This window comes from Pinus tabuliformis, chromosome 9 (genome assembly GCF_031772625.1).
Source record: "Pinus tabuliformis cultivar Carrire ecotype Pingquan chromosome 9, CPIR1, whole genome shotgun sequence".
NCBI lineage: Eukaryota > Viridiplantae > Streptophyta > Pinopsida > Pinales > Pinaceae > Pinus > Pinus tabuliformis.
The window spans coordinates 1471345095-1471417183 of NC_142307.1; the positions used below are offsets into that span (position 1 = coordinate 1471345095).

General features: G+C 36.2%; 1 protein-coding gene across 2 annotated transcripts; it reads left to right on the top strand.

Annotated features, from left to right (window-relative positions):
* Nucleotides 1–10280: 10280 nt before the first annotated feature.
* LOC149154165 (metacaspase-1-like) lies at nt 10281–45816 on the top strand. 2 transcript variants are annotated; one of them, XM_089439433.1, is made up of 5 exons: nt 10281–10779; nt 10922–11255; nt 11366–11486; nt 11770–12030; nt 12169–12319. In XM_089439433.1, exons 2-5 carry the CDS (start codon nt 10975–10977, stop codon nt 12226–12228), a joined length of 723 nt encoding a protein of 240 aa, XP_089295559.1. In that variant the 5' UTR covers nt 10281–10779; nt 10922–10974; the 3' UTR covers nt 12229–12319. The 2 variants fall into 2 exon arrangements, with proteins under 2 accessions (XP_089295559.1, XP_089295558.1); XM_089439432.1 differs by lacking the exons at nt 10281–10779; nt 12169–12319 and adding an exon at nt 45710–45816 and having other exon boundaries at nt 10933–11255.
* Nucleotides 45817–72089: the final 26273 nt, after the last annotated feature.

Genomic DNA, 72089 nt, shown 5'->3' on the forward strand with positions numbered 1-72089 from the left:
CTTCTGTTTGTTCCTGTAGTGTTGTGGGTTCATGATTAGTTTCTCGTTATTGTCAATGTATTTTGGTTACAACATTCAAAGAAGTAATTGTTTGATTCAATTTTGATTGAAGCAAAAGAGATTGGTTGATGCAGATGTATTTGATGTTTGATTATTTTCATTGATGGATCCAGTCTGAAAATTTATGAAACATGGTCCCTGGAAGAAAAGAGAAGGTTGTAGCCTTCTGTAGGTTAGCACCTACGTACTAGTACATCAGCTAGTACAAGAGCTAAGGGGGTTGTAGCTCCCTTCTACGAGAAGCTAGAAAACGAGAGAAGGTTGTAGCCTTCTGCATGTAGAAGCCTATGTACTGGTAAAAGACTGCACCAGTACAAATCCATTGTAAAAGGAAGTTTCTAATTGAAAGAAGATAGAGACGAATTGCAGCAGGTGGTTTTCACCGACATTGGGTTTCCACCTTATATCGTGTGTTCTTGTGTGTGACTGTCTATTCTATTTTACTATTCTTGGTTACTATTTATATGGTTCTGACACACAGATTAATGATCAACATTTGAACAATAAATTAAATTATAAGTCTGCAAGTTATATGCAAGTTTCCTTAACTGCAGTTGCGAATATACGTCGTTTCGACTAACTGAAGCAGCATATGCGAATCTGATTATGAAATGAAAAATAATTGACTTGATAATAGTGATTCACCCCTCTCTCAGTATTATTTCCAACATTTTAATACTAAAATATTAGCAATAAAAGCCTTGAATGCAAAGTGCAGAAATTCACACAATGAAGACTACAAAGGATCCTCTGTACAATTAATAAATTAAACATAAATAGCATATATTATTTGAAATTAAAATATTATCAATAATATAAGCATATACAATGCTATTGCATATAGAAAATATAAATTATGTTATAATAAAATATTAGCAATGAAAGTCTTCAATGTGGAATTTGAAGGTCTACACAATGAAAGCCTAAAAGCTTCATCCACAAAATGAACATTTTCCACACTTCCACACATCCCATAAACAAAGCTTCTACTCAATGAAATGCGGATTTGTACATAATCAATTAAATAATAGTAGTATAAATTATTTAAAATTAAAATATTCTATAATATAAGAATAAGCAATGTTATTGTGAATAAATAATACACATTCTATTTTAATACTAAAATATTAGCAATGAAAGCCTTCAATGTAGGATGCAGAGATCCACACAATAAAAACTTGAAATCTATTGTTTTCACTTCCACGGATCCTCCTCAAGTGACCTAATAACATAGTAGTGGGGACCAATAGTGTTTATAGGTGTTGACATGAACAAAAGTAATTTTTGTAAATCTTGTGACTAAAAAATGTGTTTATGAGTGCATCCATGCATGAATAATGTGGAAGGTGTATGATTATCGGAAGCACAGAGATCCACACATTGAAACTGGGAGGTCTGCACATATACCTATTTACACAAATATAATCATAAATAAATATTTCACTGTGCAGAGAGAAAAACATTTAATCAATTGATCAACAAAGTCTTGAGTGCAAATGAAGTTGATTGTGTTGGAGTGTAGAAACCGCACTCAATCTGCAGGAGGTGTTCATTGGAATTTGTATTTCATTGGGGATATAGAAAATCTAATAAACATTAAATAGGAAATATTTTTATTTTCTTAAAAAAAAACATTAATTTATTGCAATAATAATTTTAGTAAACATTAAATAAGAAACATCAAGGCTTCTACTCTTGAAAAACTTTGTGTGCACTCTACATAACTTTTACTCGAGTGACTCCGAATATCTATAAAAGACAGAGATCTCTGAAGGGATCTTCGAGCAAGAGGGAGTACAGAGATATGCATTATTTATAACTAAAATATAACCAATAATATTAAGATAGAAACATTTAGTGCAAAGTGCGGAGATCAGCACAAAGAGCACTTTCACACAAGAGATGAAACAAACAAATATTCAAAATATTAAAAAATACGATCAAAATATTACCAATAATTCATACATCAACCACTTACTAAAATATTAACAATAAAATTCTTTAATCGAAATGTATTCATCAATTAATAACAACCTCCAATGTCAATGGCTAACCAAATATGGTAATAGCTACCTTCAAGGTATTTCACTATGTAAGAAAGCTTTCTCCAAACAATGGATTTCCTTTGGACTTCCACATAAGAACCTAAATAAAGAGATATTCATAAATATAAAGGTAAGTATTATCTACACTTAAAATATTACCATTAATATCATATACGTGAATCTTTCGCTGTGTAAGAAAGTTTTCTTCACACAATGGACTTCCTTTGCACTTCCATATAAGACCCTAAATAAAGAGATATTCATAAACATGAAGGTAAGTATTATTTAGGCTTAAAATATTATTGTTAATATCACATACTTCAAATCTTAGCAATAAAAGCCTTTAATGTGAATGTATTTATCAATTAATAATAAGGTTGACTCAAAGACGTTATTAAGTATGAAAATAACAACCTTCATTGTGTGAAAAGCTTCAAGCAAAAAAAATCAATTAAATAGCAGTAGAGGCAATGACTATGTTACATCACAGCTATTAAGTTTGTTGAAAACTAAACACCGTCACTTATATTTTATAAAAATAAACCTTACTTTACCTATTAAATCACTCTGGTGGAAAGAGAAAATTGACGTAATTGTGATTAAGTAGAGAAATTCTTTTACTTTTACTTTTACTATTGTAATAGATCTCTAAACCGAGGAGAAAATTGATAAAATTGTGATTCGGTAGGGACATTCATTTATTATACTTGTGGTAGGCAGTGTAACGGATTAGGTTTTGCAACTTACTACCTAATAATTTGTTTTTTATAAAAGAAAATTAAAATCCAGTTTATATATATATATATATATATATATATATATATATATATATATATATATATATATATATATATATATATAGATATATAGATAAATATATATATATTTGTAAAGCTTGGCAGGACCATCCATTTTCTATTATATATTGTTAAGTTATGGTATGTTTTATGCTTAGAGCAATTTACTTTTGTTTCTTATTATTATTCATAGATTAGCAATCACATGTGCATAAGTAAAGTGCCGATAGAACATTAAACGTTCAACAGAAAACAAGCCCAGACAAGAGACACAAGATGTGGCGGCTAGCCAGGGATAAACCCCACAATTTGTGGGGAAACCCTTTGATGAAATCTTCTTTTATATTCAATAATTCAGCAGAGAGAAATAGTACAATAAATCTGATTTATATTAGCAGTAGCAAACCCTAGATCAGCAGCATCAGCATTAGCAACTTCATCATCAAAACTAGGGTAGTCAATATCTCGCAAACCGACCGTCAGATCGGCTTGATTGCACCACCAAAAGTTGTGGCCTTCAAAGGAGGTCTAGATAAACCTACAATGTAGTTCAGAAGAGGAGGTTTGATGGTCGAAACTAGTCAAAGTTTGGATCTGCCATTGTAACTTCAGTTTCAGCAGCTTCCTTCCACATGTGTGAGAGAGAGACTCTTTTCTGCGTAATAGAGAAGAGCCTCCTTTTTGTGCAGGAGAGAGAGAGATGTGATGAGATGAGTATGCAAATGAGGAAAATTCCTCTTTTATTTATACACAATTGTTGATGTTTGAATAGAGGCGACTATTGGGCTTCTGAGCCTACATGAGTTGTAGGTCGTCTTGATAATAATTCCATAATCAAAATAAATTCATATCTCCATGAATCTTTAGATCAATCCTACACCTCTCGATGAGAGGAATCTAATGAACATATTATTAGCCATGAATAAGATGACCCACATGAAGTTTGGCCCTAGTTGCCAATTTTAACACTCCCTCTCAACTAGGGAGAACGTCATCTGCAATCTATCTGTCGGTCACTACTATTCATCCATCAAATGAACTGCCTTGTACAGCCTGACCCTTGCCCTACTTTGCTCTATTTTTCCTGTTCTATCTTGTCTTGTTCTGCCCTGTATTGATCTATATGGCTCTGCTCTGTTTTGCTCTGCTCTGCTTTGTTATGTTTTGCTATGCTTTTGACCGAATTATGAGGAAGAAGAAATGATCGAGGATGTATCAAACTGACTGAAAGTTAGTCTCGGATTATGTACCACTAATCCCAGACCAGTCTCAACCAACCTAAAGTCAACATCATAGTGAGTACAACTCCTACCACTGGTCCCAGACCAGTATCATCCTCCATTGAATCAAAGTCAATCTTAGAGTGCGTACCACTGGTCCGAGACTAGTATCAACCGACCTGAAGTCAGCGTCATAGTAGGTACCACTCTTATCACTAGTCCTAGACCAGTATCGCAGGCTCAAAGAGTGTACCACTGGTCCCAGACCAGTCTCAACCGACCCGAAGTCAACGTCATAGTATCTATCACTCTCACTGGTCCCAGACCAGTCCTGCACTGACACGAAGTAAGTCTTGAAGTATGTACCACTCGTCCCAGAATAGTCTCAATCGACCCAAAGTCAGCGTCATGGTAGGTACAACTCTTACCATTTGTCCCAGACCAGTATCATTGATCTCGGATCAATGAAGGTCATCCTAGTGTAGAGAGTACGATAGATGCAGCGATGCGTCCATTAATACTACTATGGTCCCTAACTTTATTTCCCTGCTCATTGATCAGATGAGAGGTACTTCCCATGAGTCCCAGACTGCATGGTTAGGATGCCTCAACAAGAGAAATTAATAAATCTCATCCTCACAGGAGAACTAATCATCCTGCTACACAAATACCATGGAGAACACATCATCCAGGTCTCAGAGGAGAACTAATCATCCTGCTACATAATCATCATGGAGAACACATCATCCATAACTCAAAGTAGAACCAATCATCCTGCTACATAGTCGTCATGGAGAACACATCATCTAGACCTCACAGGGGAACCAATCATCCTGCTACATAGTTGTCATGGAGAACACATCATCTAGACCTCATAGGAGAATCAATCATCTTGCTACATAGTCGCCACGTGGTGTACATGTACACCACCAGGGGATGGTGAATCACCTTGTGGTCATATGTCGCTCCAAGAAGTACCTCGCACCCGCCCCCGGAGCTCCTAGATCTCAATGCATCATACAAGACCCTCATCAGAGGGTCTTTGAACAACACCAAGCTGTTCTTGAAAAGTCTAGAATTTGACTTTTCCTAGGGGCTTTGTCAGAATGTCTGTGACCTTTTCATCTGTACTGATATGTTGGAGCCTTATAACTCCCCGCTGCACCATATCTCGAATATAGTGATACATGATATCGATATGCTTGGAGCGATCATGAAATACAGGATTCTCTAACAAACGAATCCCACTCTGATTGTCACATAGAATCACGGTGGTATCCAATGTAAATCCAAACAGCTCATTAAAGAGCTTTTGCAACCAGACTGCCTCACAGGAGGCCATGCTAGTAGCAATATGTTCTGCTTCGGTAGTGCTCAAAGCCACCGACTTTTGCTTCCTGCTCATCTAGGATATCGAAGAAGATCCCAAGGAGAATCAGCACCTGAAAGTGCTTTTACGGTTCTCCACATTTTCTGCCCAATCAGCATCAGTATATCCAAGTAGTCTCACATCTCCAGCAGTGTATCTTAACCCATAAGTAATTGTGCCAGGAAGATATCTTAACAGATTCTTGGCACCAATCCAACGTATGTGGTGAGGTTCAACCATATGTTGACTCAATGTGTTGACTGCAAAGCATATGTCTCGATGGGAGTTCACTAAGAACATTAATGCTCCGATGAGTTGCCGATACTCGGTAGCATTTCTTGAAAGAGGTCTAGCAGCACTACCGCTTAACTTCTTGAAGTCAAGCTCCATCTGGGTAGTTACAGGCTTGCAGTCTACCATAACAAATCTTTCCAATATCTTCGCCACATATTTTCCTTGAGATAGGAAAATTTCCCCTCGCTTCTGCCAAACTTCAAGTCCCACGAAATAGTGCATTAGTCCTATGTCCTTCATTTCAAATTTAGAAGCCAACTCACTCTTACATTTGTGAATGAGAGGGTCTGCACCTGTTAGAAAGAGGTCATCCACATATAACACCAGTATGAGAGGTTTGTCATCTTCAACCTGAAAGTAAAGGTTAGGATCAGCTTTAGTCCTAATGAGTCCCAACTTCATCAAGTAGCTATCGATCCTCTCATAGCATGCTCGGGGTGCTTACTTCAGCCCATAGAGAGCCTTCTTCAACCTACATACATGAGATTTTCAGTCATAAATCTCAAATCCATTGGGTTGCTCCACGTAGACCTCTTCTTTGATCGAACCATGCAAGAACGCGGTCGTGACATCCATCTAATGTAGATTCCATCCTTGTGAAGCCGCAAGGGCTATGATCGAGTGGATGGTCGCATATCTAGAAACAGGTGCAAATATCTCATCATAGTCTATACTTTCCTTTTGGGAGAAGCCATGAGAAACAAAATGAGCCTTATACTTTTCTGTACTTTCATTTGTCGCATGCTTTACCTTGTAAAGCCATTTAGAAGTGACAACTTTCTCGTCCGGGGGTCTGCGAACTACTTCCCAGACATCATTCATCATAATAAACTCATGTTCTTCGGTCATAGGATCCTTCCATATTTGATGCTTGACGACATCTGAGAAAGATGAAGGCTCATTTTGTATGATTGTGCTCATGATGGTCAGGTATCCTTGATACCTATTATGTTTCTTACTTTCATGGAAGGTTCCTTAGGGTGCAGCATGTCCTTCAACCTCATCAAGTACCCCCTTAAGCCATGAAGGCCTCTTCCTAGAAGAGGAAGGCTCAGGTGGATAAATAGGATCCATGGGTTCCTCCACATCAGGAATTGTTACATTATCTACCCATAGAAACTTCGGAAGTCTCTAGACAGCTTCCACAATCGTACGGTTCTTCCTTTCCGCCACACCGTTCTGCTTAGGAGTATGTGGAGTAGTAGTCTCCCTCTTAATGCTAGGCTTAGGGATGCTTGAGTGAACCAACTATAATATATCGGAGGTCTTGCTTTGGCTTGAGGGGAATGGGCCCCTTTTGCGCTTTCCTTCAATACATACACCTTCTTTCTCTACTCGGGTAGAGATTTATAATGAAGGTGGGAAAACCTCCGATGCCAAAGATCGGACGGAAGAGATGTGTCGTAAGACATGACACTTAGCGGACTTCCATCGACCTAATATAATGAATCAACACGAAACCCAAGAGTAAAGGCATATTGACTAATGAAGTTTAATTCATCCCCATTATTCAAGGAAAATCATAAGATCTGTAAGAGGTAGAGCTTTCACTCCTGTGAGATACTTTTGGGTTATAAGTTGTTAACCTCTTTCCTTAGGTCTAAAAAATACCAACTCTTAACCAAACAAAAATAATTTTAATGCATACTCTAGACCACACAAAAAAAAAAACATAAATATTTTTAACGATAATTAAATTTTTCCACATAAATACTTTTAACAATAATTAAATTATGTCTATAGAAATATATCGATCAACGATTAGCTTGGTGGTGAGGAATTATATCCCATCAAGATGAAGTTTCGGATTTGATTAGGCAACCAAAAAAACAATTAAATTCAAGTCTACTAAGACATTAAATTTGATAATATAATTTTATAAGCTTGGTGGTGAGGAATTATATCCCATCAAGATGAAGTTTCGGATTTGATTAGGCAACCAAAAAAACAATTAAATTCAAGTCTACTTAGACATTAAATTTGATAATATAATTTTATTAACAAATTATTAATTATAAAAATGTATTTGCAAAAATATAAATAAATGAAGTTTTGTTGAATTATTCTCCGGCAAACTCATTCTGCAGGAATAATTGGGCAAACGTATCCTTCATTGTGAAGGAATCATTTAGACAAACGAATTGCTTCAAACAAAACGGATGATAGAGTCTTACATATAATATCGCCAGCACCCTGACGTTATCTATGTTTTTTTATTTCACGGACAAGATTTAGGAAAAGATATTAAACCATGAGTTATGCTCGGGAGAAAAAGAAAGAGAAAGCTGCAACACGGACCAAGAAAAAGTAGACCAACAAATCTAATTGTATTTTACTTTATTCTATACTCTCGTTTTCTATTATATCACGGCACAATGAATTATTTGCTTTATGTTTTTGGGTAGTTGGTAAAGTATCCTTATTTTTGAATATGTAAGATAGGTATCGATTTTCTTTTATTCCGAGACTTCATCCCAAAAAAATATTCGCTGAAGATTGCTATATAATTATTATAATAATGATTAAGGTATAATTTGGTTAGCTACAATTTAGTAATATGATATGTTTATTTAATGTATCTTTTATTTAAAAAGGATGGGTACTTATGTTTCATGAGTTTATGGAATTATTATTAATTATTATTATTAGAAGTCTTATTTTTTATTTCAAAAGAAAAAGGAACTAATTAGTGAAAGGTGAAATATCAATATGAGTTACGGGTAAGTATTAATATTTTAAAATTGATAAGTTATTAATCTAAGTGTTGACAAGGTACTAGTTTAAGTGTGGAGGATGGTGTGTTTAAGAATGATTATTATGATTAATGACATTGATATCCATTTGAAAATAAGGGGAAGTGAAAGGAAATTAATGTATCACTCAAATTTATAAGGTATTAATATAAGTACATGAGAGTGTTGACATATGTGCTATTCTTTTTCATAAATGGGCAAGTAACAATTTAAGCACTCAGAGTGAGGGGAATATAACATTTTATCATAGGAATCAAGGGAAGAGCAAGAAAATTCAATCAACATTCCAAGGTACGATTGTAAGCATGGGACTAGAGTGCTAGTAAGGTATCAACTTCTTCACATACATTGGTGAAGTACTGACCTAAGAGTGGGAAGTTGAGGGGAATATCGTCTTCCAACCCAGGTACTAAGAGAAGGGAAAGTAAATCCATTAAGCACTAACAAGGTATTGGAGCATGAGAAAGTGTTAATATGTTAAGTGACTTATTTACATACTCTAGTAACATACTAACCTAAGAGTGAGAGGTTGAGGGGGATAATGCATTCCATAATAAGAATGCAAGGAAGAGCAACACTTAAACCTATTGGGTGTTGATATGATGCCAACTTTCTTGCTTACAATAAAAAAGTATCAATATAAGCATAAGGAACTTTTGGGAAGGTAACAACATTCTCAATTAAATTGGTAGAGAAACAACTTTAACACATGAGAGTGTCAATAAGGTATTATCAATCTCAACATTGACAAAGTGCTGTAATAAACATAAAAAAGCATTGGTAAGGCTCCAACTTCCATTTTCTAAGGTATAAACTTAAAGGCATGGTCAAGGTATAAGCTTAGAGGCATGTGAGGAAATCCCCTTACCATAGTGAAAATATAATCCCAACATTGACAAAGTGCTGTAATAAACATAAAGGAGCATGGGTAAGACTCCAACTTCCATTTTGTAAGGTATAAACTTAAAGGCATGGTGAAGGTATAAGGTTAGAGGCATGTGAGCAGGGTCATTCCGATCAAGAGAGAGTAAGGAAATCCCTTTAGCATAGTGAAAATATAATCCCAACATTGACAAAGCGCTGTAATAAACATAAAGGAGCATTGGTAAGACTCCAACTTCCATTTTCTAAGGTATAAACTTAAAGGCATGGTCAAGGTATAAGGTTAGATGCATGTGAGGAGGGTCATTCCGATCGAGAGAGTAAGGAAATCCCCTTAGCATACAGTGAAAATATAAGAATAAGAAAGCTCTAAGATGGAAAAAGGATGCGATTAATAAATAAAGTTCAATCACTTAAATTAAAAGTAAATTAACAAGGTATGGAGTTAATCGTGAAAGGATGAACTGAACACTATGTTCCCAAAAGAACGAAGTGCAAACTTATTAGCACAAGAATCATAAGAATATCAATGTGCTTAGATTAACAAAACTGACCAGATGCATGGTGATCTTTCCCATGTGAGTCTAAATTCAATATCCTTCCTCGATCTCTTTTGTGCAATGGCAGATAGTTACTTCTTGAACACTTCATCGTCAACTTTATTCCCTTGCCAGGTAGGTTTTATGATAAGCACTTCATTAGAATCTACTTAATAAATAACAGATGAGGTTCGCATCGGGTTATCTTGAACAGGTAGGAGACACTACTACCCACCGACTGCCCTTGTCGCGTATTCGATCGAACCCAATTCATACATTTGTTCAAACTAAATATGTGTGCTTAAACCTTTTACGATTCCACACTGCAAAGAATTCACAAATACGATTACAGACGTTTCCTATATATAGTCCTCCTTGGATCCTTGTGAAAGACACAGACGCTCGTATTAGGAGGAGTTAATTAGCTTGGCCGCAAGAGAGATTGTTATGGCACAAGCGGAGCTGGTGGGTTGCCCGAATTGCAGAGCTGAGGTATGGCTCCATCCCCAAGTTGCTGGTTTTCGCTGTCAATACTGCGGTGTTTATGTCGGGATTCGCCAACCAGAACCGCGCTGGCGGCCGAATCCCGTCAGGAAACTGCCAGGTGCTCCAAATTTTAACAAACCCAGACATGAGCCGATTATTGTTAGTCCCGTTCATGTGGTTCGAGTCTCCAGTAAGAAAAGAGCCGTTCTGTGTGGGATTTGTTACAAAAATACGCCATACGAGCTGAAAGGCTGCATCAACGATGTGAACTGTATGAAATATCTGCTCACTACTAAATTCAACTTCCCGGAAGACTCTATAGTTACTGTCACAGGTATTTAGTTATTAACTGTTTCGATTATCATAAATGATTTCAATTCGTCTAATTTCCAGATGTCTCATATATCAATTTCATACCCACCTGTTATTGTTATCTGGTGTTCATTACCTGAGCTGTGTAGTTTGAATTTTTGCAGAGGAAGAAAATGATTCCAAATGAATCCCTACAAAACGAAACATCCAGAGGTGGATGAGTTGGCTGGTGAAGGATTGTCAACCTGGGGATTCTCTGGTGTTTCATTATTCTGGGCATGGTTCTCAGCAAAAAGATTACACTGGCCACGAAGTTGATGGCTACGACGAAACGCTGTTGCCTCTTGACTTTGAGACGGCGGGGATGATTGTGGACAATGAGATCAACGATACGCTGGTAAAACCCCTTCCTCCTGGGGCTCGACTGCATGCAATCGTCGATGCTTGCCATAGTGGCACTGTTCTAGATTTGCCCTACGTCTGCGTCTTCAACCCCAGGTCAGTACTTCTAAGATTCAATCCATGTCTGGTTCTCAACTTTTCTTTAGCAGTATATCCATCTGTTTTGTAAAATTAATTGTTATTGTTTTACTACGCTGACAAATTAGCGGAGGAAAATGTGCGTGGGAGGACCATACACCTCAAAATGGTATGCGCAAAGGAACAATGGGAGGTGAAGCGATATCTTTTAGTGGATGTGATGATGACCAGACCTCTGCAGATACCAAGGTAAGATTATCTTTACGAGGTTAGAATGTTTTTGATAATGAAATATTTTGGAAATATGGCAGATAGGAATAAAATTAATTATTGGTATATTGGGAGAAAAGTGAGTGATGAAGCTTCCATGCCTAACAAATATACGTTTAAAAAATGAATTATTATTATTATATACTTCTTTAAAATATTCCTATATATAAAATCGGTGTGATTCTTTATAATTATTGATGGCCAGTAAAACAAAAACTTTAAGATTACGCAGTCAATTTTCTAATAGAAATGTTGTGAACAGGCGCTTTCAAAGATTACATCAACGGGAGCCATGACTTACAGTTTTATAAAGGCAATTGAGAAAGGAGAAGGGAACACTTATGGGAGTTTGTTAAGTTCTATGACTGATACTGTTCGTGAAGCACGCCATAAGCAAGCAAAAGCGAAAGATAAGGTTATCGAAGGAGCGGGCTATAAACAAGGCAAAGTTCAGGCCAGAAAACCTCCTGATCTTACAAATATGCTTGTCCAAGGTGGCAGCTACAAACCAGGAAAATTCCAGGTATTACAATGAGATAGGAGTGTTTTATAAAATAGACTTTAAAAATTAGTAGGTTAAAATATATTTTAATTTCTTTTAGTCACTTTCAAAATTAAATTTATTACTATTTTTATCATATAATTTTCTTTTTATTTGCAGGAGCCACAGTTATCGTCGTCTTATCCATTTGATGTCAGTGAGACGCCATTTTATTTGTGATGGAGGCTGCCAGCAGTCGTGGAATTTGATCGCACGTATTTACTCGTAATATATTTTATTGACTGGTCAACTATTAAGTGCTGTATTTACTCGTAATATATTTTATTGACTGGTGAACCATTAAGTGCTGTAACATTTGTTTTTATGGAAATAAATTAAGTTGTTTCTGATGAGATGTAATGTCAAAATTTTATGAATGAATATAATGCTTTTTTCATTTGGGAAAAAATTAAGTTCATGTTATTTAAAGTTATATGTAAGTTATATGTGTATATTTGATGGCAAGTATGATTGTAATTAAGTTAATCTGGTTGTAATATTTGTAATTCACATTATAATATTTGTTTTTATTTAAATAAAATAAGTTTATGTTGTTTATATTTAAATAAATTAAGTTATTTTATTGTGTTTGTTTTATTAAAAATTCAAATTTTATCTAGCTTTTATGTGCTTATTATTCCAGAGAGGATGGGTAATGTGGAGGATAGCCTTTAATCAACTCTAAAGTTTTTGAGATGAAATTTTTTTCTAGGGAAGTTTTTTTTGGTTTACATTAGTGGAAGAAATCTATTTATTTTTATTGAAATGGTAACATTTGGTAATGAATCCAAATTCCAATTCTCAATGAAAAATATTAACCATATAAATCAATCCCAAAAATAACAACATAAAATACATAAGTGTGTATATTTATAGAATTATGGGAGTAAGATTCAAAATGTTGATAGGTTAGTGTTCTTACACTTTGGTAAAAGAGATAAAAGGTATTAATAAATAATATTATATTAAATTTGTACATTAAAAATGTATTTTATTTAAATTAAGAAAGACTATTTAGTTTTCAAAATTATTTATGATGTATGAAGGATTGTTAATAACGGGTTGTCTTTTTTAATATAAAAAGAATAATTTACCATATTTAAAATATTTATTTATCATGAAATTTTGATAATTTTATATGTCGTATCGTATTTATTTTTTAATTTATATATAGAAAAATATAAAAAAATCATTTTAGAAATGATGGAAATTATAAATAAACACGGTAATTTTTCTTAGAGTCCTAGATATTTGTGCTTATTGTTTGAAACAAATTTATTTTAAACTTATTTTGATCGTATAGTTTCAATATTAATAGTGTTTTTTCTCTTCGAACATATTTTAACTATTAAATATCGAGTGACATATCGATCCCTATTAAGCTTAAAAACAAAGGTTAAATAATCAAATTTTAAAGTTAAATAATGGATCACAAATTTTGAATGGTAAGACTAAATATTAATTTATTTATTTTTGCAAAATTTATTAAAATGATATTGTAAAATGATGTGAGACTTTTTCCTTTTTTTTCATCTTTATTCTTTTTAATTTAGTTTATTGATTTAGTCTTTACTAATATTATTTGGATTTCATCATTTAGATTAGTGAAGTAGACCATAGTCTAAATGATTTTATCATGCCTTTTATTTAGTGGGGGAAATCATGTAGTGGGGGAATTCATGTGAGTAAGAAAGGAATGGAAACATTAAATTCATAGTCCTGACTATAGTTATATATACATCACACCGTTTCAACCATAGGATAAGGATATTTGTTAATGATATAGGTTTTAATATTGTTGGACACATAATGCTTTTGTATTTTTGTGTCATTGTCAATCATTTGAAATATGAATAGATAGGTGAATATGAAAGGTCAATCAACTTTTTGAAGGATGATATTAAGAGTCATCTTAGTGTATTAAATATGTATTTACATTATTGGAATATCATTCAAGTTTTGAGTTACATATCTATCTAACATGACATCAAACATCTGTTTATTTTGATTAGACCAACACTCTCACTTAGAATTACCTCTCTACCTATCTAACATTCTCCACCCAACAACTATATTTGACATGGTGTTCAATTCCCATGATGTTCAAGCTTCAAGGAATTAGTGAGGTGGAGGTTCGAGCTTGATGGAGTAAAGAATCCTCTTGACGTGTTGAGTGGATGTGACCCTCCTCAAAGATTTAAATAGTGTGTTTACATTAATTTCACTCCTTATATCTAATATGTGTTTTCTCTTGAACACATCATGTCTCTTATAATAATCGTCCAAATCACTCCTCCAATGCTATACTAGTACCGACGTCTATCATTTCTCTTTAGTTTTGAGGAATTTTCAATTATATTAGGTTGACAACTCTCCACTTCCAACAATGGTAGGTTGCAAAGTTCAAGCATAAAAAAACAAAACTTAACATTTAAATGGGTTCCCATTAACCCTAGATGGATATATTTATTATTGGGATGTGATTATAACTTGGTCACAAATTATGACAAAACTATTATAATTTTGGTTAAATATTCATATGAAGTGAATACTATTCTTTTAAAGGAAGAGACCTACTAGTTTCCTAGACATTCAAGTTATTTATCCATTTTGTTATTTAAATTATTTACGAGATTGTCTATTGACCTTTGTCATAATTTCAACAAACTTGACAACAAAATTTGAGTAGTGGTAGTCCAACCAAGGAGAAAATATGTCAAGTATTGGAATTTATATACATTCAAGTTCCAGCCACAATGGTTCATAATGATCACCTAATATGTTAAGTTAGTTTCTTCCTCTCTTAGTTCATTCTTGTTTGAGTAGTGGTATTCAAACTAAGGAGAAAATATGTCAAGTACTGGGAGTTATAGATATTCAAAATCTATTCATGATGGTTCATAATGATCACCTAATAGGCGAAGTTAGTTTCTTCCTCTCTTAGGTCATTCTTGGATTCAAACAAAATATCCAATGTTTCAAATCCTTGACTACAGTGTTCTTAACATTGCAATTGGGTAATGCCTCTAGCAAAGCTTCATGATGCATTTATACAAGCTTAGGTTCAGTTGTAACTAGAAACTACCATGTTTATTGATGGAAATTTAAAGGAATTTGTTCACCCTTTGAAAGAACATCACTTATAAATGGCATCCAACATTTTTATGCTTCAGAATGATTTGTAATGACACTTTTACCAGGTGAGAAATGTAGGTTGCATATAATGCACTTGGTAGAATAAAATGATTCTAAAATATACTAAGATAACTACCAAAAATACCACTGCTATGGAGCACCTAGAGATTGCGAGAAACAAGACAACCACTGCATTATTTCATCTCCAATGTTGATGTGTGTTGACTGGTAGGGAGAAGTACAAAGAGTTGTCTAGACATAATGTACAATGATGTTTACCATATCAAATTATTACAATTCACATGAATATAATACACAAATTATTTATAAACAAATATACACATTAGTATTAACAAAAAAATACATGAACATATCACATTGAATGTTCAAAATTGCCTCTAGTGCTCATTTTAGTATGTAAAAAAAAAAATATTCAATACACAATAGTAAGTGATCTATTTATGTTTATGATATCCTCTATTTTAAAATGAAAAGAATGGGTGGATTTGTACAAATTATATGTGAACCTATGTGCCAGAAAACATAATGGAATGAAGTAGTCCATAATGTGTGTCATATGAAAAAAAAGAAAAGATGGAAATGGTGTTTCTTAATGATATGATGACAAATGCATGTAGTTTTATGTATGCATAGGCATGTGTTAACTCAATATGCACCAATTTGTGTTACCAATATGAGCATTCAAGAATAAAAAATCATCTAAGACATTTGATTACCTAAAATATTTTAGTTATAGGAAAGCGTTGTTAAAATATGTCCTAAAATCTAGCCATTAAAAATGGCTAAGGTTGTCTCGAGTGGAAAGAGGGGGAGGGAATAGATTTTCATTAATCCCGAAGGAATCATTGAATTTAGTTATTCTTTGGGGCTAGGCCAGAAGACCAACAACCAAGCTGAAGCTTATGGAATTCTCTTGGGACTAATCCTGGCACAAAGAAATGGGATAAAAAAGATTCAGGTGTTACAAGACTCCATAATCATTATAAGGCATATGATTAACTCTTCAAAGGCTAAGATCTCTAACCTGAATCAAATCATTATGAGAGCCCAGAACTTTCTCGTTGCTTTCGATTCGGTGACCTTTTATCATGTTTTGATGGGAAATAATCTTGATGATGATAGACAAGCCAATAAGGCAAGCCATATGGAGGAGGGAAAATGTGTAATAAATGATGTCGTGAGCATGAAAAAATTCCTTAAGAAAATGAAGAGAGACATTTGTAGGCGAGAAATAAAGTCTCAAAGGATAGCTATGGAAGTGAAAAAGTTGCATCTAACATACCATAATGATATGAAGCCCCCCCCTTATCCCCTAGATCTCTCTTGGCATCTTCCTCCCCCCACCTCCCCCTTCCTATTCTTACCCCCATCCATCCCACCTCCCTTCACCTTCCTCCCATTCCCTCTCCCCTTCCACATTTCCCTCCCCTTCCCCCTTCCCTATGGCCCCTCCCCTTTCTAACCACCACCTCTACGTTATAACCACCACCCAGGGTTCCTCCTCCCCCTGTCGCATCACCCTCTACAAGCTCTTGCTAGCCATGCGTACTTGTGGCAAGTCGGACATCCAAACTCTCTTGAAACATGGCATCCTATGGAAATTGTGTACCACACTTGTTTCAAGATTAAATCACGACATGCGACATCACCATCTTGCCCCGGTTCTTGGAAAATTGGGCGGCGAATCACCTCCAGCATCTACAAGGATTTGATTTTTACAGCGAAATATTTAATTCAAGACTTGATTGAAGTCAAGCTCACTCATGGGAGAATTGTGGGGATGCCTGATAGAGATCAGGAGATTGGTGGGAACTTAATGGAGGAGGGTGGAATTATGATGGAGTACTCATGGGATCTTGATTACAATAATCTCCTCGATCTTCTCTGCATCACTTTGTGGTCAGGCAACAGGAATAAAGTGTAAACTGGTATTTGGATTTTGTATGTTTTAAGGTTTGAGAGTGGGGCAATGACCTCTGCGAAAGCCTGGTGGCTAGAGCCTAGGTTGATGTGTATCAATTTCACTGTCACAAAGGCTGGGAATTATGTTGTGAAGAGTCGAAATGAGGGTCAGAAGGTCTGTCTATCTGAGGTTTGAAAGGAAATAAAGAAATTTTGAGTATAATTGAAGGTCGGAGATGTTGGGCTTCAGTTTGTCTGAGCGTTTTCAGTAAGAATGGATTTGGAATACCGAGTGGGTTCATAACTCTCTCCGGAAGAGGAAGGAGAATTGGAGTAGGCATGAGGTTGGGTGGTGTATACTCGCCAAGGATCAGGGCAGTCTGTTGTGGGCGAGAGAGGGTGCCTAGCTATGGAAGATCATGAGAAAAAGTGCCAATTTATGGAGCTTGATAAAAAGTGAGGTTTCGGAAGCCAACATGTAGGGTATTGAAGATAGTTCTTGGTCGGGCACGTGGGAAAGCCACAGGCCGAGATCTGGTGGGCTGAGGGCCTGTTCCTTGATGCACGGTGACAGATATAGACCCGCATATCTCACCTATGTTCATGATCATTGGGACCTGTGGGAAGCACTATCAGAACTCCAACACAACATGCCTCAGCAAATGCATGAGAACATTACCATGCAGGAAAGGGAAATTGAGAAACAAGAACGCATTAGGCAACTTGAGGACAAACTGGATGCACTGTGCCATCATCTTGAAAAATTGAATATCAAGGTGGAAGCCATGGAGGGAGGTATGAAGGCAAACATGGAGGGTGTGACAAACTAGGAGAATTCCAAAGACTCAAAAGATGCCTCCCCAGGCCTGCATCTAAACAACCCAACTCTTATGGATATCTGACCACCTTTGTATTGGTTTTGTTTTTGTTTTATCAAAATGATGAACTGTAAATGTATATACCTCTTATTTAATTTATGTCAAAGTTATAGTTGTAGATATCCCAGAATGGGAAATTTTTTGTAAGAAGAACAGCCATATCTACTGCAATAGTCTAGATGGACCAAGAATTTTTATCAACTTGTTGAAGCATGGATCAATTAATGTAAAGAACCGATTTTGTTGCGAATGGGCATGAATTTTTTAATATAAAATATAGTCATTCCAGTTTAAAAAAAATGGCTAAGGTTGTAGAAGAATTTTTTAAAATTTGACTAATATTATAAGACTAAAAACCTCCTGGAAAATATCCACTACAAAGTGCTTTCCTTGTAGTGAAATAGAATGGTTTAGTAATTTATTCATTTCTTTGGTGAAGTTTCCAAAGATTAATAATTAGGGGTGTGTTGAAAAGTGTGCAACAAGAAATGCTTGTTGAGAGTGCAACAAGATGATGGAGCTTAGTGAAAAGATTCGCCTTCACTAAGTGGGCCCGCAGGCTATTTTTGGCGCAAGTCTATTTTTAGACTATGTCTATTTTTAGACATATGGATCATGTCTATGGATGATTGATCAAGTTGGGAAAAATAGATGGACTTCTATTTTTGATGAAAGTGTGAGTGATCACAGTGTGAGTGATTACAGTGTGAGTGATCACAGTGTGAGTGATCAAAGTCAAAAATAGAAAAGTCAAATATTATTATCTCACAATAATATTTGGACTATAAACTTAATCTTATTCTCTTGGAGCACTTCAGTTTGAGCTACGGAAGTGGCACATGCAGCTGTCAGAAGGAAATTCGTTTTTCTTATGAGTCAGTTGAGTTGTTGCATGCATGACTTCAGTTAGAACTCAAGTGAGTTGAGTTTAGTGGACTGGAGGTACAGTTGATGGAGTTGTGTTCAGTTTAGCTTTGTTAAACTGGTTGTATTTAGTCTAACTGATCAATAGACTAAAGATGAGTTGGGTGAATTAGTTATTAATTAATTCACAAGTTATTAACTCATAATGCAACTATAGAATACATCAGTTAACTCAGTTGCATGTCAGTGCATGTTCAGTTCAGCAGGGACAGGTGTTAGAGGATCAGATTGCTATCAGTTGTGACTATAGCTGTGCATGATGATTTGCACAATCAAAGGATTGAGTATGCCAATGAGTTTGCTCACGTATCTTCATGATATTATAGCTGTTGCTCACGTCCAACATAGTGTGGGTGACTATTTTGCAGTGTAAAATCGAGTTTGGGAAGCTATTCTCATGAGTTCTTGAGCAGCTATTGAGCAGTGGAGGCAGGCAAGCAATGGAAGAGATTTGGAGATCAGATCTGAGCTGTATTGTGTGTAACAGAGGTGGAGATACTTGTGAGAAGTATTATGCTATGTAATGTTACATGATTCAATCAATATAATATACAGATAGTGTGGGGTTTTTAGCGAGATGCTTTCCTCGGGATACATACTGTGTTTATGAGTTTGATTGATGCTTCTATGTGTGCCTGTGAATGTTTCTGCTTCTGTAAATTGATGATCAACGTAGAGGAGATTATGTATTATACATGTTCCGCTTATAATTGTATGATCAGGATAATCTCTATGAATGTGTGTTAAATTATTCAAAATTTCTACATGGTATCAGAGCAAGATAATTGTAGAAAAATTTTCTACATGGTATCGGAGCTGCTTGATTTGTAGAAGAGATTTTTACAGGATATCAAGCGAGGATTGATCATCAGATCTACTATTCAGGAAGTGTTTACATTCTATTTCTTCAGGCAGAGTCTGTAATCGGGCCAGGTAGCCTCTGGATTCATCCTTCCTTTGGAAGGTGAGATATCTGGTGAATGCCCATACAGTCGATCTCTGTACAAGAAATACTTTGTTCTCACGAATTCTAGATCGGAAGCGGTTGAGTTTTTGTGCTGGTGGAATTCGAATTTAATTCCAAAGCAAGAGATAAAACTCAGAAACATTCAGTGTGAGAATGGAGACAGTATGCCCAGGTAACTCACGAAGTTCATCCAATGCCGGGATGAGCTGGGAAGTGTGGGGGTGATTGTCGGATGAGGATGGTGAGTCTAGGACTCCTTGACCTTCCTAAGAGTTGGCATAGCTACCAGGACTCGGTGAATGGAAGGGAGAAACTGCCAAATTGGGAATGACCATGGTCGGATTTGATGCAGGAGGAGATTAGACGGAGCACCAGAGACGGTTCTTCATCCATGCAGGATGAGGAGAACTGTGCCTTAGCGAGTAAGGCGAAGAAGGGGAAGGAGAAGGTTTCTCTTTCCGAATCTTGTTCTTCCAGTGATGGGAAGAAGGTTGACAAGTCGAAGGTGAGATGCTTTCGTTGTCATGAGATTGGTTCACGGGTCAGGAACCTGTATGCTCTTGAGGTTCAAGATGCATGCAAAGCCTTGAGCAGCAAGGCAACTGATGGAGACTTGGTGGTTGAGAGGGAGCGTATATTACCTCTCAACATGCAGAGCCAGAAGAAGTCTCAGACGATTGTGGAGGAGCCACGATTGGTGCAGCAACTTCAGGAGGTTGTGGAGGAGCCACAACAGGGGAAGCTGTGTGGAGATGGAGTAGAGACATCTACTCATCCAGAGACCTCCAGTAGGGGGAAACTTCAAGCCAGGTGGGCTGAGGGATCGCATGCATCCATACCTCCAGGTAGGAGGTGGGGTGATGTGGATTGATTGTCCCAAGGAGGAGGGGTAGGATCCTTGAGGTACCCAACCTCTTGGATGAGACCTTGCTACGGGAGCCCCGATGTGTAGTAGCAGGAACTAACTGATTGGGCAGAGACAGATGCGGATGGAGCGGCAAAGAGAGCGACAGTGCAGGGAATCCCAGGACAGCGCATAGCTAGCAGGCTGTAGCAATGCGAGAGGCACAAGTGTTTTGCACAGTGCTAGGTGGCACAGAGAGGTGTGCAATGGTGCGAGATGCATGGAGATGTTGCAGTAGCGCAGATGTCAGAGAGGGAGCACTTGTCAGCAGCAGGTAGAGCTTCAGCATCAGAGGATGTTTCTATCCCAACAGGGAGGTCAGTTGGGAGGTGCAGTGCGGATGCAATGCTGGGAGATAGAACCAGCAGCAGCATGGATGCAGTCAGAGATCAAAGTGACAGAGGCTAGAGCAGTCAGATACTGAAGAGCACAGAGATGCAGAGTTTCAGTTGACAGAGGCAATAGCAGTCAGAGACTTTGATGACAGAGCAAGTGGACCGGCCAAATGTGTTGCATGGAGAACATTCCAGAGTTACAGGATCGGGTTTGAGAGGAAGCCTTTCTTGTTGAGAGGGAGTGTTGAAAAGTGTGCAACAAGAAATGCTTGTTGAGAGTGCAACAAGATGATGGAGCTTAGTGAAAAGATTCGCCTTCACTAAGTGGGCCCGCAGGCTATTTTTGGCGCAAGTCTATTTTTAGACTATGTCTATTTTTAGACATATGGATCATGTCTATGGATGATTGATCAAGTTGGGAAAAATAGATGGACTTCTATTTTTGATGAAAGTGTGAGTGATCACAGTGTGAGTGATTACAGTGTGAGTGATCACAGTGTGAGTGATCAAAGTCAAAAATAGAAAAGTCAAATATTATTATCTCACAATAATATTTGGACTATAAACTTAATCTTATTCTCTTGGAGCACTTCAGTTTGAGCTACGGAAGTGGCACATGCAGCTGTCAGAAGGAAATTCGTTTTTCTTATGAGTTAGTTGAGTTGTTGCATGCATGACTTCAGTTAGAACTCAAGTGAGTTGCGTTTAGTGGACTGGAGGTACAGTTGATGGAGTTGTGTTCAGTTTAGCTTTGTTAAACTGGTTGTATTTAGTCTAACTGATCAATAGACTAAAGATGAGTTGGGTGAATTAGTTATTAATTAATTCACAAGTTATTAACTCATAATGCAACTATAGAATACATCAGTTAACTCAGTTGCATGTCAGTGCATGTTCAGTTCAGCAGGGACAGGTGTTAGAGGATCAGATTGCTATCAGTTGTGACTATAGCTGTGCATGATGATTTGCACAATCAAAGGATTGAGTATGCCAATGAGTTTGCTCACGTATCTTCATGATATTATAGCTGTTGCTCACGTCCAACATAGTGTGGGTGACTATTTTGCAGTGTAAAATCGAGTTTGGGAAGCTATTCTCATGAGTTCTTGAGCAGGTATTGAGCAGTGGAGGCAGGCAGGCAGTGGAAGAGATTTGGAGATCAGATCTGAGCTGTATTGTGTGTAACAGAGGTGGAGATACTTGTGAGAAGTATTATGCTATGTAATGTTACATGATTCAATCAATATAATATACAGATAGTGTGGGGTTTTTAGCGAGATGCTTTCCCCGGGATACATACTGTGTTTATGAGTTTGATTGATGCTTCTATGTGTGCCTGTGAATGTTTCTGCTTCTGTAAATTGATGATCAACATAGAAGAGATTATGTATTATACATGTTCCGCTTATAATTGTATGATCAGGATAATCTCTATGAATGTGTGTTAAATTATTCAAAATTTCTACATGGTATCAGAGCAAGATAATTGTAGAAAAATTTTCTACATGGTATCGGAGCTGCTTGATTTGTAGAAGAGATTTTTACAGGATATCAAGCGAGGATTGATCATCAGATCTACTATTCAGGAAGTGTTTACATTCTATTTCTTCAGGCAGAGTCTGTAATCGGGCCAGGTAGCCTCTGGATTCCTCCTTCCTTTGGAAGGTGAGATATCTGGTGAATGCCCATACAGTCGATCTCTGTACAAGAAATACTTTGTTCTCACGAATTCTAGATCAGAAGCGGTTGAGTTTTTGTGCTGGTGGAATTCGAATTTAATTCCAAAGCAAGAAATAAAACTCAGAAACATTCAGTGTGAGAATGGAGACAGTATGCCCAGGTAACTCACGAAGTTCATCCAATGCCGGGATGAACTGGGAAGTGTGGGGGTGATTTTCGGATGAGGATGGTGAGTCTAGGACTCCTTGACCTTCCTAAGAGTTGGCATAGCTACCAGGACTCGGTGAATGGAAGGGAGAAACTGCCAAATTGGGAATGACCATGGTCGGATTTGATGCAGGAGGAGATTAGACGGAGCACCAGAGACGGTTCTTCATCCATGCAGGATGAGGAGAACTGTGCCTTAGCGAGTAAGGCGAAGAAGGGGAAGGAGAAGGTTTCTCTTTCCGAATCTTGTTCTTCCAGTGATGGGAAGAAGGTTGACAAGTCGAAGGTGAGATGCTTTCGTTGTCATGAGATTGGTTCACGGGTCAGGCACCTGTATGCTCTTGAGGTTCAAGATGCATGCAAAGCCTTGAGCAGCAAGGCAACTGATGGAGACTTGGTGGTTGAGAGGGAGCGTATATTACCTCTCAACATGCAGAGCCAGAAGAAGTCTCAGACGATTGTGGAGGAGCCACGATTGGTGCAGCAACTTCAGGAGGTTGTGGAGGAGCCACAACAGGGGAAGCTGTGTGGAGATGGAGTAGAGACATCTACTCATCCAGAGACCTCCAGTAGGGGGAAACTTCAAGCCAGGTGGGCTGAGGGATCGCATGCATCCATACCTCCAGGTAGGAGGTGGGGTGATGTGGATTGATTGTCCCAAGGAGGAGGGGCAGGATCCTTGAGGTACCCAACCTCTTGGATGAGACCTTGCTACGGGAGCCCCGATGTGTAGTAGCAGGAACTGACTGATTGGGCAGAGACAGATGCGGATGGAGCGGCAAAGAGAGCGACAGTGCAGGGAATCCCAGGACAGCGCATAGCTAGCAGGCTGTAGCAATGCGAGAGGCACAAGTGTTTTGCACAGTGCTAGGTGGCACAGAGAGGTGTGCAATGGTGCGAGATGCATGGAGATGTTGCAGTAGCGCAGATGTCAGAGAGGGAGCACTTGTCAGCAGCAGGTAGAGCTTCAGCATCAGAGGATGTTTCTATCCCAACAGGGAGGTCAGTTGGGAGGTGCAGTGCGGATGCAATGCTGGGAGATAGAACCAGCAGCAGCATGGATGCAGTCAGAGATCAAAGTGACAGAGGCTAGAGCAGTCAGATACTGAAGAGCACAGAGATGCAGAGTTTCAGTTGACAGAGGCAATAGCAGTCAGAGACTTTGATGACAGAGCAAGTGGACCGGCCAAATGTGTTGCATGGAGAACATTCCAGAGTTACAGGATCGGGTTTGAGAGGAAGCCTTTCTTGTTGAGAGGGAGTGTTGAAAAGTGTGCAACAAGAAATGCTTGTTGAGAGTGCAACAAGATGATGGAGCTTAGTGAAAAGAGTCGCCTTCACTAAGTGGGCCCACAGGCTATTTTTGGCGCAAGTCTATTTTTAGACTATGTCTATTTTTAGACATATGGATCATGTCTATGGATGATTGATCAAGTTGGGAAAAATAGATGGACTTCTATTTTTTATGAAAGTGTGAGTGATCACAGTGTGAGTGATTACAGTGTGAGTGATCACAGTGTGAGTGATCAAAGTCAAAAATAGAAAAGTCAAATATTATTATCTCACAATAATATTTGGACTATAAACTTAATCTTATTCTCTTGGAGCACTTCAGTTTGAGCTACAGAAGTGGCACATGCAGCTGTCAGAAGGAAATTCGTTTTTCTTATGAGTCAGTTGAGTTGTTGCATGCATGACTTCAGTTAGAACTCAAGTGAGTTGCGTTTAGTGGACTGGAGGTACAGTTGATGGAGTTGTGTTCAGTTTAGCTTTGTTAAACTGGTTGTATTTAGTCTAACTGATCAATAGACTAAAGATGAGTTGGGTGAATTAGTTATTAATTAATTCACAAGTTATTAACTCATAATGCAACTATAGAATACATCAGTTAACTCAGTTGCATGTCAGTGCATGTTCAGTTCAACAGGGACAGGTGTTAGAGGATCAGATTGCTATCAGTTGTGACTATAGCTGTGCATGATGATTTGCACAATCAAAGGATTGAGTATGCCAATGAGTTTGCTCACGTATCTTCATGATATTATAGCTGTTGCTCACGTCCAACATAGTGTGGGTGACTATTTTGCAGTGTAAAATCGAGTTTGGGAAGCTATTCTCATGAGTTCTTGAGCAGGTATTGAGCAGTGGAGGCAGGCAGGCAGTGGAAGAGATTTGGAGATCAGATCTGAGCTGTATTGTGTGTAACAGAGGTGGAGATACTTGTGAGAAGTATTATGCTATGTAATGTTACATGATTCAATCAATATAATATACAGATAGTGTGGGGTTTTTAGCGAGATGCTTTCCCCGGATACGTACTGTGTTTATGAGTTTGATTGATGCTTCTATGTGTGCCTGTGAATGTTTCTGCTTCTGTAAATTGATGATCAACGTAGAAGAGATTATGTATTATACATGTTCCGCTTATAATTGTATGATCAGGATAATCTCTATGAATGTGTGTTAAATTATTCAAAATTTCTACATGGTATCAGAGCAAGATAATTGTAGAAAAATTTTCTACAGGGTGAATGTGAATTGATTTTCATTTTCTTTATTGGTATATCTTATTTGGAGATTTATTCAAATTATGTGGCAAGTTACCAGCGCAATCTATTTGTTACCATATTTTGTGGGTAACAATGTTACCAATGAGAACTTTACCAAATATTCATTTTATGGATGTCATATAAAATCGATATTTTGATGTTTATTTATTAAAAGTGGTGATGCAAGGTCTACTTTTTTTCTTTATTGGAGGGTAAAAATTCCAAGATTTGTCAACTATCCCATTAAAAACCAAATAGCCTTATTACAAAAGGCATGAAAAGTCACGTTCAAATGTGAAGGTGGTGATGCAACATATATTTTTTTTTATGGTTAAAATTAGAATATTTTCCAAAGATGAAATTAAATACCAAACATCATGACTATGAAAGCAGGAAAAAAGATTGTAAGATAAAAATTTGGTGATGTAACATCACACATTTTATATGGTTGAAATTAAAAAAAAAAAATCAACCATAGCATTAAATAACAAATATCATGACTATTAAAACCCCTAAAAATCAACAGTTTCATTTTATCTATCTTCCTTCCTTTTCTTTAATTCTTGTTATTTAAATGTTTTTCCCTTTTATTTTATTTTGATTTACTTTTATATTTAAAATAACCGATTAATTAAACATTTTTCCCTTGAATATTTGCACCATATAAAATAAAAATATGAAGTTGACAATAAATTTACAAGTTTCATTACATAATTTTCATTTATTTATTAATTTTTTTAATAAATTACAATAAAAAAATTGAGAGAAACTTAGCCCGCGCTCTCTCTCTCTCTCATTAAGAAATTATTTTTTTTGGTCAAATCATGATCTTTGGTTATTTAAAATGCATTTTGGATTGCATTTATGGAATTAGGACCTTCGAAAACCCTTATGACACTTATATTATGGAGATTTCACAATTCAAACTAGTGATTCCGACAATTCTATGCCAATTTTTTTGCCAAAATCAACTCGGAAATATGCCCTAAAATGATCTAAATATATAAGAAGTAAACTACGAGAAACGAAAACTTCAAAATAAAATATAAAAGGTTAGGACTCTTTTTCACTCTCTTTCCACACACACACATTAAAATACTTTTAGAAAAATAAATACTTACAAAAAAAAAAATGCTTAAAATAATTTATAAAAAATTATAAAATTAAAATTAAAAATAAATAAGCAAAAATTATTTATAAAATTTATAAATAAATAATGAAAAAAACAATGAAAAATGTTGTTGTGGTAGGCAGGGAGCGGGGAAGGGAGATGCAATGTCAGGCATTTCCCCTCTGCCCACACAAGCAAACTGAAGCTACTACATAGCTAGAGCATGGGGTTGACCACATGAGTGGAAAGGAAATTCCCAACAATGCCCTCCCCGTGATGACACTATTTGTTTTAATTTACTTTTGTATTTATAAATAATATTTTATATTGTTTATCTATTTAATTTATAATTGTTATGTGTACATGTTAAAACTATTTTTTTCTTTCTCTATTTGTTTAATTAAATGTGTTATTTTTAATGTGTGTTTTTTTTAATTTTTAAATAATATATTATTGATGGTGCTACACCCACCAACATTAAGGGGGTATCCCCGATATGTGGTCCCAATTAGATCTCACACCATTTGGGATAGGAGACCCATTTGGAATATGGCCCGATTGTCAGTTATCTTAAAGATATTCCTTGGTTCTGACTGTCAGCAAGAGAGAGGAGTGCAAATGTGCTTTCAAAAAGAAAGGGGTGTGCCTAGTGAGTGTTCAGTCATATGTGTGTCAAAGTTCTTTCACTGCAGAGGGGACAAGAAGTGATCCTCTAAGAGGGATGTAGTAGTATCATCCTAGAACAGATACACATAAATAGGAAGGATCTATACAAGATTAAGTGGAATAGTCCACAAAGATGTGATGGTGATTGTAGCCATTCTAAGAAGGAATATTTTTCTAATATCCAGTGGAATAGTCCACAAGGATGCGACAATGATAATAGAAATTACAACACATTCTCAATATGATAGGTACCAAAATAATCAAAATAGCTCAACTAGTTTAGCACAAATGAAAGCAAACATGAATTACAAATATTCACATAATAAGTTTACAAATATCCATATTCTGTGCATGAATAACGTGTTGGCCATAAGGCTTCCTATATTAACCAAAATTTCCAAGACACATGTATACAATGAACACCACTAGCTCCAATAGTGGAGCGTTGGAGCCATTCTTTGCTCCTCAAAGGAACTAGCTTATCTCTCTAATGCCTTGTGGTAAGAGCAAAGGTGAAAAGTCCCTTTCTCTTATCATGAGGTTGTATATATAATAATGAGGAGGTGATGCTTCACATTCCTTGTGACTCTTCATCTACCCTCATGATTGTTTGACTTCCTATGAATTTTCAACTTTACATGACTCTTCATATTCCATACGTGTTCTTTGGACTTTCAATTGACAATATATTTTCAAAACATGAATTACATAATCGACCATAATGGTGTGGCATGTGGCAACTCATGACATGGCATGACATGAAACTGCTAACATGGACTGCTTGATGATGTGGCAATGTCAAGCCACTCCTGTTGTTGTGTGTTGCGTATCTGCTTAAGAATGATTTTATTTCCACCTCCACATGGTTTGGTGATAAGGAATCTTCAATGGTCTCAAGTCTTGAGTTGTGATCACAAACCATGTCCATTTTCTTTCTCTCGGTTGATTAGCTTGCATACTCAACTACAAAGATGTCTTTCAACATGTTTCCCTTCTTGATATCCTTCTTCGTCATCTTTCCATGGTATGATAAGGTACATGCATGTACAATTTACTCATGATGAGATGACATTAGTATGAAAACCCCTATCCTAAGATAGCGCATATTGATCCATTAGCTGAGACATAACTAGGTGACAAGATGGGAGACGGGCTCAGTGACTACGCAGTTGTGTAGCTCAAGATGTCAGGGGTGAACCTTGAGCCTTAAGACTCCACCATGCGCAATCCAATCTAGGTTGAGGAAGAAAACTGTGCAATTATGGAAGCTAGTGTGATGGGCTGAAGGGATGAGCATTGGATCATCACATTGCACAGTTTCGGGACACTAAGGAGAATGGACCATTTTTCAATTACATGAACTAGGGGCTCAAGGTATGAGCTTGAGGCTAGAGATTGTGCAAAGTGCAGTTAAGGCTAGGTTGGGAATATGGATTGTGCATTAGAGGAGCCAAAGTCAAGGTTTGAGCACTCGAACTACGCAGTGTAACAATCCTGGGATGTGGGAACTACGCATTGCATAGTTTCAAGAGGCGAGTTCACAGCTAGAGGACTAAGAGAGCCCAATGTGGAGTTTAGGGACGTCAAGTGAAGCTAGGTTGCTTGGTCGGGAAGCTTTTCAGAAATTGGCCAAGTGTGGGATTCCTAAGGTTGATGTGAACGGTAATAAGACTTCAACTGTGATCACACACATAGAATACTTGATGACATAATAACATGTATCATCTTGGACACATGAAAAATATGTTTCCCTTAGTGTGATAACTTTACAACAAAGTATGACAAGTGCAACACTAAAGATACACTTTGCGACGACTGTGACAACACTTGTTCGAAAATGCTTGAAACTTTCAAAATGAGAGTGGCATATGTTTAAATGGATAGATTAACTAATCTGAAAAAACGTAGCCCCTTGAAACCACGAGAATAGGCATATACATATTGTGCGACAGTTAACATGAGAAAAGATGAAAATTTTCCTATCTTACAAAAGGGACCAAAACATCTCAAAGAAACACATGGAATGAGTTTCATTGTTTGCAACAACAATGTACAAGACCAAGGAAGGCTCTGAAATTCAGTGTTGGCCAAAAATTTGGATGGTGTTGTAGCAATGACGAAACTTGGTGACACACTAGTAGAATTCCATATTCTTTGCCTTGGTTAACTCCTTTGTGCAAGGCTTCATCTCTTTGGGGAGTATTAATTCATTATGTATATTACTTTGGGCCCCCAACTTCCTGCATGAATAAACATGGTCCCCTTTATACCTTTCTCGACTGAACACAACATAAGATTCAATGGTATCACAATGTTTCCAGTTAGGAAGGGTAGTGTAGTTCATGAGCTTTACATTTTCAGAGTATGATTTTTCATCTCTGGTGTTCGTCCACTACTATTAGGCCTAGAGATACCCCAACGAAGTCATTATAGGAGTACAAACATTGCATCGCTACCAAGAACCCTCGAAAATATGCAAAAAATTGTTTTCCTCATCTCTCTCAGCAGGAAGCCTTTTTTGGTTTTCACCTTTATTTATTTATTTTATAGGATTGTGCATTGGCACTTATTCATTTTATGGACTGAAGAGGGACCTTGACTTATTGAGAGAAGGGAAGATTCTTCCTTAATAGAAGCATATAGAGACTTCTCATTTTGGTTTTCTCGTTTAGATTTTTCCCCTTTTCCTGTTTTATGGATTGGATAGGCGTGGAAACACTGAAACATAAAAACCGAGTGTGGGAATAAGGCTTCCTGAATAGACGTAAGTTCATTGTTTAACGAAAACTCTCCTCACGGACGAATCGTATTTTCCGTCAGAACTTCATTGACCAAAATATATAACCAAGATAAGGAAGATGGACCAAAGGTTAGCCAAATGTTTACGTTTCACAAGGCTCCCTTTTAATTCAACCACACACAAAGAAGTTCGACAACACGTTGACATGCAACATTTAATTACATCAAAAAAAAATAAAAAAATACTATGTACATAATGTTGGGCACAACCCTAGTTCATCAATGAAAGTAGTGTTTTGATTCTTGGTCATTGACGGTGAGAGAGTCAATGTTCACATCTAGTGATTGTAGAAGATATATGTGTTGGGAAAGATTTTTGTGAATAGTGAACGGTCCAATCTACAGGGATTGAAATTTGGTGTGTTTTCCTTTGTACTCATGCACTTTTTCCCACTTCAAGGCTAATTCACCCACAATAAAGTTATTTTTCCTTGAAAACTTCTTATCAAACCACCTCTTGTTGTAGCTCCAATGAAGGGAATTTTTTTTCTTTTTTTTTTCAGCCTTTCTTCCTATATCTTGTGTAGAGTGTCCATCCTATGCTGAACTAATAAACATGACATTCCCTGGGATTCCTTCGAAATCTAGAGAGTAGGAAAGTATATTTTAGGAGGAAGAATGACTTATTTTCCATACACTAGGAAGTAAGAAGAGGTTTTTAGAGAGGGATTTGGCAAGACTTGATCAATCCATAAGGAATTTACCAAAGAAGATATTTTTGATGATACAAATAAGTTTCTTATTTGTGGACTCAGCGAGACCATTCCCCCATGGATAGTAGTTAGCATAATGTTTCAATACGATTCCATTTTCTAATGAAAAATCATATAGTTTTAGCGATGAAAAATATGTTGCATTATCGAAAACAAGCGAAGTTGAAATGTCAAACCTAGAAATGATATTCTACCTAAGGAGGTTGATGACTTATTAATCATTCACCTATTTGAGCAAAACTACTTCTGTCCAATATGTGAAGTAGTATGTACTAGTGAGAATATAGTGATTTTTATTTGACGAATGCAAAAATATTTCAAATGAAATCCAAACCCCACTGTAGAAATGGTTATTCCATTATCATAGGTTGCAATGGGTCAACTGACTTCTTGTTTCGATCAACAAACCTTTGACAAATAGGAAACTTGTAGGCATTAGCATGAGAATATTTGGATAATGTAGGCTAATAGAAACTAACCCGCATAACCATATACACTATTGTGCTACCCAGAAAGTGTACCCTGGTTGGTCCATCATAGATATCACGCTATACTTTCTCTGAATCGCGTGCTTCCAGGAACCTGAGCAATACTCCATTATGATGCTTTCTAAAAATCACCCCATGCACGAACTGGTAAGATAATGCTTTAATTATAGGTTCCCTCTTCTACGGTGTTGATAAATGAGAGGGAACGATGTCATGCTCAAGGTATTGGAAAATGTACACATACCAAGAGTTTGCGATCATAGTGGGGGAGGCTTTCTTGACATTGTACATTTCGTTCTCCATCTCCCATCCTAAAGGGTCTTCTTTTTTTACATCCACTAATTATTCTGCTCTCCGATAAGGAATGTGGCCCTTGATTGTGAGAAATAGTTTGAACTGCAAGTCGTACTCCCATAAACCAATCATCCAATTCACTCTTCTTTCTCCCATCTCTTATTGAATGAATAGTGATATGACTGCTAGGTGCAGAACAACAATGATACAATGATTTTTTAAGAGATAGGGTCATAAATGCTTCACTGCCTTATAAACTACATATTCTTTATTGTCAATGGTAGGATAGCTCAGTTTAGGTCCCTAGAGGATAGCACTCATGAAATATATTGGCCACTCATTGTTTTGATCATCCTTTTGCGTAAGAAAAACAATGAGAGAAGTGTCAGAAGCGAAGGTGTATAGTAAGAAATATTTTTTGAAATATGGGTTGTACACAGTGGGTGCTTTTACAATGGCTTGCTTAATACATGAGAAATCATTATTTTCCATTTTATTTCATTTGTATATCACATCCTTCTTAATCATCTCCAGTATAGGCTTCACGATGTGAGCGTAATCGGAGATAATTTGCAGAGGAAGTTGATTTTCCCTTGGAAAGACTGCATAGCTTTCTTATTCACAAGGAATAGAAAGATGGAAATGGTGTTTCTTAATGATATGATGACAAATGCATGTAGTTTTATGTATGCATAGGCATGTGTTAACTCAATATGCACCAATTTGTGTTACCAATATGAGCATTCAAGAATAAAAAATCATCTAAGACATTTGATTACCTAAAATATTTTAGTTATAGGCAAGAGTTGTTAAAATATGTCCTAAAATCTAGCCATTAACAATGGCTAAGGTTGTCTTGCATGGAAAGAGGGGGAGGGAATGGATTTTCATTAATCCTGAAGGAATAATTGAATTTAGTTATGCTTTGGGGCTAGGCCAAAAGACTAATAACCAAGCTGAAGCTTATGGAATGCTCTTGGGACTAATCCTGGCGCAAAGAAATGGGATAAAAAAGATTCAGGTGTTAGGAGACTCCATAATCATTTTAAGGCATATGATTAACTCTTCAAAGGCTAAGATCTCTAACCTGAATAAAATCATTATGAGAGCCCAAAACTTTCTCCTTGCTTTTGACTCGGTGACCTTTTGTCATGTCTTGATGGGAAATAATCATGATGCTGGTAGACAGGCCAATAAGGCAAGCCATATGGAGGAGGAAAAATGTGTAATAAATGATGTTGTGAGCATGAAAAAATTTCTTAAGAAAATGAAGAGAGATATTTGTAGGTGGGAAATAAAGTCTCAAAGGATAGCTATGGAAGTGAAAAAGTTGCATCTAACATACGATAATGATATGAAACCCCCCCTTATCTCGCAGATCTCTCTTGGCATCTTCCTCCCCCCACCCCCCCCCTTCCTATCCTTACCCCCATCCATCCCGCCTCCCTTCACCTTCCTCCCATTCCCTATCCCCTTCCTCATTACGCTCCCCTTCCCCGTTCCCTATGACCCCTCCCCTTTCTAACCACCACCTCTACGTTATAACCACCACCCTGGGTTCCTCCTCCCCCTGTTGCATCACCCTCTACAAGCTCTTGCTAGCCATGTGGACTTGTGGCAAGCCAGACATCCTTACTCTCTTGAAACATGGCATCCCATGGAAATTGTGTACCACACTTGTTTCAAGATTAAATCACGGTGTGCGACATCACCATTTTTGCCTTGCTTCTTGGAAAATTGGACGGTGCATCACCTCGAGCATCTGCAAGGATTTGATTTTTACGGAGAAATATTTAAATCAAGACTTGAGTGAATTCAAGTTCGCTCATGGGAGAATTGTGGGGATGCCTGATAGAGATCAGGAGCTTGGTGGGAACTTAATGGAGGAGGGTGGAATTATGATGGAGTACTCATGGGATCTTGATTACAATAATCTCCTTGATCTTCTCTGCATCACTTTGTGGTCAGGGAACAGGAATAAAGTGTAAACTGGTATTTGGATTTTGTATGTTTTAAGGTTTGAGAGTGGGGCAATGACCTCTGCGAAAGCCTGGTGGCTAGAACCTAGGCTGATGTGTATCAATTTCAGTGTCACGGAGGCCGGGAATTATGTTGTGAAGAGTCGGAATGAGGGTTAGAAGGTCTGTCTATCTGAGGTTTGAAAGGAAAATAAAGAAATTTTGAGTATAATTGAAGGTCACAGATGTTGGGCTTTAGTTTGTCTGAGTGTTTGCAGTAAGAATGGATTTGGAATACTGAGTGGGTTCATAACTCTCTCCAGAAGAGGAAGGAGAATTGGAGTAGGCATGAGGTTGGGCAGTGTATACCTGTCGAGGATTAGGGCAGTCTGTTGTGGGCAAGAGAGGGTGCCTGGTTGTGGAAGATCGTGAGAAAAAGTTCCAATTTATGGAGCATGATAAAAAGTGAGATTTCGGAAGCCAACATGTAGGGTATTGAAGACAGTTCTTGGTCGGGCACGTGGGGAAGCCAGAGGCCGAGGTCTGGTGGGCTGAGGACCTATTCCTCGATGCACGGTGATAGATATAAACCCGCCTGTCTCACCTATGTTCATGATCATGGCGACCTATGGGAAGCACTGTCAAAACTCCAACACAACATGCCTCAACAAATGCATGAGAACATGACCATGCAGGAAAGGGAAATTGAGAATAAAAAACGCATTAGGAAACTTGAGGACAAAGTGGATGCACTGTGTCATCATCTCGAAAATTTGAATATCAAGGTGGAAGCCATGGAGGGAGGTATGTAGGCAAACTTGGAGGGTGTGACAGACCAAGAGAATTCCAAAGACTCAAAAGACGCCTCCCCAGGCTTGGATCTAAACAACCCAACTCTTATGGATATCTGACCACCTTTGTATTGGTTTTGTTTTTGTTTTATCAAAATGATGAACTGTAAATGTGTATACCTCTTATTTCATTTATGTCGAAGTTATAGTTGTAGATATCCCAGAATGGGAAATTTTTTGTAAGAAGGACAACCATATCTACTGCAATAGTCTAGATGGACCAAGAATTTTTATCAACTTGTTGAAGCATGGATCAATTAATGTAAAGAACCGATTTTGTTGCGAATGGGCATGACTTTTTTAATATAAAATATAGTCATTCCAATTTAAAAAAATTGCAAAGGTTGTAGAAGAATTTTTTAAAATTTGACTAATATTATAAGACTAAAAACCTCCTGAAAAATATCCACTACAAAGTGCTTGTAGGAATTTATAGGGTAAGTTCCTCAGACAGAACACCAAAGGACACCACTCACAAATAGATCACAGATCAATACACCAGTACTTTTGACGTGGTTAAAACCATCAAAGAGGGAAACAGTCCACGGCCTGAGCCAACGCGGCCACTTCAGGCAATTTATTAATAAAAGAATGAAAATTTACATAAGCTTCTCTCATGAACGATTAACCTACAAATGACCCTCCATGCTCTTTAAATAGAGATCATGGACCAATCGGGTGCTAAGCCATGGATCAAGTGTCGGTAATACCAAGGAGAGAATGAACCGTCAGATCACTACATATCGTGACCGTTGGATTGTAAGTTACAAAATATACATAGTAAAGAAACACACTTTACCAAACTCTATACTAGACCAAGTTATACTTAACTATTTCCTATGTGTCAGAATATCCTAACATCCCCCCTTAAGAACAACTTGGGATAGGATTGAAGGATTTATAAATATGACACAATAGGAGAAGGAAGGAGGCACTAGAGCCTATCCCCCCTTAGTGACAACTTCCTGAACTCCAACCATAAATCGAAGTTTACTGAACTTCGCCTCTGTGAGAGCCTTTGTAAAGATGTCTGCAACTTTATCATCTGTTGAACAATATTGCACTTCAAGAACATGGTCGTGAATGAGCTTTCTAATGAAGTGCATGTGCATTTCAATGTGTTTGCTACGCTGATGTTGGACTGGATATTTGCATAGTTGAATGGAACTTTGATTATCACACCAAAGTGTAGTCGCATGCTGCTTCTAAAAGCCAAACTCTAACAGGATCTGACGAAGCCACAAGGCTTCCTTACTGGCTTCTACGGCACCATGATATCTACTTCTGCTGAAGAAAGAGAAATGGCACCTTCTTTCTTGCAAGCCCATGTAATAGGTCCTGAACCAAGAGTGAACACATAACCTGCAGTAGAATTCCGATCATCAGGGTCACCAGCCCAATCGAAATCAGTGAAACCAACCAATAGAGGAGATGCTTCGGCACTGTAATGAATCCCAAACTGAACTGTACCTCGAACATAACGAATTATTCTTTTAGCTGCTTTCCAATGAATTTCACGTGGGTTTTGCATAAACCGAGCAATAGGGCCAACAAAAAAGGAAAGGTTAGGACGAGTATGGGTTAGATACAAAAGTTTTCCTACAAGTTGATGGTATAAGGTAGCATCAACTTCAGGAGAAGTACAAGTGACTGAAAGTTTGACTCCTGACTGAAATGGAGAAGGGGTTGGCTTATAGTCTTCCATGTGAAAATGGCGTAGAATATCACAGGCATACTTGGACTGGGAAAGGGAAATACCTTCCTTGGATTGCAAGACTTGAAGACTAAGAAAATAATGTAAGTGTCCTAAGTCTGTCATTTCAAACTTCCTTTTAAGGCTAGTCTTCACATGGTTTATAAGGTTGGGATCACTACCAGTCAAGATAAGATCATCAACATAAAGAACAAGAATGATAAGAGACTTGCCCACTTTCTTGGTGTAGACAGTATTGTCAGAATGACACCTAGAAAAGCCATTTTCTAAAAGAAAGTTATCCATTTTGGCATACCAGGCTCGAGGAGCTTACTTGAGACCATAAAGGGATTTCTTAAGCCGACATACAAGGCTGGAGTCTGCTTGTATAAAGCCAATAGGTTGTTCCATGTAGATTTCTTCATGAAAGTCCCCATGAAAGAAGGCGAATTTAACATCCATCTGATGGACTTCCCATTTGAAAGAGGCGGCAAGGGACAGAACAAGGCAGATAGAGTTCATTTTGGCAATAGGGGAGAAGGTTTCAGTGTAGTCAATGCCTTCAACTTGTTGAAAACCCTTAGCAACAAGACACGCTTTGTGTTTATCAACTTTCCCATCTGGTCCATACTTGGTTCTGTAAACCCATTTGCATCTAAAAAGTTTTCGTCCCTTTGGTAGAGGAACAAGATCCCATGTATCATTTGCCAATAATGAATGATTTTCTTCATTCATAGCTTCTTCCCAATCTGAATGGCCTGAAGCTTCTGCAAAGGTGTCAGGATCATAATTCACTGAAGCTTGAGCCAGTAAAGAAGAGGCTCTATCAAACTGAGAATGTGTACGTCGCTGATCTGTAGGATCACCGACAAGATCACCTGTTGCATCCCGAGTAGCACGGACCCATTTTGGAAGCTGAGGAGCTGAAGAAGGATCCTGAGAAGGTGGGGGAGGATTGTCATCCTCGCTTTCATCATCTGAAGAAGAAATATTTTCAAAAGTAGAAGAGATAGGAAGAGGTGGCACATCCACCGAACTAGGCTCGTAGGCCGATATATTTTTAGCAAACTTTACATCTCTTCTAATGATAACATTCTTGGACTTAAGTGGAATAAGTCTATATCCTTTGACATCTTCATAATATCCAACAATAATACATTTTTCACTCTTAGGCTCTAAAGCTTTACGTTTCTCATCTGGAATATGGGCCCATGCTTCACTTCCAAAAACACGAAAGTGACTTACATATGGTTTAATTGAGCTCCATGCTTCTTCTGGAGTGATATTCTTTAAAACCTTAGTAGGAGTGCGATTTACTATGTAATTTGCACAGTTAATTGCTTCTGCCCAATAATTAAGACTAAGTCCTTTATATTGAAGCATACAATTATCCATTTCCTTTAAGGTGCAATTCTTCCTTTTAGCTACACCATTTTGTTGTGGAGTATATGGAACAGTATGTTGCATTTGAATTCCATGCTCAGTACAAAAGTTGATGAAGTTGTTTTTAACATATTCTCCACCATTATCAGATCTTAGCTTAAGAATTTGATGTCCAGATTGTTTTTCAACAAATGCCTTAAAGGCCAAGAACATGTTAAATACTTCACTCTTGAGTTTTAAGAAGTATACCCAAGTGCGTCTGGAGAAATCATCAATGAATGTTAAGAAATACTTGTAGCTAGAGAAGGAAACAACTGGAAGTGGACCACATAAATCATTATGCAAGAGCTATAAAGGGGCTGAGGCATGCCAAGAGGCACATTTTTCAAAACTGTCCCGATGATGTTTTCCGACTACACATCCAGAACAAACACCATCTCTACAAGATACCATTGGAAGACCTGTCACCATATTTTCTTTACATAGATTCTGAAGAGAGCGATAGTTTAAGTGACCAAATCGCTCATGCCAAAGTTTGCTCACTTCATCATTATGAGCAACAAATACTGAGGGAAGATTTGATGACCCAAAGTTGTGAAAGTTTTACAACCTTGTAGAATCATCAGCAATGCCAGTAGCTAAAATCTGTCTAGGATCTCTTAGGTCCTTAATTACAACATCGTGAGGTGAAAACTCAACGACTTTACCTTCACCTGTATGAGTTATCTAATATACAGATAGAAGGTTGCAGGATAAGGTTGGAACACATTATACATCATTAAACGGACCATTCTCTAGATGAACAGTTCCATTCCCTACAACACTAAGAGATCTATCATCACCAACATATATATTTTTGGTGTTACAATCATTTGAAGAAGAAAACATGGCTTTGTTTTTTGCCATGTGATAAGAAGCTCCAGAATCAATGAGCCACTCATGAGAATGAGAAGAAGAAGATACATTTAGTGCATAGCCAGATCGAGATGCTTGACAACCACATGCAGAAAGTGCCATTCCTGAAGATGAAGTTGAAGTTGAAGAGTGTTCCAAATGGATGTTATGCTTCTTCATTGCTGCTTCCAAGGCTTCCATCTTCTTAAAGCATTTGGATTCTAAGTGGCCATCTCAATTACAAAAGTTGCAATGTCTATCAGTCTCCTTCCCTTTGTTTTTATTTGTCTTATCATTTTGTTGAAATGATTTTTCATTTTGAGGCTGAAATTGCTTAGGACCCTTGTTTGGTTTAGGACCATTCTTTTTAGGATACAAATTCTTATGATTCTTTGGATTTGGTTGCTGCTGGGCGGCTAACGCTTTCTTAGAAGAGTTTCCAAGATTAAGAAGACCAAGGTGTAAGAGTTTTTCTTGTTCTCTTATTAAAGAATAACAAAAAGAATCAAAGGAATGGGACTTGAAGTCTTGTCCTTGAGAAATGAAGGCTTCTCTTGTAGAATGGAAGGTGGAAACAAACACAGAGTAGGCTGGTCCCAACTTAGTAAGAATGGAATAGATAAGGTTTATCTTCTTTCTTAACCTTAACACCTTCCAAGAGAAGTCTAAGGGTCTTGAACTTGGACAAAAAATCTTCAATGCAAGAAAAATTATTGGGGTCCAATGTAAGCAACTCATTTTCAAGTTGATGGGCTCTAAGTTCATTTTTAATTCCAAAGACTTTAGTAATCTGTTTCATTGCTTCATGAGGAGTATCAAGTTCTGCAATATGGAATCTAAGATCTGGAGAAATAGACATCCCTATCAACCCACGTGCTTGATCTTGCCTATTTTCCCATTTAGCTACCTTATCTTCATCTTTTGGTTTGGTTTCTTGGCCTGTGGCTATTCTGTAGAGACCTTTACTTCTAAGTAAATCCACAATGTAGGACCACCATTGGAAGTAGTTGGTGTTGTCAAGAATAACTTGGCATGGAATTTCCATTTTAACAGAAACTGAAGCTATATATGCTAAAACTAAGTGTTCCAATGGAAAGATCTCGAAAAATTAGGCTGTTTCAAAAAAACCGGTTCTGAAAACGGCTTCTGGATGAAGAAGTTATGGCTTTTTGAAGAAAATTTGATGAAGTCATCGACGAAGTGCGAGAATGTGCGGAAATGAAAAATTCGCCCCCACAAAAAGGAGACTTGAACTCAAGACCTATACTCTCATAAATTAGCTTTGGACCAAGTGAGATATACAAGAAGTTTGAGAGAGAGAGAGAGAGGGGGGGGGGGGGGGGGGGGGGGGGGGGGTGGGTTGAAGCTTTGGGTTGCGTGCTTGCTTTGAGAAAGCTCGTTTTTCCCTACAAAACAAAAAACAAAAAACCCAACGCAGACATACAAAAAAAATGAACCTTGCGGCTCGAAGTTAGCTTTACCCGGAAACTAAATATTTTCCTCAATGTTTCTGATTTTCCGAGATCACACTAAGGCGCAGCGGAAAAGAGCATACGCATGAGAAAAATCCTTCCTTTCTGTTCCTCATTTGCCCAGATCGCACAGAGTCATGGGGCAAAGAGCATACGCAGAAATGAAAGGTATAGATTTGGTAATAAAAAAGGCTAAACAAACCGAAACCGAAATAAAAAGAGAGAAAATAATTGTAAACTACAAATAAACACTGTATACCTCCAGATCTTAAAAATGACGCAGCTAGGGCTACCGGAAACCTTTTCGCGTGAAACGAAAGGGGTTCCTCACTGGAATAGATGCTCCCAACACAACAGAGCAGTCCTCTCGGCCTAAAAGCTATCAAAAACACTAGATCTAGGAAATTGTAGTCGGATGCAGTTCTACCGGCTTCAGATTTGGATCACCAACGGACGCGGCCCTCAAATAGCTCTGATACCATGTAGGAATTTACAGGGTAAGTTCCTCAGACAAAACACCAAAGGACACCGCTCACAAATAGATCACAGATCAATACACCAGTACTTTTGGCATGTTAAAACGCTCAAAGAGGGAAACAGTCCACGGCCTGAGCCAACGCGGCCACTTCAGGAAATTTACTAATAAAAGAATGAAAATTTACATAAGCTTCTCTCATGAATGGTTAACCTACAAATGACCCTCCATGCTCTTTAAATAGAGATCATGGACCAATCGGGTGTTAAGCCACGGATCAGGTGTCGGTAATACCGAGGAGAGAATGAACCGTCGAATCACTACATATCGTGACCGTCGGATTGTAAGTTATAAAATGTACATAGTAAAGAAACACACTTTACCTAACTCTATACTAGACCAAGTTATACTTAACTATTTCCTATGTGTCGGAATATCCTAATAGTGCTTTCCTTATAGTGAAATACAATGGTTTAGTAATTTATTCATTTCTTTGGTGAAGTTTCCAAAGATCAATAATTAGGGGAGGATGTGAATTGATTTTCATTTTGTTTATTGGTATATCTTATTTGGAGATTTCTTCAAATTATGTGGCAAGCTTCCAGCACAATCTATTTGTTGCCATATTTTGTGGGTAACAATGTTACCAGCGAGAACTTTACCAAATATTCATTTTATGGATGTCCAATAAAATCATCATTTTGATGTTTATTTATTGAAAGTGGTGATGCAAGGTCTACTTTTTTTCTTTATTGCAGGGTAAAAATTCCAAGATTTGCCAACTATCCCATTAGAAACCAAATAACCTTATTACAAAAGGCATGAAAAACCAGGTTCAAATGTGAAGGTGGTGATGCAACATATATTTTTTTTTAATGGCTAAAATTAAAATATTTTCCAAAGATGAAATTAAATACCAAACATCATGACTATGAAAGCAAGAAAAAAGATGCTAAGATAAAAATTTGGTGATATAACATCACACATTTTATAGGGTTGAAATTAAAAAAAAAATCAACCATAGCATAAAATAACAAATATCATGACTATTAAAACCCCTAAAAATCAACATTTTCATTTTATCTATCTTCCTTCCTTTTCTTTAATTCTTGTTATTTAAATGTTTTTCCCTTTTATTTTATTTTGATTTACTTTTATATTTAAAATAACCAATTAATTAAACATTTTGCCCTTGAATATTTGCACCATAAAGAATAAAAATATGAAGTTGACAATAAATTTACAAGTTTCATTACATAATTTCCATTTATTTATTAATTTTTTAATAAATTACAATAAAAAAATTGAGAGAAACCTAGCGCGCACGCTCTCTCTCACTCATTACGAAAAACAATTTTTGGTCAAATCATGATCTTTGGTTATTTAAAATGCATTTTGGATTGCATTTATGGAATTAGGACCTTCGAAAACCCTTATGACACTTATATTATGGAGATTTCACAATTCAAACTAGTGATTCCAACGATTCTATGCCAATTTTTTGGCAAAATCAACTCGGAAATATGTCCTAAAACAATCTAAATGTATAAGCAGTAAACTACGAGGAAAGAAAACTTCAAAATGAAATATAAAAGTTTAGGACTCTTTTTCACTCTCTTTCCCCACACACACACACACATACACACATTAAAACACTTTTAGAAAAATAAATACTAAAAAAAAAAACACGCTTAAAATAATTTATAAAAAATCTTAAAATTAAAATTAAAAATAAATAAGTAAAAATTATTTATAAAAATTATAAATAAATAACGAAAAAAACAATGAACAATGTTGTTGTGGTAGGCAGGGAGGGGGGAAGGGAGATGCAATGTCAGGCATTTCCCCTCTTCCCACACAACCAACTTGAAGCTGCTACATAGCTAGAGCATGGGGTTGACCACATGAGTGGAAAGGAAATTCCCAACAATGCCCTCCTCGTGATGACTCTATTTGTTTTAATTTACTTTTGTATTTATAAACAATATTTTATATTGTTTATCTATTTAATTTATAATTGCTATGTGTACATGTTAAAACTATTTTTTTCTTTCTCTATTTGTTTAATTAAATGTGTTATTTTTAATGTGTGATTTTTTAAAGTTTTTAAATAATATATTATTGATGGTGCTACACCCGCCAACATTAAGAGGGTATCCCCGATATGTGGTCCCAATTAGATCTCACACCATTTGGGATAGGAGACCCATCTGGAATATGGCCCGATTGTCAGTTATCTTAAAGATATTCCTTGGTTCTCACTGTCAGCAAGAGAGAGGAGTGCAAATGTGCCTTCAAAAAGAAAGGGGTGTTCCTAGTGAGTGTTTGGTCATATGTGTGTCAAAGTTCTTTCACTGCAGAGGGGACAAGAAGTGAGCATCTAAGAGGGAGGTAGTAGTATCATCCTAGTAGAGATACACATAAGTAGAAAGGATCTATAGAAGATTAAGTTAAATAATCCACAAACATGTAATGGCGATTGCAGCCATTATAAGAAGGAATTTTTGTCGAATATCCAGCGGAATAGTCCACAAGGGTGCGACAATGATAATAGAAATTACAACACATTCTCAATATGATAAGTACCAAAATAATCAAAATAGCTCAACTAGTTTAGCACAAATGAAAGCAAACATGAATTACAAATATTCACATAATAGGTTTACAAATATCCATATTTCATGCATGAATAACATGTTGGCCATACGGCTTCCTATATTAAGAAAAATCTCCAAGACACATGTATACAATGAACACCACTTGCTCCAATAGTGGAGCGTTGGAGCCATTCTTTGCTCCTCAAAGGAACTAGCTTATCTCTCTAATGCCTTGTGGTAAGAGCCAAGGTGAAAAGTCCCTTTCTCTTATAATGAGGTTGTATATATAATAATGAGGAGGTGATGCTTCACATTCCTTGTGACTCTTCATTTACCCTCATGATTGTTTGACTTCCTATGAATTTTCAAATTTACATGACTCTTCATATTCCATACGTGTTCTTTGGACTTTCAATTGATAATACATTTTCAAAACATGAATTACATAATCCACCATAATGGTGTGGCATGTGGCAACTCATGAGATGGCATGACATGAAACTGCTGACATGGACTGCTTGATGATGTGGCAATGTCAAGCCACTTCTGTTGTTGTGTGTTGCATATCTTCTTAAGAATGATTTTATTTCCACCTCCACATGGTTTGGTGATAAGGAATCTTCAACGGTCTCAAGTCTTGAGTTGTGATCACAAACCATGTCCATTTTCTTTCTCTCAGTTGATTAGCTTGCGTAATCAACTACAAAGATGTCTTTCAACATGTTTCCCTTCTTGATATCCTTCTTCATCATCTTTCCATGGTATGATAAGGTACATGCATGTACAATTTACTCATGATGAGACGACATTAGTATGAAAACTCCTATCCTAAGATAGCGCATATTGATCCATTAGCTGAGACATAACTAGGTGACAAGATGCGAGATGGGCTCAGTGACTACGCAGTTGTGTAGCTCAAGATGTTAGGGTGAACCTTGAGCCTTAAGACTCCACCATGCGTAATCCAATCTGGGTTGAGGAAGAAAACTGTGCAATTATGGAAGCTAGTGTGATGGGCTGAAGGGATGAGCATTCGATCATCACATTGCACAGTTTTGAGACACCAAGGAGAATGGACCATTTTTCAATTACATGAACAAGGGGCTCAAGGGATGAGCTTGAGGCTAGAGATTGTACAAAGCGCAGTTAAGGCTAGGTTGGGAATATGGATTGCGCATTCCACCAAAGTCAAGGCTTGAGCACTCGAACTACGCAGTGCAACAATCCTAGGAGGCGGGAACTACGCATTGCATAGTTTCAAGAGGTGAGTTCATAGCTAGAGGACTGAGACAGCCCAATGTGGAGTTTAGGGACGTCAGGTGAAGCTAGGTTGCTTGGTCGGGAAGCTTTTGAGAAATTGGCCAAGTGTGGGATTCCTAAGTTTGATGTGAACAGTAATAAGACTTCGACTGTGATCACACACTTAGAATACTTGATGACACAATAACATATATCATCTTGGACACATGAACAATGTGTTTCCCTTAGTGTGATAACTTTACAACAACGTATGAAAGGTGCAACATTAAAGATACACTTTGCGACGACTGTGACGACACTTGTTCGACAATGCTTGAAACTTTCAAAATGAGAGTGACATATGTTTACATGGATAGATTAACTAATCTGAAAGAGGTAGCCCCTTGAAACCACGAGAACAGGCTTATACATATTGTGCGATAGTTAACATGAGAAAAGATGAAATTTTTCCTATCTTACAAAAGGGACCAAAACATCTGAAAGAAACACATGGAATGAGTTTCACTATTTGCAACGACAATGCACAAGACCAAGGAAGGCTTCAAAATTCAGTGTCGGCCAAAAATTTGGATGGTGTTGTAGCAGTGACAAAACTTGGTGACAGACTAGTAGAATTCCATCTTCTTTGCCTTGGTTAACTCCTTTGTGCAAGGCTTCATCTCTTTGGGGAGTATTAATTCATTATGTATATTACTTTGGGTCCCCAACTTCCTGCATGAATAAACATGGTCCCCTTTATACCTTTCTCGATTGAACACAACATAAGAATCAATGGTATCACAATGTTTCCAGTTGGGAAGGGTAGTGTAGTTCATGAACTTTACATTTTCAGAGTATGATTTTTCATCTCTGGTGTTCGTCCACTACTAGTAGGCCTAGAGATACCCCAGCGAAGTCATTATAGGAGTACAAACATTGCATCGCTACCAAGAACCCTCGAAAATACACGAAAAAGTTGCTTTCTTCATCTCTCTCAGCAGGAAGCCTTTTTTTCTTTCACCTTTATTTATTTATTTTATAGGATTGTGCATTGGCACTTATTCATTTTATGGACCGAAGAGGGACCTTGACTTATTGAGAGAAGGAGAGATTCTTCCTTAATTATAGAGACTTCTCATTTTGGTTTTCTCGTTTAGATTTTTCCCCTTTTCCTGTTTTATGGATTGGATAGGCGTGAAAACAATGAAACAAAACCGAGTGTGGGAATAAGGCTTCCTGAATAGACACAAGTTCGTTGTTTAACGAAAACTCTCCTCACGGACGGATCGTATTTTCCGTCAGAACTTCATTGACCAAAAGATATAACCAAGATAAGGAAGATGGACCAAAGGTTAGCCAAATGTTTAAGTTTCATAAGGCGCCCTTTTAATTCAACCACACACAAAGAAGTCAGACAACACGTTGACATGCAACGTTTATTTACATCATGAAATCAAAAAAAAAAAATAGAAAAAAAATACTATGTACATAATGTTGGGTACAACCCTAGTTCTTTTTATTTGTAGGAGCCACAATTATCGTTGTCTTATCCATTTGATGTCAGTGAGACGCCATTTTATTTGTGATGGAGGCAGGGTTGGAATTTGACAGGAAAAATGCCCATCATGAGGCATTTTGACTGTATTCTACGTTTAAAAATTTTGAAAAGACTTTTTTCGCTACGGGTTTTCAAGGGTATAGAACGTATTTTGGACGGTTCACTTTTTAAAAAAAACATCATTACTACCCTGTCAAACAACTAAAAACATGCCTGGCAGCAGTCCTGGAATTTGATCGGACATATTTACTCGTAATATATTTTATTGACTGGTCAATAATTAAGTGCTGTAATATTTGTTTTTATGGAAATAAATTAAGTTGTTTCTGATGAGATGTAATGTCAATATTTTATGAATGAATATAATGCTTTTTTCATTTGGGAAAAATTAAGTTCATGTTATTTAAAGTTATATGTAAGTTATATGTGTATATTTGATGGCAAGTATTGTTGTTATTAAGTTAATCAATAATTAATTGTTGTAATATTTGGAATTCACATTATAATATTTGTTTTTATTTAAATAAAATAACTTTATGTTGTTTATATTTAAATAAATCAAGTTATTTTATTGTGTTCGTTTTATTAAAAATTAAAATTTTATGTAGCTTTTATGTGATTATTATGGCACAAAGGATGGGTTATTATGGCAGAGAGGATGGGTAATGTGGAGGATAGCCTTTAATCAATTCTAAAGTTTTTTAGATGAAAATTTTTTCTTGGGAAGTTTTTTTTGGTTCACATTAGTGGAAGAAATCTACTTATTTTTATTGAAATTGTAACATTTGGTAATGAATCAAAATTCCAACCCTCAATGAAAAAATATTAACCATATAAATCAATCCCAAAAATAACAACATAAAATACATAAGTGTGTATATTTATAGAATTATGAGAGTAAGATTCAAAATGTTGATAGGTTAGTGTTCTTGCACTTTGGTGAAAGAGATAAAAAGTATTAATAAATAATATTATATTAAATTTGTACATTAAAAATGTATTTTATTTAAATTAAGAAAGACTATTTAGTTTTCAAAATTATTTATGATGTATGAAGGATTGTTAATAATGGGTTGTTTTTTTTTAATATAAAAAGAATAATTTACCATATTTAAAATATTTATTTATCATAAAATTTTGATAATTTTATATGTCGTATCGTATTTATTTTGTAATTTATATATAGAAAAATGTGAAAAATCATTTTAGAAATGATGAAAATTATAAATAAACATGGTAATTGTTAAATAGGGAGTCCATACAGGTGAAGATGGTTTTCGATAGAGGAGGAATAACCTGTTGAAGAGTTTTGTGAACCCAATGTTTCGGACTGCCAAGTGAGTCCATCATCAGGGGCGCGACAATAGATAATCTTTAATCAATGATGTGTCCATGAGCTGGGTTTTAGGGTATATATATCTAGGTATTTGAAGAATGGTGTGAGAAAATTAGGTCGGCCAAAGTGTTTACTAATGTATATATTTAAACTTTTAATTTTTAATTTTCTTTAACTTTTTTTAATTTTTTAGTTTAATTATATATTTTTGAAAAATATGTATATATATAAGTTTTAATTTAATTTAATTAATTATTTATTTATTTATTTGTTTGTTTATTTAATTATCTTTTTATTGTGATTATTAAATTATTATTAATTTTTATAACTTGTAATTTTTTTTTTTATAACCTTTAATTAAAGTTGTAAAAATTTTATTATTAATTTTTATAATTTATAATTTTTATTAATTTTTATAGCTTTAATTTATTAATTTTTTTTTTTTTAAGTTTAATTATATATTGTGAAAAATATGTATCTATATATAATTTAATTTAAATTTAATTAATTAATTATTTATTGGTTTTATTTTAATTTTAATTATTATGATTATTAGATTATTACTTTTTTATAACTTTTTAATTTTTATAACTTTTAATTTTTGATTAAAAGTTCTTTGTTTTATTTAATTATCTTATTAAAATTATTATTAATTTTTTTTTTAATAATGTATAATTTAATTATATATTTTCATAAAGATGATATTTAAATTAATTTAATTAATTAATTAATTAATTATTTGTTATGTTTAATTTTTTGTTTAATATGATTGTTAAATTATTATTAATTTTTATATATTTCAATTTCTTTCTTTTTTTTTATGATTTTTAATTTTAATTTAATTGTATACAAAAGGGTTTGATGAAATATGCATGGTTATTGTTATAATTATTGTATATATATGATATATTTTAATTTAATAAATCAATTAATTAATTAATTAATGTATGATTAGTTAATTAATTAATATATGATTAATTAATTTATTAATGTTTTATGATTTGATTAGGTTAATAGATTAAAGCTTAAGGAGGAAGGTTAAGAGAAGATTTTAAAATGATTGAAAGTTTTTGAGATAATCAGAGGGAAAGGGAAAACATAGGGAAAGGGTTAGTCTAGGTGGTGATTATTGTTTTTTATGATTTCTATTAAAGGTTTCCAAGTGTTACTCAATTTTAATCCATCATCACGGTTAAAATTATTTTTCCTTTTTTCTATTTCAATGGCTTCTTTAATTTTTCTTTTAAGACAGTGTTCTTCTTTTCTAACAAGTTTGGCTTTTTCCATGCAGATGTAATGAGAGGAAGAGTGAACATGTTCAGCTAAGGATGATTTAGAGATTCTTTCTCTTCTTAAGTCAGCAGAGTGTTCTTTAATTCTAACAGAAAGGGATCTACCAGTTTCACCTATGTATTCCTTGCCGCATGAGCAAGGAATCACATAGACACCTCTCTGAAGGTTAGGGTTTATGGGGTCTTTAACAGAGTTGAATAATTGTTTGATGGTGTTAGCTGGGGTGAAAGCAACATCAATGTTATGATTATTGAAAACTTTGGAAATTCTATCTGTGGTACCTTTTATGTATGGAAGGGAGACCTTATGAGTTGATAAATTTTGATCCTTAATATTAATGTTATTTTTCTTTAGGGATAGGTGCATGGCTCTCTTTATGGTATTTCTATTGTAGCCATTTAGTTCAAACACTTTGTGAAGGTGTCTATGTGATTCCTTGCTCATGCGGCAAGGAATACATAGGTGAAACTGGTAGATCCCTTTCTGTTAGAATTAAAGAACACTCTGCTGACTTAAGAAGAGAAAGAATCTCTAAATCAGCCTTAGCTGAACATGTTCACTCTTCCTCTCATTACATCTGCATGGAAAAAGCCAAACTTGTTAGAAAAGAAGAACAATGTCTTAAAAGAAAAATTAAAGAAGCCATTGAAATAGAAAAAAGGAAAAATAATTTTAACCGTGATGATGGATTAAAATTGAGTAACACTTGGAAACCTTTAATAGAAATCATAAAAAACAATAATCACCACCTAGACTAACCCTTTCCCTCTGTTTTCCCTTTCCCTCTGATTATCTCAAAAACTTTCAATCATTTTAAAATCTTCTCTTAACCTTCCTCCTTAAGCTTTAATCTATTAACCTAATCAAATCATAAAACATTAATAAATTAATTAATCATATATTAATTAATTAATTAATCATACATTAATTAATTAATTGATTGATTTATTAAATTAAAATATATCATATATATACAATAATTATAACAATAACCATACATATTTCATCAAACCCTTTTGTATACAATTAAATTAAAATTAAAAATCATAAAAAAAAAGAAAGAAATTGAAATATATAAAAATTAATAATAATTTAACAATCATATTAAACAAAAAATTAAACATAACAAATAATTAATTAATTAATTAATTAAATTAATTTAAATATCATCTTTATGAAAATATATAATTAAATTATACATTATTAAAAAAAAAAAAAAAAAAATTAATAATAATTTTAATAAGATAATTAAATAAAACAAAGAACTTTTAATCAAAAATTAAAAGTTATAAAAATTAAAAAGTTATAAAAAAGTAATAATCTAATAATCATAATAATTAAAATTAAAATAAAACCAATAAATAATTAATTAATTAAATTTAAATTAAATTATATATAGATACATATTTTTCACAATATATAATTAAACTAAAAAAAAAATAATAAATTAAAGCTATAAAAATTAATAAAAATTAATAATAAAATTTTTACAACTTTAATTAAAGGTTATAAAAAAAAAATTACAAGTTATAAAAATTAATAATAATTAATAATCACAATAAAAAGATAATTAAATAAACAAACAAATAAATAAATAATTAATTAATTAATTAATTAAATTAAATTAAAACTTATATATATACATATTTTTCAAAAATATATAATTAAACTAAAAAATTAAAAAAAGTTAAAGAAAATTAGAAATTAAAAGTTAAAATATATACATTAGTAAACACTTTGGCCGACCTAATTTTCTCACACCATTCTTCAAATACCTAGATATATATACCCTAAAACCCAGCTCATGGACACATCGTTGATTAAAGATTATCTATTGTCGCGCCCCTGATGATGGACTCACTTGGTAGTCCGAAACGTTGGGTTCACAAAACTCTTCAACAGGTTATTCCTCCTCTATCGAAAAACATGGTAATTATTCTTAGAGTCCCTCATATTTGTGCTTATTGTTTGAAACAAATTTATTTTAAACGTATTTTCATCGTATAGTTTCAATATTAATAGTGTTTTTTCTCTTCGAACATATATTAACTATTAAATATCGAGTGACATATCGATCCCTATTAAGCTTAAAAACAAAGGTTAAATAATCAAATTTTAAAGTTAAATAATGGATCACAAATTTTGAATGGTAAGACTAAATATTAATTTACCTTTTTTGAAAAATTTATTATAAGGATATTGTAAAATGATGTGACTTTTTTTTTTCCATATTTATTCCTTTTAATTTAGTTTATCGATTTAGTCTTTACTAATCTTATTTGGATTTCATCATTTAGATTATTGAAGTAGACCATAGTCTAAATGATTTTATCACGCCTCTTATTTAGTGGGGAAATAATGTAGTGGGGGAATTCATGTGAGTAAGAAAGGAATGGAAACATTAAATTCATAGTCCTGACTATAGTTATATATACATCACACCTTTTCAACCATAGGATAAGGATATTTGTTAATGATATAGGTTTTAATATTGTTGGACATATAATGCTTTTGTATTTTTGTGTCATTGTCAATCATTTGAAATATGAATAGATAGGTGAATATGAAAGGTCAATCAACTTTTTGAAAGATGATATTAAGAGTCATCTTAGTGTATTAAATATGTATTTACATTATTGGAATATCATTCAAGTTTTGAGTTACATATCTATCTAACATGACATCAAACATCTGTTTATTTTGATTAGACCAACACTCTCACTTAGAATTGCCTCTCTACCTATCTAACATTCTCTACCCAGCAACTATATTTGACATGGTGTTCAATTCCCATGATGTTCAAGCTTCAAGGAATTAGTGAGGTGGAGGTTCGAGCTTGATGGAGTAAAGAATCCTCTTGACGTGTTGAGTGGATGTGACCCTCTTCAGAGATTTAAATAGTGTGTTTACATTAATTTTAGTCCTTATATCTAATATGTGCTTTCTCTTGAACAGATCATGTCTCTTATAATAATCATCCAAATCACTCCTCCAATGCTATACTAGTACGGACGTCTATCATTTCTCTTTAGTTTCGAGGAATTTTCAATTATATTAGGTTGACAACTCTCCACATCCAACAATGGTAGGTTGCAAAGTTCAAGCATAAAAAAAACAAAAGTTGACATTTAATTGGGTTCCCATTAACCCTAGATGGATATACGTATTATTGGGATGTGATTATAACTTGGTCACAATTTATGACAAAACTATTATAATTTTGGTTAAATATTCATATGAAGTGAATACTATTCTTTTAAAGGAAGAGACCTACTAGTTTCCTAGACATTCAAGTTATTTATCCATTTTGTTATTTAAATTCTTTACTAGATTTTCTATTGACCTTTGTCATAATTTCAACAAACTTGACAACAAAATTTGAGTAGTGGTAGTCCATCCAAGGAAAAAATATGTCAAGTATTGGAATTTATATACATTCAACTTCTAGCCACAATGGTTAATAATGATGACCTAATATGTTAAGTTAGTTTCTTCCTCTCTTAGTTAATTCTTGTTTTAGTAGTGGTATTCAAACTAAGGAGTAAATATGTCAAGTATTGGGAGTTATAGATATTCAAAATCTATTCATGATGGTTCATAATGATCACCTAATAGGTGAAGTTAGTTTCTTCCTCTCTTAGGTCATTCTTGGAGTCAAACTAAATATCCAATGTTTCAAATCCTTGACTACAATGTTCTTAACATTGTAATTGGGTAATGCCTCTAGCAAAGCTTCATGATGCATTTATACAAGCTTAGGTTCAGTTGTAACTAGAAACTACCATGTTTATTGATGGAAATTTAAAGGAATTTGTTCACCCTTTGAAAGAACATCACTGATAAATGGTATCCAACATTTTTATGCTTCAGAAAGATTTGTAATGACACTTTTACCGGGTGAGAAATGTAGGTTGCATATAATGCACTTGGTAGAATAAAATGATTCTAAAATATACTAAGATAACTACCAAAAATACCACTGCTATGGAGCACCTAGAGATTGCGAGAAATAAGACAACCACTACATTATTTCATCTCCAATGTTGATGTGTGTTGACTAGTAGGGAGAAGTACAAAGAGTTGTCTAGACATAATGTACAATGATGTTTATCATATCAAATTATTACAATTCACATGAATATAATACACAAATTATTTATAAACAAATATACACATTAGTATTAACAAAAAAATACATGAACATATCACATTGAATGTTCAAAATTACCTCTAGTGCTCATTTTAGTATGTAAAAAAAAAATATTCAATACACAATAGTAAGTGATCTATTTATGTTTATGATACCCTCTATTTTAAAATGAAAAGAATGGGTGGATTTGTACAAATTATATGTGAACCTATGTGCCAGAAAACATAATGGAATGAAGTAGTCCATAATGTGTGTCATATGAAAAAGAAAAGAAAAGATGGAAATGGTGTTTCTTAATGATATGATGACAAATGCATGTAGTTTTATGTATGCATAGGCATGTGTTAACTGAATATGCACTAATTTGTGTTACCAATATGAGCATTCAAGAATAAAAAATCATCTAAGACATTTGATTACCTAAAATATTTTAGTTATAGGCAAGAGCTGTTAAAATATGTCCTAAAATCTAGCCATTAAAAATAGCTAAGGTTGTCTCGAGTGGAAAGAGGGGGAGGGAATGGATTTTCATTAATCCCGAAGGAATCATTGAATTTAGTTATGCTTTGGGGCTAGGCCAGAAGACCAATAACCAAGATGAAACTTATGGAATTCTCTTGGGACTAATCCTGGCACACAGAAATGGGATAAAAAAGATTCAGGTGTTAGGAGACTCCATATTCATTATAAGGCATATGATTAACTCTTCAAAGGCTAAGATCTCTAACCTGAATCAAATCATTATGAGAGCCCATAACTTTCTCCATGCTTTTGAATCGGTGACCTTTTATCATGTCTTGATGGGAAATAATCATGATGTTGATAGATAGGCCAATATGCAAGCCATTTGGAGGAGGAAAAATGTGTAATAAATGATACCGTGAGCATGAAAAAATTTCTTAATAAAATGAAGAGAGATATTTGTAGGCGGGAAATAAAGTCTCAAAGGATAGTTATGGAAGTGAAAAAGTTGCATCTAACATACCATAATGATATGAAACCCCCCCCTTATCCCCTAGATCTCTCTTAGCATCTTCCTCCCCCCACCTCCCCTTTCCTATCCTTACCCCCATCCATCCAGCCTCCCTTCACCTTCCTCCCATTCCCTCTCCCCTTCCTCATTACCCTCCCATTTCCCCTTCCCTATGGCCCCTCCCCTTTCTAACCACCACCTCTACGTTATAACCACCACCCTGGGTTCCTCCTCCCCCTGTCGCGTCACCCTCTACAAGCTCTTGCTAGCCATGCAGACTTGTGGCAAGCCGGAATCCAGACTCTCTTAAAACATGGCGTCCTATGGAAATTGTGTACCACGCTTGTTTCAATATTAAATCACGGCATGCGACATCACCATTTTTGCCCTGGTTATTGGAAAATTGGGTGGCGCATCACCTCGAGCATCTGCAAGGATTTGATTTTTACGGAGAAATATTTAATTCAAGACTTGAGTGACGTCAAGGTCGCTCATGGGAGAATTGTGGGGATGCCTGATAAAGATTAGGAGCTTGGTGGGAAATTAATGGAGGAGGGTTGAATTATGATGGAGTACTCATGGAATCTTGATTATAATAATCTCCTCGATCTTCTCTGCATCACTTTGTGGTCAGGAAACAGGGATAAAGTGTAAACTGGTATTTGGATTTTGTATTTTTTAAGGTTTGGGAGTGGGGCAACGACCTCTGCGAAAGCCTGGTGGCTAGAGCCTAGGTTGATGTGTATCAATTTCAGTGTCATGGAGGCTAGGAATTGTGCTGTGAAGAGTCAAAATGAGGGTCAAAAGGTTTGTATATCTAAGGTTTGAAAGGAAAATAAAGAAATTCTGGGTATAATTGAAGGTCGCAGATGTTGGGCTTCAATCCCTCTGAGTGTTTGCAGTAAGAAAGGATTTGGCATACCGAGTGGGTTCAAAACTCTCTCTGGAAGAGGAAGGAGAATTGGAGTAGGCATGAGGTTGGGCGGTGTATACTTGCTGAGGATCAAGGCAGTTTTTTGTGGGCAAGAGAGAGTGCCTGGTTGTGGAAGATCATGAAAAAAAGTGCCAATTTATGGAGCTTCATAAAAAGTGAGGTTTTGGAAGCCAACATGTAGGGTATTGAAGGTAGTTCTTGGTTGGGCACGTGGGGAAGCCACAAGCCGAGGTTTGGTGGGCTGAGGGCCTGTTCCTCGATGCACGGTGACATATATAGACCCGCCTGTCTCACCTATGTTCATGATCATTGGGACCTGTGGGAAGCACTGTCAGAACTCCAACACAACATGCCTCACCAAATGCATGAGAACATGACCATGCAGGAAAGGGAAATTGAGAAACAAGAACGCATTAGGCAACCTGAGGACAAAGTGGATGCACTGTTCCATCATCTCGAAAATTTGAATATCAAGGTGGAAGCCATGGAGGAAGGTATGTAGGCAAACGTGGAGGGTGTGATAGACCCGGAAAATTCCAAAGACTCAGAAGATGCCTCCCCAGGCCTAGATCTAAACAACCCAACTCTTATGGATATCTGACCACCTTTGTATTGGTTTTGTTTTTGTTTTATCAAAATGATGAACTGTAAATGTATGTACCTCTAATTTCATTTATGTCGAAGTTATAGTTGTATATATCCCAGAGTGGGAAATTTTTTGTAAGAAGGACAACCATATCTACTACAATAGTCTAGATGGACCAAGAATTTTTATCAACTTGTTGAAGCATGGATTAATTAATGTAAATAACCGATTTTGTTGCGAATGGGCATGACCTTTTTAATATAAAATATAGTCATTCTAGTTAAAAAAAATGGCTAAGGTTGTAGAAGAATTTTTTAAAATTTGACTAATATTATGAGACTAATAACCTCCTGAAAAATATCCACTTCAAAGTGCTTTCCTTGTAGTGAAATAGAATGGTTTAGTAATTTATTCATTTCTTTGGTGAAGTTTCCAAAGTTCAATAATTAGGGGAGAATGTGAATTGATTTTCATTTTGTTTATTGGTATATCTTATTTGGAGATTTCTTCAAATTATGTTGCAAGTTGGCAGCGCAATCTATTTGTTACCATATTTTGTGGGTAACAATGTTACCAATGAGAACTTTAGCAAATATTCATTTTATGGAGGTCATATAAAATTGTCATTTTGATGTTTATTTATTAAAACTGGTGATGCAAGGTCTACTTTTTTTCTTTATTGCAGGGTAAAAATTCCAAGATTTGTCAACTATCGCATTAAAAACCAAATAACATTATTACAGAAGGCATGAAAAACCACATTCAAATGTGAAGGTGGTGATGCAACATATATTCTTTTTATGGTTAAAATTAAAATATTTTCTAAAGATGAAATTAAATACCAAACATAATGACTATGAAAGCATGAAAAAAGATGCTAAGATAAAAATTTGGTGATATAACATCACACATTTTATATGGTTAAAATTAAAAAAAAAAAAATCAACCATAGCATTAAATAGCAAATATCATGACTATTAAAACCCCTAAAAATCAATAGTTTCATTTTATCTATCTTCCTTCCTTTTATTTAGTTCTCGTTATTTAAATGTTTTTCCCTTTTATTCTATTTTGATTTACTTTTGTAGTTAAAATAACCAATTAATTAAACATTTTTCCTTTGAATATTTGCACCATAGAAAATAAAAATATGAAGTCGACAATAATTTGACAAGTTTCATTACATAATTTTCATTTATTTATTAAATTACAATAAAAAAATTGAGAGAAGCTCAGCGCACGCTCTCTCTCTCTCTCTCACTAAGAAAAACAATTTTTGGTCAAATCGTGATCTTTGGTTATTTAAAATGCATTTTGGATTGCATTTATGGAATTAGGACCTTCGAAAACCCTTATGACACTTATATTATGGAGATTTCACAATTCAAACTAGTGATTCCAACAATTCTATGCCAATTGTTTGGCAAAATCAACTCGGAAATATGCCGTAAAATGATCTAAATATATAAGCAGTAAACTATGAGGAAAGAAAACTTCAAAATAAAATATAAAAGGTTAGGAATCTTTTTCACTCTCTTTCCACACACACACATTAAAACACTTTTAGAAAAATAAATACTTAAAAAAAAAACACGCTTAACATAATTTATAAAAGATTATAAAATTAAAAACAAAAATAAATAAATAAAAATTATTTATAAAATTTATAAATAAATAACGAAAAAAAACAATGAACAATGTTGTTGTGGTAGGTGGGGAGGGGAGAAGGGAGGTGCAATGTCAGGCGTTTCCCCTCTGCCCACACAACCAACCTGAAGCTGCTACATAGCTAGAGCATGGGGTTGACCACATGAGTGGAAATGAAATTCCCAACAATTCCCTCCCTGTGATGACACTATTTGTTTTAATTTACTTTTGTATTTATAAATAATATTTTATATTGTTTATCTATTTAATTTATAATTGTTATGTGTACATGTTAAAACTATTTTTTTCTTTCTCTATTTGTTTAATTAAATGTGTTATTTTTAATGTGTGTTTTTTATAATTTTTAAATAATATATTATTTATGGTGCTACACTCGCCAACATTAAGGGGGTATCCCCGATATGTGGTCGCAAATAGATCTCACACCGTTTGGGATAGGAGACCCATCCGGAATATGACCCGATTGTTAGTTATCTTAAATATATTCCTTGGTTCTAACTATCGGAAGAGAGAGGAGTGCAACTGTGCCTTAAAAAAGAATGGGGTGTGCCTACTGAGTGTTCGGTCGTATATGCGTCAAAGTTCTTTGACTGCAGAGGGGACAAGAAGTGAGCCTCTAAGAGGGAGGTAGTAGTATCATCCTAGTAGAGACACACATAAACAAGATGCATCTATACAATATTAAGTGGAATAGTCCAGAAATATGTGATGGTGATTGCAGCCATTCTAAGAAGGAATATTTGTCGAATATCCAGTGGAATAGTCCACAAGGATACGACAATGATAATAGAAATTACAACACATTCTCAATGTGATAACTACCAAAATAATCAAAATAGTTGAACTAGTTTAGCACAAATGAAAGAAAACATGAATTACAAATATTCACACAATAGGTTTACAAATATCCATATTCCATGCATGAATAATGTGTTGGCCATAAGGTTTCCTATATTAAGTAAAATTTCCAAGACACATATATGCAATGAAAACCACTGGCTCCAATAGTGGAGCATTGGAGCCATTCTTTGCTCCTCAAAGGAACTAGCTTATCTCTCTAATGCCTTGTGGTAAGAGCCAAGGCGAAAAGTCCCTTTCTCTTATAATGAGGTTGTATATATAATAATGAGGAGGTGATGCTTCACATTCCTTGTGACTCTTCATCTACCCTCATGATTGTTTGACTTCCTATGAATTTTCAACTTTACATGACTCCTCATATTCCATACGTGTTCTTTGGACTTTCAATTGACAATACATTTTCAAAACATGAATTACATAATCCACCATAATGGTGTGGCATGTGGCAACTCATGAGATGGCATGACATGAAACTGCTGACATGGACTGCTTGATTATTTGGCAATGTCAAGCCACTTCTGTTGTTGTGTGTCGCGTATATGATTAAGAATGATTTTATTTCCACCTCCACATGGTTTAGTGATAAGGAATCTTCAATGGTCTCAAGTCTTGAGTTTTGATCACAAACCATGTCCATTTTCTTTCTCTCGGTTGATCAGCTTGTGTACTCAACTACAAAGATGTCTTTCAACATGTTTCCCTTCTTGATATCCTTCTTCATCATCTTTCCATAGTATGATAAGGTACATGCATGTAAAATTTACTCATGATGAGATGACATTAGTATGAAAACCCCTATCCTAAGATAACGCATATTGATCCATTAGCTGAGACATAACTAGGTGACAAGATGGGAGACGGGCTCAGTGACTACGCAGTTGTGTAGTTCAAGATGTCAGGGGTGAACCTTGAGCCTTAAGACTCTGCCATGCACAATCCAATCTGGGTTGAGGAAGAAAACTGTGCAATTATGGAAGCCAGTGTGATGGGCTGAAGGGATGAGCATTAGATCATCACATTGCACAGTTTCAGGAGACCAAGGAGAATGGATCATTTTTCAATTACATGAACTAGGGGCTCAAGGGATGAGCTTGAGGCTAGAGATTGTGCAATGCGTAGTTCAGGCCAGGTTGGGAATATGGATTGCGCATTTGAGGAGCCAAAGTCAAGGCTTGAGCACTCGAACTACGTAGTGCAACAATCTTGGGAGGCGGGAACTACACATTGCATAGTTTCAAGAGGTGAGTTCACAGCTAGTGGACTGAGACAGCGTAATGCGAAGTTCAGGGACGTCAGGTGAAGCTAGATTGCTTGGTCGGGAAGCTTTTCAAAAATTGTCCAAGTGTGGGATTCCTAAGTTTGATGTGAACAGTAATAAGACTTCAACTGTGACCACACACTTAGAATACTTGATGACACAATAACATATATCATCTTGGACACATGAACAATTTGTTTCCCTTAGTGTGATAACTTTACAACAACGTATGACAGGTGCAACACTAAAGATACACTTTGCAATGACTGTGACGACACTTGTTCGAAAATGCTTAAAACTTTTGAAATGAGAGTGACATATGTTTACATGGATAAATTAACTAATCTGAAAAAAGGTAGGCCCTTGAAACCACCAGAATAGGCTTATACATATTGTGTGATAGTTAACATGAGAAAAGATGAATTTTTTCCTATCTTACAAAAGGGACCAAAACAACTCAAAGAAACACATGGAATGAGTTTCACTATTTGCAACGACAATGCACAAGACCAAGGAAGGCTCTGAAATTTAGTGTCGACCAAAAATTTGGATGGTGTTATAGGAGTGAAAAAACTTGGTGACACACTAGTAGAATTCCATCTTCTTTTCCTTGGTTAACTCCTTTGTGCAAGGCTTCATCTCTTTGGGGAGTATTAATTCATTATGTATATTACTTTGGGCCCCCAACTTCCTGCATGAATAAACATGGTCCCCTTTATACCTTTCTCGATTGAACACAACATAAGATTCAAAGGTATCATAATGTTTCCAGTTGGGAAGGGTAGTGTAGTTCATGAGCTTTACATTTTCAGAGTATGATTTTTCATCTCTGGTGTTCGTCCACTACTAGTAGGCCTAGAGATACCCCAACGAAGTCATTATAGGAGTACAAACATTGCATCGCTACAAAGAACCCTAGAAAATACACGAAAAAGTTGCTTTCTTCATCTCTCTCAGCAGGAAGCCTTTCTTTGCTTTCACCTTTATTTATTTATTTTATAGGATTGTGCATTGGCACTTATTCATTTTATGGACCGAAGAGGAACCTTGACTTATTGAGAGAAGGAGAGATTGTTCCTTAATAGAAGCACATAGAGACTTCTCATTTTGGTTTTCTCGTTTAGATTTTTCCCCTTTTCCTGTTTTACGGATTGGATAGGCATGAAAGCACTTAAACATAAAAACTGAGTGTGGGAATAAGGCTTCTTGAGTAGACACAAGTTCATTGTTTAACAAAAGCTCTCCTCACTGATGGATCGTATTTTCCATTAGAACTTCATTGACCAAAAGATATAACCAATATAAGGAAGATGGACCAAAGGTTAGCCAAATGTTTAAGTTTCACAAGGCTCCCTTTTAATTCAACCACACACAAATAAGTTAGACAACACGTTGACATGCAACATTTATTTACATGATGAAAAAAAAAAAATCAAGCAAAAAAGAAAATACTATGTACATAGTGTTGGGCACAAACCTAGTTCATCAATGAAAGTAGTGTTTTGAGTCTTGGTCATTGATGGTGAGAGAGTCAATGTTCACATCTAGTGATTGTTGAAGATATATGTGTTGGGAAAGATTTTTGTGAATAGTGAATGGTCCAATCTACAGAGATTGAAATTTGGTGTGTTTTCCTTTGTACTCATGCACTTTCTCCCACTTCAAGGCTAATTCACCCACAATAAAGTTATTTTTCCCTGCAAACTTATTATCAAACCACCTCTTGTTGCGCTCCAATGAAGGGAAAATTTTATTTTTTTCGGCCTTTCTTCTTATATCTTGTGTAGAGTGTCCATCCTATGTTGAACTAATAAACATGACTTTCCCTAGGATTCCTTCAAAATCTAGAGAGTAGGAAAGTATATTTTAGGAGCAAGGATGACTTCGTTTCCATACACTAGGAAGTAAGAAGAGGTATTTAGAGATGGATTTGGCATGACTCGATCAATCCATAAGGCATTTACCAAAGAAGATATTTTTGATGATACAAATAAGTTTCTTATTTATGGACTCAGCAAGACCATTCCCCCATGGATAGTAGTTAGCATAATGTTTCAATACGATTCCATTTTCTAATGCAAAATCATATAATTTTAGCGATGAAAAATATGTTGCATTATCAAGAACAAGAGAAGTTGAAATGTAAAACCTGGAAATGATATTCTACCTAAGGAAGTTGATGAATTCTTGATCATTCACCTATTTGAGCAAAACTACTTCTGTCCACTATGTGAAGTAGTATGTAGCAGTGAGAATATAGTGATTTTGATTTGAAAAATGCAAAAATATTTCAAATGAAATCCAAGCCCCACTACAGAAATGGTTATTCCATTATCATAGGTTGCAATGGGTCAACTGACTTCTTGTTTGGGTTGACAAACCTTTGACAAACTGGAAACTTATAGGCATTAGTATGAGAATCTTTGGACAATGTAGGCTAATAGAAACTGACCCGCATAACCTTATACATTGTTGTGCTTCCCAGAAGGTGTACTCTGGCTGGTCCATCATAGATATCACACAATACTTTCTCTAAATTGCGCGCTTCTAGGAAAATGAGCAATACTCCATTATGATGCTTTCTAAAAATCACCCCATGCACCAAATGATAAGATAATGCTTTAATTCTAAGTTCCCTCTTCTACGGTGTTGATAAATGAGAGGGAATGATGTCATGCTCAAGGTATTGGAAAATGTACACATACCAAGAGTTTTTGATCATAGTGGGGGAGGCTTTCTCGACATTGTACATTTCATTCTCCATCTCCCATCTTGAAGGATATTCTTTTTTTGCATCCACTAATTGTTCTGCTCTCTGATAAGGAACGTGGCCCTTGATTGTGAGAAATAGTTTGAACTCCAAGTCGTAATCCCGTAAACCAATCATCCATTTCACTCTTCTTTCTCCCATCTCTTGTTGAATGAATAGTGATATGATTGCTAGGTGCAGAACAACAATGATACAATGATTTTTTAAGAGATAGGGTCATCAATGCTTCACCACCTTATAAACTACATATTCTTGCTTGTGAATGGTAGGATAGCTCAGTTTAGGTCCCTAGAGGCTAGCACTCATGAAAAATATTGGCCACTCATTGTTTTGATCATCCTTTTGCGTAAGAACAACAATGAGAGAAGTGTCAGAAGCAAAGGTGTATAGTAAGAAATATTTTTTGAAATATGGGTTGTACAAAGTGGGTGCTTCTACAATGGCTTGCTTAATACATGAGAAATCATTTTTTTCCTTTTTATCTCATTTGTATATCACATCCTTCTTAAACATCTCCTATATAGGCTTCACGATGTGAGCGTAATCGAAGATGAATTTGCAGAGGAAGTTGATTTTCCGTAGGAAAGACTGCATAGCTTTCTTATTCACATGGAATAAAATTTGCGTAATTTCTTTGAACCTCATTAGGTCTATTTTAATCCCACTTTTGGAAATGATATGGCCTAAGCTATTAATGTATACAATGCAGAAATACTCTTTTTCGGGTTAAGCGATATCCCAAGTGGCATTTATGGTCAGATCTCTTATTGGAAAATACCATGACATCGTTGAGATAGACCACTACAGTCTATCTCATCAATCCATGGAATGCGATGTCCTGGCATGTTGAAATTTTGCACCAATGTTGATAAACCCAAATGGTATTCTTTTAAATGTACCCCACTTCATGCGGAAAGTTATCTTTTGTCTATCAGGATCTGAGACTAGAACTTGGTTATAACTAGAATACCCATCCAAAAAAGAAAACATCTCTGACCCTGATATTGTTTGCAGTATCTATTCCATAGATGGAACAGTATAATTATCTTTGTCTGAGGCATGGTTCAATTTAAGAAAATCAACACACAAGCGAATTTTCCTAGACTTATTTCTCACTGGCATAAAGTTCGATACCCAAGTATAATTTCTCACTTTGTATATAATCCGAGCATCCAACAATTTCCTTAACTCTTTCCGAATTAGGGGCTCAAGCATCAGATGCACCTTCCACAACTTTTGTTGAAATGGTTTGGCCCCTTCTTTGATTGGAATCACATGCTTGATTATTCATGTGTCATAAGTTTTGAGCTCATCGCATGTCCATGCGAATACATCTTGGTATTGCTTGAACAAGTGGATGAAATCTTGTCACTCATGTGGTTTGCAGCAAGTACCGAGATTGAAAAACTTCATATCCTTTTATGTTCTGAAAATTATTTTCTCATGCGACAACATTGAGCTATGGGTTTTCATATTAACTGTCCCTTGGAAGCAATTTTACAACTCATATGACTTTTCCAATGATACCATACCTTTCGGCATGTGGTTCTCTTTGCTTGTGTAGGCTACATCCTGTAACACTTTAGTAGGCTCGTCTTCATCAATAGCTGCTTCTTTCAATACATTATTATTTGCCATAAAGTGAAGTATTTACTTGTCATCACTAAAAATGCGTAAATTAGTAATATTGTTAGGGACCGATGGTTTATAAATAATATCTACAAAAACACCATCCCTAAATGGTGAAAACCTTACATCAACATTTTCCAATGCATTTGCAGCCATGTTGCATATTCCAGGAACATAAATAATTTTAAAATAGTGGAAATGTGAAATTAAATGCCATGCCTCTTGTTGATAATTTTTCAGATGAGGTGACACACAATGTATAGTATCACGTACATGCCATAGGACAACTTCTGAGTCACCTACTGCTTTGAGAACCATAACATTGAGATCGATGGATCTTTTAATTTACCCAAGATGAGTGCTTCTTATTATGCGGTGTTGTTTGTGCACTTGAATTCTAAGCGGCTGGAGATCAGAGGTTTTCTCTGTCACGGGTCTACTAAAACACAACCAGCTCTAGATCCCTCCTATGTTTTTGAACCATCAAAATATAATGTCTAATAATCATATGTACCAGGACTATGTGTTACACTAGTACTACTATTACTACTACTAACAACTATATAGATGTGATTTTCACCAGTTGAACTAGGAAGGAGCTCCAATTGTGTGTCTCGCAGAACTAGGGATGTTGAGCAAGATAACACCGTAGATCAGTTTCCAAGAAGAAATTTCCAAAGATGAGATTCAGAAAAGGCATTGGCTCATTTTCATCTTCTAAGGGAGTTACTATGTGCTTCATGTACTGCTCTGAGTAGACCCAAATATGATTGTTTTTGCCTTTGTACAGAAGCCAAAAATGTGACCAGTCCACCGCAAAATACCCTCGTATCTTGTTGGACTAGTCTTTGCTTAACAATACACCATATGCTTCTGGAATGTCCAAAATTACTATATTTATACATTGGCGAACTCAGTGATCATATGATAAAGGAATAAGCAAATTATCGAGTTCATCAATTCAGTGGACAAGAGCCTTGTCCAACTAAATGATCCATGCATCCATTTTATCCCACTTTGAATTTATTTTCTTTGCGACAGATAGAGGAATTACATTTACTAATGCACCATACTAAGAAAGTGTGTACATTATAACTGAAAATTTCAAAAGTTAATAAAAGGTAGAGGGTAGAGTTTGTTTACATAAAATTTTCAACCATTAAGTATAGAATTCTAGGAACCAGAGGACTTACCAGGTTTAGATCCCTTCTGTGAAGAAGCATCATCACATGAGATGAATTGTCTCAGTGCATGTTGAAGAATGTCTTGTCGCATCACAATCTTCATCCATTTGAAAAGTGAGATATTGACGCGAACTTTCTTCATCTCTTTAACTATGTTGTGTTGTAATCCAGTATGGAAGATATTGTCAAAGTTTCTGGGGGAGTGGGCTTGTCTACTTATTCTAGAGTGATGGACTTACTCTTACTGCTTGTGAAAGTACTTTTCACCATAAATTCATTTTAATACTTTCTCTAAGTGTTCTGCATTGAGTTGATGGGTGGAGTGGTCTTCCTTAACAAATTCTCTTTCAATTTCTATTTCGTCAACTCTTGTGTGGAAGATGGCCCTTGAACTCTCAAGTTATATCGAGTGTTATGCTTCTAGGTCGAGTTATCACTCAGTGGCCACTTTTCGGCATTGCTATTTGTTGGAAATAATATTGAGAGGGGGGGTGAATCAATATTATCAGATCAATAATTTTATTTCCCAAATAGATTTATATACGCTACTTCAGTGAAGTGAACTAGCGTGTAGACGCGACTGTGCTTAAAGAAACCAGCGTATATGCAGAGAACTTGTGATTTAGACAATTTATCATGTGTTGAGCTTAAACCAATATATCAGAGATTTATTAGACAGTGCAATAAAAGAAAAATAAAGCATCACACATAAGCAACACACATGAACACAAAGATTTAAGGTGGAAACCCAATGTGGGTAAAAACCACCTGCTGTTGTTGTCTCTATCTTCTTTTAATAATAAGAAAATATGTTTACAATCTTGTACTGGTGCAGACTCATACCAGTATGTAGGCTTCTACCTGCAGAAGGTTACAACCTTCTCTCATTTTCCAGCTTCTACTGGAAGGGAGCTACAACCCCCTAGCTCTTGTACTAGCCAATATGTTTACTAGTATGTAGGTGCCAGCCTACAGAAAACTCCACTCTTCCACCAGGGACCACGTTTCATGAATTTTCAGATTGGATACTCCTGGATCACAACACCACAATATGAAGGCCATGTTTCATCAAATTTTCACACTAGACCCATCAAATCTTTTTAAAACTTAAACTGCATCAACCAATATTCAGTTAATCTGAACAATTAGATCACTGATACCAGAACAGTGTGATGAACCCAGAATCATTCAGAACCAGCTGTAACCTCAAAAATCATGCATTAGAGTGTATACGCTACTTGGAAGAACCGAACCTGTTGTACACACTCTTTTGCCAAGACGAACTTGCATACAGATCTGCAAATTTTGACTCATACCTTTGTTGCAATTCCTAACTTCAGACAAACCCAAATCATGATAGATAACAAATAGAACAGGTGCAAAAATTTAGATCTGGTCTCAAACAATATCAAATCATTCAAGAATAAGTCGTTTCAAGTCTCATGATTCCTAATCCAATATTGAAATCAAGGTGCACATGAATATTTCGGATCTAGTCCCAAACATAACCCTGCAGCATAAAATAGACTTCAGATAGAAGTATTCCTTAGAATCTCATTGCTTGCACATCTTGGCCTAATGATCTTCTCCTCCTTATATACTCTTAAGCCTTTCTCAATACCTTGGACCAAAACCACTTAGGACCAATACCTTGGACCCAATACCTAGGGTCAATACCTTGGACCAAATACCTCAGACCAAATATCTTGGACCAAAATACCTTGGATCAAATATGTTGAACCAAAAACTTGGTTTTCCAACATGTACACGCTTTTCCTCCTGTGAAAGTGTGTGTATATGTTATACACTACTTTTTTTCTATTAAACTATGTGTATATGTGCCTTGGACATAGTGAACCAACATATACCTCTCTTTCTTCATTCTTTGGAGTCTGATCTATAATCCTTTGTTGTTGACCTGCTGCACTATGAACTTTCATATGAGTGAGTTGCCATCAAGGACAACACCTGTATCATAATGCCAAAAATCTCCCCCTTTGGACTTGATGGAAACAACAACACCAAGATGTTGGCATTATGATACAGGTGTTGTCCTTGATGGCAACTTACTAAGATGACAGACCACAGTTCAGGCTCACAGAATGAAGAAAAAGAGATATACGCAGGTTCCCCTTGATAAAGCCGTGTATACATGCGTGTTAGCCGACCAATAGGTGCGTATACGTATACATGCACTTTCATGCAATGGCAGGTGCGTACGTTGGGTTTTGGTCCATGGTATTTCGACCATGGTATTATGATACATGGTATTTGGTCCAAGGTATTGGTTCTAAGTGGTTTTGGACCATGGTATTGAGTAAGGCCTAAGACTATAAAAGGAGGAGAAGATCATTAGGCAAAGGCACTCAGAAAGTCTTGAATATCTGATGAAGTATGAGATCTAGTATGTAGGTTATGGGTTCATAATGCTTTGCTTGATCTAAGCTAAGGAGGAATCTCAGCGGTTGATGGAGAACAAGATCTAAGGATAGATTGGGATCTAATGGCTTGGAATGAATCATCTCTATACAGTTTGATCATGTTTATTCTAGATCTGTATACTGACGCATGTAATGTTCTGTAAATATTATGATCTGGGTATAACTCAAGTTTGGAATAGTTGCAAATCATGAATGAATATTTATAGATGTATACACTGGTTAACTATGATAAAAGCACGTACATATGCAGGTTCGATACATCTATGTAGTGTATACGATATGAACTATGATGTTTGAAGTTACAGGTGGTTCTGTGATCCAGGTGGATGTTAGTGGCCACCCACCTATCCCATTTGGACACCCACAACTGTCTCTTTCAGTTTTTCAGTTTCCTTAATTATAGCGCAGTTTACTATTTTTAGCAGTTTTTCGGGTCCTAAACTTCTGGAGCCGTTTTGAGGCCCTAAACGAAGTTTTTTGGGAAATCTACCTCTGACTTTTCCATCGTATTCCTTGGAGAGATCTTTCCAACGGGTTATCATGCGCGTCAAACAGAGATCGTATGCCAAAGTTACGACCCCGGGAAGTTGATGTACCAATTTACCCAAACGGGGCCCATAGTTTGGCGTTTCATCTTCTAGGGTTAGGTTTTGGAATGTTAAGGGTTTTCCATTGTTTCTCAAAAATAAATAGGCCTTCGAGCCTCATTGTAAACACAGTTTGAAACAGTTCAGAGGCATGTAGCCGACACATCTCTTCTCAGAGATAAGCTACCATCGCCCTAGCTGGGTTATTTCTATTTGTAAGCATATTTCAGTATTCTCCATTAATGAAATGAAGTATTATTTCTGCTGCATCTCTGTTTTTATGGTTATTGCATCTCTGTATTTATGGTTATCTCTGTAGTCTATTGCATTCCTGCTTAAATCCAGATCAGTGGTATCAGAGTGGTCTGCTTTTTCTCTGTTTTTCTTTGCATGTCCCCAACGAGGTCGGGATATAAGGAGTTAGGGCTTGAATTGGTCGAACCTTTGCAAGACCAGCCTCGCAAATTTTGATGACCTCCCATGGCGGATGAGAAGAAAGACAAGGGGGCAGGAGATCCTATCAGAATCTTGCTCGAAGAAGCCCTCGAGCGGCAAAGGAACGCGATGATGGATAGCTTTGCACAGATCCTTCGGCGGCTACCCAGAGGCGACGCATCGACTTCCAACAGCTACTCTGGAAACGCCACACTGTTTAAGGTACAAGTTAATTTTTAAATCCCCATCTTTGAGGGTCAAATAGACACAGATGCTGTAGATAAATGGTTAAATCTGCTAGATGGGTGTTTTTCTGTTCATGAATTTTCAAGTCAAGAAAAGATTGTTTTCGCTCTTCTCAAAGCAGCCCCCCACTTCAAGGACTGGTGGGAAACATACTGCGAGCAGAAGGATGAAAGTACAGGCTCACTGTTTTCAGCCGCCCCCACTTGGAATGACTTCCAGGATGCCATCAAGGAGCAGTACTACCCTGTCAAAAGCTATGAGGACAAATACATCAAATGGACCACACTGCGGCAGGGACGAGACCAAGATGTACCAGAGTTCACAAATATTTTTCATACCCTTCGCACACAGTTGGGTATCAAAGGTTCTGAGCTGCATCTGGTACTAAAATACCGCAGCTGCCTACACAGATACATCCAGGAAGAGATGGAGTTCTTGAACATCTTCTCACTTGGCACAGCATACCGATACACTGTCAAAATCGAGCAAAAGTTCAAACAGAAGAAGCAAGACTTTGGATCTGCAAATCCGAAGCCCAAAGGACAAAGCTAAGGCGGGGTGACCCAAGACAACCCCTCTAAGCTGCAAGAAAAGAACAACACCACGAAGCCGAAGAAGGACATAGGAAAGTGGTGTGAGTTCCACAAGAGTCCCACTCATAACACAAGTGAGTGTCGGACCATGCAGTGGTTGGTGGCCGAGTTGAAGGCTTCCGAATCAGATGCATGTTCTGACTCTGAGCCGGAACCCGACAAGGGGGATGGCAAAGGGAAGCAAATCATTGATGCGGATCCTAGTGCCAGTATTGCCACTGCCAAGATCCAGAAGAATGAGCCCGAAGAGTCAGAGGAGGGGGAACGTCTTTTCCACTCATAGATGTGGGTGAAGGGTTCACCGCTGCAATTCATTGTCGATAGTGGCAGCCAAAAGAACCTCGTTTGAGCAGAGGTTGTGAAGCGGTTGGGCCTACCAACTACGCCACACCCACAAACATACAGTATCGGGTGGCTTCACGAAGGACGAGATCTCAAAGTTCACCAGCAGTGCCGCCTTCCCTACAGCATGAAGCCCTTCACAGGTGAGGTATTGTGTGATGTTACACCTCTGGATGTTTGTGATGTACTATTAGGCCAGCCATACTTGTGGAGGCAACATGCTGTGTATGAGTCAAGGCCTCGCGCTGTCATTATTTCTTTAGATAATTCATTATACAGGATACCAGAGGTAGCTCCACCTACCACCACCTCTTTGATCACTACTAAGAAAGGCAGCAAGCTCATCTCATAGACTAGGAAATTTATTTTCTGTCTGGTTCGCTCCCAAAGTAAGGGGAAGATCGTTGCTACATCCATGACCCCCGCAAAGGGTTCCTCCACGCAGCAGCAGCAACATAGGGATACAGTCATGACAGAACACAGGAAAAACTTCTCCTTACCCAGAGGGGTACCACACAAGTTTCAGGTGGGCGAAAAAGTTTGGTTACATCTGCAGAGAGAACGCCTTACCAGAACCCATCAGAAACTCAGACCGCTTCGACATGGTCCTTACACCAGTAACAAAGTTGTGGGCAACAATGCTTTGAAGCACAACATTCCTCCATTCCTTCACTTGCACTAATTGTTCAATGTGGACCATTGCCAACCATGCTTCCCACCATTTATGGACACATCAGAGATTGCAGAACAGCTCACTGGAGACCCAGCTCAGTAGAAGCTTCCTCATCTCAAGGAGGAACTCAATGCAATGGGGACCATTGCTTCCTAAGGGGGGAGGAATGATCCAGGTGGATGTTGGTGGCCACCCACCTATCCCATTTGGACCCCCATAACTATCTCTTTCAGTTTTTCAGTTTCCTTAATTATAGTGTAGTTTACTATTTTTAGCAGTTTTTCGGGTCCTAAACTTCCGGAGCCGTTTTGAGGCACTAAACGACGTTTTTTGGGAAATCTATCTCCATCTTTTCCATCATATTCCTCGGAGAGATCTTTCCAATGGGCTATCATGCGCGCCAAACGGAGATCGTATGCCAAAGTTACTTGATGTACCAATTTACCCAAACGGGGCCCATAGTTTGGTGTTTCATCTTCTAGGGTTAGGTTTTGGAATGTTAAAGGTTTTCCATTATTTCTCAATAATAAATAGGCCTTCGAGCCTCATTGTAAACACAGTTCGAAACAGTTCAGAGGCATGTAGCCGACACATCTCTTCTCAGAGATAAGCTACCATCGCCCAAGCTGGGTTATTTCTATTTGTAAGCATATTTCAGTATTCTCCATTAATGAAATGAAGTATTATTTCCGCTGCATCTCTGTTTTTATGGTTATCGCATCTCTATATTTATGGTTATCTCTATAGTCTATTGCGTTCCTGCTTAAATCCGGATCATTCTGGTTGTTGATGAGTTCTGATGACTGTTTACTGGTGTAAAAATTCTGCATATTCATTTTGGTTGATTTTGTTTAGCTTCAGTTTTGATGGATGAGATATAATAATGGATCAGGATCATAATGGCTTATCTTTACGTGATCTGATGGACTAGATCTGGTTGTTAACACACATATTATCCTTGTATATGTAATGATCTGCTTATGTCTAAAGTTAGGAAGTGCAGCGAAGACACAACTAAGTAATTAATGACATATACACTGGTTTGCTTTGGTGAAGTTGCGTATACATGTTGGTTCGGCTCTTCTAAGTAGCGTATGCACTCTGATGCATGATTTTTGAAGATACAGTTAGATCTAAACATTGTTGCAGAGTTCTGTGTTTTTCTCTGTGTTCTGGTGACTGCATTTTGTTGACAGGGTTTCAGTGATTCAGTGATTCAGAGATTGATGATGCTAGTGTTGATTGATTGTGTGCTTTAATGATATTGATGGGTCCAGTATGAAAATTGGATGAAACGTGGCCTTCAGATTATGGTGTTGTGCTTCAAGAGTATCCAGCCTGAAAATTTATGAAACGTGGTACCTGAAGGAAGAAAGAGAAGGTTGTAGCCTTCTGTAGGTCAGCACGTACGTACTAGTAGATCAGCTAGTACAAGAGATAAGGGGGTTGTAGCTCCCTTCCAGCAGTAGCTGGAAAACGAATGAAGGTTGGAGCATTCAATAGGCCAACGCCTACATGCTAGTAAAAGGATTAGCTAGTACAAGAGCTAAAGGGGTTGTAGCTCCCTTCTAGGAGAAGCCGGAGAACGAGAGGAGGTTGTAACCTTTTGCAGGTAGAAGCCTGCATACTAGTATAAGGCTACACCAGTATAGAAATATTGTGAAAAGAAGTTTCTTATTAAAATAAGATAGAGACAAATTGTAGCAGGTGGTTTTCACCCACATTGGGTTTTCACCTTACATCATGGTGTTCATATGTGCTTCTTGTGTGTGATGATCTGTTCTGTTTTACTGCACCTATTTACTATTCATATGGTTAATAAAGTTCTGATGCACTAAATAAAGATCAACATTTAATGGATTAAATGAATCATAATTTTACTGGATATACACTGGTTGCATTAGACATAGTTGTTTGTACACATAGGTTCCCTTAACTGAAGTAGCGTTTATAATCTGAGTATGGAAATGAAAAAGTGTTTGATTTGATAATGCTGGTTAACCCCCCCCCCCCCCCCCCTCCTCTCAGTATTATTTCCAAAAATTGGTATAAGAGAAGGTCCTTTGGTAGAAGATTGATCACTTGAAGGAGATCCGTAGAACAATGGGAAAGAAGCTTAAGAAGAAAGCGTCTAAGAAGAAGAAGACATCTCAGAAGAACTATGACAGTGGGAGAATCGATTGGGGAATATGTGGAAGAAGCACTTCAGATTTAGAATCACTTTCGAATGAAGATGAACAAGAAAAAGAACTATCAGGTATGAATTTGTTATCCTCTGGTGATACCTTTCTCCATCCATTTGAAGATGATGAAAGTGATAGTGAAACAACTGAATTTGCTCTTATGGGTGAGAAAGAAAGATATCAAATAGAGGATGAATTTAGAAGGC

Excerpts from the sequence above, each read along its gene's own strand:
- LOC149154165 (XM_089439433.1), top strand. The coding sequence starts at position 10,975 with ATGAGTTGGCTGGTGAAGGATTGTCAACCTGGGGATTCTCTGGTGTTT. Across the intron at positions 11,256-11,365 it reads GTCTGCGTCTTCAACCCCAG|CGGAGGAAAATGTGCGTGGG; the intron begins GTCAGTACTTCT and ends CTGACAAATTAG. Across the intron at positions 12,031-12,168 it reads ACAAACCAGGAAAATTCCAG|GAGCCACAGTTATCGTCGTC; the intron begins GTATTACAATGA and ends TTTTATTTGCAG.